Below are 72,089 nucleotides of genomic sequence, written 5' to 3'. Positions count from 1 at the left end.
TGCCGTTTAGCACTGGCCAGCAGTGGTAAGGTGCCCAGAGTAACAATAAACAGTCAAAAACATAGTCCAGCACACAGTCACAAACACAGGAAGCAGAGGCAAAAAGCAGAGGAGATTACACCAAGAATGCCAGATCTAACAGCTTGATTTATATAACACACATGGCTACTCCTGAGACCATTTTTAGGTTTCGCCTGCACAGCGATGGCGCTGTGCTTGTAAAAGCTATTGTATTTAATATAAATCTTAAACGGGGCTAACATCCCGCCGTCACTTTTCATTTATTTGTGTGCTTAAAACTTTTTTTCCCTCTGTTTCTATTGGCTTGAGCATACTATTCCCTGTTGTTCCTCTGTGTGCTTCTTCTATCAGTCGCCCATCGGCCAAGTACTGTGTTCATCTGCTTTGGGGTGAAACTTATTTCTTCTTCTTCTCCGCTGGCGCACTGCAACAGCATCACAACATTCACCACCACCTTCAGCTCTACGCGTGATGACACTTACTATTAAAAGATAAACAACACCGAAATAGCCCAAGAATGTTGTGCTGCTGCCATGCTAGACCAGGCAAATACTGATGACACGATGTGATGCCAACTGTCGTCATAATACTCAACTGGTTGGCTTTCATGACTGCACCTCCACACAGGACCACAGCACCGATCTAGAAACACTTAGGTTAAAAGAGTTCTGAAAATGCTTATGTATCCCCAATGTTTTTTGGGGTGCTGCACATGTAGTATGCATAAAGAATGTATGCTTTGCAATTCAAGCCACACCAAACATTTTCCACTTGGTTCAACTGAAATTTTTTGTGGATTCTGTCTTTCAATGACGTTTATTATCAAGACAGACCCAACATGAGTACTTCCGAAACACCCTTGTGTTTTTTTCAGTTTCAGTTTATATTTGCGTGAGCAAACAAGAAGATGCACCATTCCAAGATGTCCATTATGGTGCAGTTTATTAGATTACCGGGCTTTTTAAGTTTGACATGATAGTCTGCCCTTTATGCTTATGTCGCTTGGTATGAAATTCCAGCCTCCTGTCTAGTTGGTTTGTACCTAAACTTGCTAGTGTGTGGCTAGGTAAGTACAACCCAGCTTTTGGACTTCAACTGGTGTTAGATTGTACACTAGATTTGTTTACACTTCTCAGTAGCTAGCATCGCAGAAAAGACACAGTGATCTTGGACAGCAAACTTACCCTCAAGCACCCACTGCAAAGTTCAGGATGAGCAAGTATTTCGCTCAGTTCAGGTGAAGGCACTGCTTTTCATGGGCCGGTGCTGCTCAGCTGTGTGCCCGCAAGCAGCGCCATCATGCATTATGGGTGACTGCATGGAAGTAAAAACTATCACACTGTAGTACAGCTTCCCTAATTACATGGTCTACAGTTCAGCCACTATCACATTTTACACTGAAGATCAATGCTTTGCATAGTAACTTCCTACTATTAGATAAGCGCATAATGTTTAGTACAGTATTTTAATGTCAGACGTGTCAAGTTACCAGCAGTTTACTGGTGTCATCCACATTCAAATTTCATCATGGCAGAATTGCAGATTCTTTTAGTGGTGATGGAAAGTCCTGCTTCACTTAAACACAGAGGAGACAAATATACAGTCTATCTGTTTTATTTAGCGCTTGCACTGTGCTTGTTGTTAGCAAACACACATCCATGCGGAAACACTCACAGCTATTTTGTACTACCAAACCATGTATAGGGTAACATCTCTTACCATGTCACAATTCTTATTCTGCACCGATCACAAATTAGTCCTCATGGACTGAGACAATTTCACCCTTCACTCAGACACTCAACCTTCATTCATGCACCACTCACCCTGCACAGAGAGCACTCACACCATTCTGCCTGCACTCATACACTGCTCCCACACCTCTTAACCTTTCGTTAATCCCATAGGTGAAATCTAATGCATTTACCATTGCTCGTTCTATTTCCAGGAGCAAGAAACTGATTGGTTGTGTCTAGCATAATACCAGGCTTCTCTCTAACTGACCTTCTGCATTTTCCCTTCCCGCTGTCCATCCTTGGGGCATCAGAGAATTTCTAATAGATAGTAATCAATGAGCGTGCTAATAGAACGGCCATAGATATGAAGTGCTCACTGCTTTGTTGCTTTCGTCACACTACATCAGAAAATCCTAGGAGGGCCATTTTCGGGGAAGGGGAAATATTCACCTGTATTGTAGTACCTATTATCTGGAACACACCTCTCCAAAATGTTTCTAAACTATTACAGGCCCAAAACATATGTAGCCAATCCCCTTCCTGATTGCACTTAGGGCACTTTCTGAATATAGTAGGAAGCTTCTTATTCAAAGACTAGGTTGCAATGCACAACGTCCATCCATCAAAAAATGCCATAAATTGGAAATTAGTCCCTCTAAAACTCAAATAGCTATGGTCGAAGTAATATTCTCCTTGCATTTCCTTCAAATTTATCCAGGTGTACCTTTCCCATTTTGATCTTATCTCCTCTAAAATCTCTCCCAATCCCAAGTAGAGCTCTTTATATCAATAACTCAGGGTTATATTAATATTATCATCCCTAAATAACTGCTTTACTCAGTTTCTTGAGGAATCTATAACCTCTCTCAACAGATTGAAAAAGCTAGCACTTATGAGAACGAGCATGGAGATTTTTCATTTTTAAAGTATAACTTTCTTAAATACCCCCTGAGTTATAATAAATAAATCCACTCATTTACATATTATACCTTCGGTCAGGCCTGGTGAAAGAAACTAACAACACTGTAAAGGTGTCTCTGCATTGATGATAGGAATTCTTTATCTACCTACAGATTCTTCAACATAAGTTGAAAAATGGAATTATCAGAACTGGAGATCTGAATTGAAAAGTACTGCAGCCGTAGAATGAAGATGCCATGTAATATTTCTGAATCATGGAGTCCCAAGTCCTCTCTGTTAAGATTTTCAACTTAATCTATGGGCATTTCTGTTTCTAAACAAAATATTTTGTAGCTTGATCGAATTAAAAAAAAAAAAAAAAAAAGCCTCTCCCTTGCCTGGAATTGGTGAAAAAAAGGAACGATGCAGGGTAAGTTCAGATCCATTTCTGTCTTTGTCACCCCATCTACACAGATTTGAAATTTTCCCTGTTGCTGTTGCGTGTCGGAGGAGTCTCTTGTACCTCTCCAGTCTTCTCTGCCCTTTACAGTTTGTGTCCCATTTTCTCCTTTCTGTAAGGCCGCTGACTCTTTGGAAATATTCTTGAAATTTGTTGAGGAATAGGAAATTAGTTTGGCCAGTTGGTTATGTTTAGCTCTGGTGCGTGGAGTGGCTTTGTAGGAGTTCTCTTTCCTCTTTGAGGATTTTCTTTTTAACATGCCTGCAGCTGTAAAACATCCAGGGACAATTTCCACAATATTCTGCTGTTCATGCAAGTCACTCCCTATTTACTTGAATTTGATGACCAAATCCAATTCAGTCTTTCATCCTCATAATAATAAATCCACTAAGCTCATGCTGCATCGAGGACCTGCTAATGCAGCTCTGCCTGAGCACTCATTGTGATGACTCTCCCTCTATCTCCAGTCTCTACTTGTTGTGGTTGATAATCAAACACTGCAATTTCCACTGATTGAAAAAGCCCTCTGCAGTATCTTGGCCATTAGCCACACAAATAGCTCAGAAAACTCAGTCAGCTCTTAGCAAGCTCGATGAGGGGCTCAGATGCTGACCGCTATGACGGGGTTTCAGGCACAGAGCCTCTTGGGATTTCCTCCTTCTGTCATCCCTTTCTGCATACTTCGGCAATTTTGCAATGACATCTGAAATGTCAAACGAGCACTAGCCAATTTATGCTGTTTTGCACATTTTATACTGTTTCCTGTAGGCTTTTTCTTGTCCCTCTTCCATGTACTGCTAAGATTAGACAATATAATCATGCACTACTGTTTTTACAACAAGTAGCATCAACTAAAATTTGCTATGCTGTCTTAAATTTCATTAGATTAGAGCTGTTCTGGGTATTAGGACATGGTATGACACTGGATATGTGGATTTGTTTGTTTGAGCGGTAAGAATTTTTTATAGGAGTGTGATATTTTTTTATGTTTTTATGTGACTTTTTTAAGAATGCTCATTTTGTATGAAGTTATGTTTATCTTTTTTATTTTATGTAAATGTCTTATGTATTTTCTGTGTAGTTTTAAGGCTGCCATGCTGAATAAGGGAACTTTGACTGACTGACTAATATGCCAAAATAATCATAGATCCGAGTTTTAAGGTTTGTGGAGAAGGTTGACATTTGTCCTTTAGTCGCTGCACCAAAATTCACAAATAGGGGCTGTATTTGTCAAAAAATCAGAAACTCTTTCTAAATAAATCAAAGGGGCTCTTCTTACATCTAGTATACTGACCTCTTACTCCTGTGGAGTAGATGGATTAGGAGAAAGCTCCAGGAGAATTATCTCCTGCTCAAAATTAGATCTAGAAGACGCGTTAGGAGAAAATGCAGTATCAAAACAAGTTATCTGCAAATACTCTAAGTTAAGGATGTCTGATTATCAAATGATCTAGCTCTTCTATTCTCTTGACAACTGTATTTGCAACAAAAAATCACTACTTTAAAGACATACATTCCAATTCCAATTGAATTTAGGTGTCCTGAAGTAGAGTGTTTCAAAACATCTAACATCTGTAACAGATTCCAAGAAGGTAATAGATTTAATACTTCTGGTCTGAGATCAAACTGTGTAAATGCCAAGATCTCAGATGCTAACACATCCATTTAATTTTCTCTGAATATCTTAACAGATGAAGAACATCCACATTCAACAGTTTATCTTCTTCAATCCTGAAATAAAAATGGGGAAGAAGAGTGTCTACCACTTGAGTCCCCCACCACTTGAAACCATTACTGGATTTAGAATGAAATTCTGTGAGGAAATGAAGAAAGACATTGCTCAGCTGATCTACTTTTTGCTTCAGAGTTCCCTGAATATGTATTGCTGAAATCATTTCTAGGTGAATCTGTTCCCACTGAAAAATGTGTATTCCAAATGTCACCAGAGACTTTGACCTTGTGCCTTTTTGCTTGTTCAGGTAAGCCCTTGTTGATACATTTCCTGTCCTTATGAGAGCAGATTTTTTCTCTATTACAGTGGGGAAATGTCTTAGAATTCAATGGACAGCTTCCATCTCCACCCAATTGAAAGGTCTTCTCTGCTCCAGAGGGGATCATCTCTATTGGACTATTTTAGAACTCAAACAAGTTCCCCACCTCTTTTCGCTGCCATCTGTTGTTATGGTGAACCAGTTCAAATGATCCAGATGGAAGCCTCAGTAGGTGTGCTAGATCCAATCATCATTGTAAGTCTTTCTTGAAATCCCTGGCCAACAATAACAGTTAGTCCAAATGAACCAATGTTGCAGTTCAGATTTTGAGAAACTGGTTGACAAAAGATTAAGGTGAAACTTCACCCAAGTATTTAGAAATATAGCAGTCACCATTTCCCCTCCAATATTTTTACCAGTCTCAGGCTGCTGGGTAGAACCAGAAAGTTGTGAATATTCAAAATCATATTTTGCTGCCTTCTTCACAGACTAGACCAATATCCGTTTAGAATCTTGCTTCTATGAATTCTAGGCCCTGGGAAGGAGACAGCTGGGATTTTTCTCAGTTTACCAAGAACCAGTGCTTATATACTATACTATAAAATATCCAGAAATCTGGTCTTCTTTCTGTTGATTTGATCCTCTGTTTTGGCATGGATGAACCAAATGTCCCATTAAGGATGCAAGTGCACCCCTTTCTCTGTGCATAATGACTGTCAAAGGCACCAAAACTTTAGTAAACAGTCTTTGGGCTGATTTTACCTGGAAAAGGAGAACTGAAAATTGCAATTGTTGATATTCTACTGCAAATCTTAGTTACTTTCGATGATGAAAAAAATTAGTACATTAAATTATGCATCTTGTAAACCTATTGTGACCATGAACTCTTGGTAACACCACATGAAAGGTTTTTTGTAGACTGTTCATCTTGAATGTGTTTATCCATTTGTTGGTCCTTTTCAGAGCCAAGATAGGTGTGAATGCCACTTGTGTTTTTTAAAAGAAACAGTATGGAATAGAACTGTATCCATTCATGCAGAAAATAATTCAGCCAGCCCCCAACATAAAACATCTCTTTTCTTAGATAGCCTGGCTCTATGCCTCTTCTGTCCAGACTTGAATCTTGAAAATTTAGAGCCTCTTCTCTTCTTTTTAGGTTGAAAACACCTCCTGTGTGATGACCTATTACAATAAGACTTCTTCTTCTTGTCTTCATAGCTTCTTGGTAAACTGCTTTCATCTTTATAGGACAAAGCTTTCTTTCTGACTTTAAAGACTTTGGGGGTTATTCTAACTTTGGAGGAGGTGTTAATCCGTCCCAAAAGTGACGGAAAAGTGACGGATTTACCACCAGCCGTATTACGAGTCCATTATATCCTATGGAACTCGTAATATGGCTGGTGGTATATCCGTCACTTTACCGTCACTTTTGGGATGGATTAACACCTCCTCCAAAGTTAGAATAACCCCCTTTGTCTCTATTTGCTCCATCTGGTCTCCAACAATTTTCTGCTCTGAAAAGGAATTTTCAATAATATGTTTTTTCTGTTGGTTGTGCTTTCTAGTCCCTCAGCTACACGTGTCTTCAGGCTAGGTTGGAGGCCATTGTTGTAAGTGATGCAGATATCCAACATTTTTACTAATAACAACCCAGAAAACTTCACCTCCTCCTGCATAACAGCTGACACATTTTCAAAGCAAAGACCTTCACTAATATTTGTGCTTTATAAGCGACAACTGCCCCAGCTCTTAATGACACATTATTAGCTTTGTGCACCCTTTTCTTTTTCAATTCTGTTTTCCGCTTGATCCTTAAGTGTACAGTTCTCTCGATTAACCAAAGTGTAACCAATTAAAATGGATAGCATAGCCTCAATCTTAATAGAATGAGCAAGATTCTCCTCAGCCTCCTCAAACATGCACGTTTTCAGCTGAAATCTGGGAATATTCAAGTGTTTCAGGTCTTTCCATTCATGTAAAGTTTAGGCTTTTATTTTTTCATGAAGTGGCATGGAGGGAGTTGAAGGTTTAGAACACTCAGGAAACAGTTTCCCATCCTCCAGAGCATGCACCACATCCATAAAGCCTAAATTATATCTCCCAAAATCCAGGACTTGGGAAACCTCCTCCCTTTAGTTATATTTGGCACCAACTGCAGAACTTGATCTTAGCTCAGAGTCTAGGGAAAAAGAATAATCTTTGGGTTTATTTTTTCTCTGTTCCTTTCTTCCCTTATGGGTTTTGTAGCCGCTTCATTAATCAATGCCTGAAACCCATCAACAGAAACAGCTCTGTCCTATTCATGTATGTTCTTTCCTTTACATTGTCAGGATGGGCTTCTTGAGAGAGGTATCTGTCGCGCCGCATGGTGCAGCGCGAGCCGAGTGTTCGGCGCAAGCCAGGCGTTCGGCTCGGGACGCGCACCGCGTTTTCAAAACGCGGCGCGCCCCTAGCCTTTCCTGCACATTACGAGGCCCCAGAATTGGCATGGGGCCTCGCTCTGCTTTTCCACTCTGCATTTTTCGGGACTCCTGACCCCTCTTACCTGTTCTTGCTCCTTCTTTTTCTTTTCTTCTTCTTGGGTCTTTTTGTTGTACCTTCCTTTATGTCTTTTCCCCCTTCCCAGGTTACCTTTTTCTTCCCAGCATTCCTTGTTCCCTATTCTCTATGGTTCCTACTCTATTCTGTTCTATGTACTTTTCCCTATCTAAGATGGTGTCCTTTTACTTCCTGTGGGTCACTTCCTGTTTTTTGGTATTTAAGGGATGTGTTTTCTTCTTTTCTTTGTGCTGCAACACTTTCTGTTCGGATGGTGTCTTCGCTCCTGATTTCCTTGCCTTTCGGTTCTGGAATTCGTCAATTCTGTGTTATCTGAATTTTTTTCTTTTGATTCCTGTTCTTTTGTTCTTGTTTTCAGGAATCATTCTGTTTGGAGGTTTTTTCCCCTTTTTTAAGGTTTTTTTTCCTTCTGGCGCTATTTTCTGAAGGGCACGGTCTGTTCTTGGCGTCTCCATTGCCTACAGCACCGTGGCTACCAGAAAGAGTCTCCCCTTTCTAGGCCAAAGCCCGAACACTCAAGACCCACGCCACTAGATCTGCAGATTCCAGGCGCAAGCAACACGTGAGTCGTGACAGATTGCAGCGCCAAACCATCCCGACGTCTTCAAACACCATGGATGACACAGTGGTGGCTGCTGCAGATCCTGATCAATCTCTTCTGACAACGATTCAGCAACAAGCTCAGGAATTGCAACAACTACGCAATGAGAATGCTGCGTTACGACAGGCTTTGGCTTTCCGCAGTAGTGATGTTCCGACTATCTCCGCTTCTACCCCTCGTTTCTCCGGTGAACCAACCAAACTGCGTGAGTTCCTTGATGCATTAGCGGTGTACTTCGCCTTCCGACCTACCCAATTCTCCCATGACAGGACAAAGGTGGGTTATCTTATCAGTGCTTTATCCGGTCCTGCCTTGGCCTGGGCAACCCCGATGGTATCATCCAACGATCCGGTATTGTCGGACTAATCCACCTTCGTGAATCACTTCAAACAAATGTTTAGTCGTCCAGGATTGGAGGCCTCTGCGGAAGAAGCCTTATGCGACATCCAACAAGGCTCACAAGATGTCCTTCAATATATAACACGTTTTCGTCAGCTAGCGGCAGAGACCACCTGGGTGGAACGTACTCTGGTGACTTTGTTTCGTAGAGGACTCAAAGAAGAAATAAAAGATGAATTAGTACATTCCACCAGAGTGGAAGATCTTCGTGGCCTGATGGATCAAGCACTTTCCATCGAGTACCGTCTTCAGGAACGGAGATCGGAGAAGAGAAGGAGTAGAGGGTCTTCCCAGCCAAGCACTTCACGAGCTTATCTGCATCGTTCTGAGGAACCTCGCCCTCCTGCTAGAGAAATCGAAGGGGAACCCATGCAGGTGGATACTACTCGAGGCCCGCTCTCCGCTAGCGAGCGGGAAGACAGACGTAAGAAAGGGTTGTGCCTGTACTGTGGTTCTGCTGGTCACATGCTTCGTACCTGTCCTGTACGTCCGCCAAGGCCATCGGGAAACGCCACTTCCCGTCCTCTGTAAGAAGGGAGGGGACGGGATCATCGGCTATACCTTCCATCAGTTCCTTTATTGACAATACGACATCCTTGTTCTTATTACCTGTCCTGTTACAACTTCCTGACGGCCGTCAAGAAAAGACTACAGCATTACTAGATTGTGGTGCTAGTGGTATTTACATGGATAAGACGTGGGCCACTACTCAACAAGTTCCTACACAACCCAAAGAAATTCCCGAACAAGTGCACACAGTGGATGGATCCTTGATATCCTCTGGTCCAGTTCATACTACTACCCTGATGTTAAGTTTACAGATCGGTAACCATCAAGAACACATCTCCTTTGATCTCATAACATCCCCCAACCATACCATCATTCTTGGAATTCCGTGGTTCATCAGACATAATCCGTATGTGAATTGGGTAACCCGGACTGTTTCCTTGTCTTCACAGTTTTGTCATGAGAACTGTTTTGCTTCCGACAAGTATTGGTCACCGAAAAGATCAATATTTACTGAAGTTACTACCGGTTATTCCATTAATACTGTCCAAGGAGTCCCTGAACACTATTTGGAGTTTCAAGTGTTGTTCCAAAAACCATCCAGACCTGTGTTACCTCCACATCGAGACTACAATTGTGCTATTCCCTTGGAACCTGTCGATATCGATCCTTTTGGGAGGATGTATTCCCTCACGGAACCGGAAAAGGAAGTTCTAAAAGAGTATCTGGAAGAAAATGTACAGAGTGGTCTTATTGTTCCATCGTCTTCTCCGGCCAGGGCTCCTCTCTTTTTTGTACCCAAAAAGACAAAGGATATTCGTCCTTGCCTGGATTTTCGAGGCCTGAATAAGATAACTATTAAAGATCGTTATCCTTTGCCTCTCATCAGGGATATTCTAGAAGCAGTCAGAGGGGCTCAACGTTTTACCAAACTAGATCTACGGGGAGCCTACCACCTTTTACGCATTAAAGAAGGAGACGAGTGGAAAACAGCTTTCAGGACCCCATTTGGTCACTTTGAATACAAAGTTATGCCTTTTAGTCTCACTAATGCCCCCGCAATCTTCCAGAGATTTATGGACTCAGTGTTTTCTGACCTTCTGAACCAGATAGTTGTAATTTACTTAGATGATATTCTTATTTATTCTAGAAATCCCGAACTCCATTCTTCCCATGTAAAACAAGTCCTTCAAAGACTCCGGGCACATCAACTATATTGCAAACCAGAAAAGTGTGAGTTCGACAAAACGGAAGTCAAATATCTGGGTTATCATTTAAGTCCCACCGGCATAGCTATGGATCAAGAAAAAGTACAAGCTATTCTAGATTAGCCTTCTTCTTCTATTAAAGAAACACAATGTTTTCTAGGATTAGCAAACTTTTATTGGCAATTCATCGTAGACTTTGCGAAACAGACTAGCCACATAACTCACACTTTAAAGAAGGAAAATTTAACGAAAGGGTTTGTCTGGACTAAGGCGGCTGAAACAGCCTTTCAAGATTTAAAAAGGGCTTTCACTCAAGCCCCCATCTTAAGACATCCAGATACCAACAAACAATTTATTGTAGTTACCAATGCTTCCGAAAGAGCCATCGGAGCTGTCTTACTCCAACAAGAGGATGATGGTCTTGAACATCCTGTTTTCTATTTGTCTCATATACTCTCTACAGCAGAACAACATTACTCAGTACTTGAAAGGGAATTATTGGCTCTGAAAACAGCCTGCCTAGAATGGAGACAGTTTCTGATGGGTTCCAAGGAGCCTTTTGAGGTGAGAACAGACCACCGTAATCTACAATGTTTACGAAATTTTGTATGCCAGAATAGTCGCCAGGCTCGTTGGGCCTTTTTCTTCAGTCAGTATGATTTTTACATCACTTATATACCTGGATCCCAAAACATTCTGGCTGATGCTCTGTCTCGCCGTTATCCAGATTGTACTCCTTCCCCATCTCAGTATCTACTGGAACCTAGTAAGATCATTGGAGTAGCTCAGTCTTTTCTGGAGGAGGTACAACTGGAATACTCCAGCCTATCTGACCACGAAGTAGAGAAACTAAGACCTTTATTAAGTAAGAGACAAGGATATTATTATTATCAGAACCTGTTATTCCTCCCTACTAACAGAGTTAGAGAAAAAGCATTACAAATGTGCCATGATTCACCGGTTGCTGGTCATAGAGGCATCAAGGCCACACAAGAACTTCTTTCGCGATTTTTCTGGTGGCCTACCTGGAAGCTGGATGTTGAAAGATACGTTCAGGCTTGTCCCATATGTGCTCAAGTCAAGATTCCCCGTACCAGACCTGCAGGATTGCTACAGCCTTTGCCTGTTCTGCCAGCTCCATGGCACACCATCTCTACTGATTTCATGTGTTCGCTTCCACCATCAGCAGGAAACCGGGTTATCATGGTCACTGTGGATTCCTTTACTAAGATGGCTCACTTCACTGCCCTGAAAAAGCTACCTACATCCCAAGAACTAAGCCAGATATTTATCGATCATATCTTCCGTCTCCATGGACTTCCACATACCATTGTATCTGATAGAGAACCTCAGTACATTTCCCGGTTTTGGAGACATTTTTGTAAAACACTTAATATCAATAGAGCCCTGTCATCGGGGTTCCATCCTCAGACCAATGGACAGACCGAGCGTCTGAACCAAGGATTAGAGCAATACCTTTGCTGTTTTTGCAATTCTACCCAAAGCAACTGGAACACTTATCTCCCTATTGCTGAATTTTACTACAATAATACTGTCCATAGTGCCTCCAAGGTCACTCCTTTTTTCTGTTCTTATGGCTTTCATCCTACCTCTTTTCCTACTTCTCCTCAGTCTACCTCTCCTCTGCACGCTATTACTTATCTCTCCAAATGACTTCTACAAATCCATAGACTAATTCGATCCAATTTGTTACACACCAAGAGATATATGAAGAAAGTAGCAGACAAGAAACGTAGGACCACTCCAGACTACCACCTGCAAGATAAAGTCTGGCTTTCATCCAAATTCTTACCCTCACGTCTTTCTCAGAACAAGTTCACACCTCGCTACTACGGGCCTTTCCGTATTCTTCAGTTGATTAATCCTGTCACTGTCCGTCTTCACTTGCCTCATACATGGAAGATTCATCCAGTCTTTCATGTTTCCCAGCTCAAACCTTATGTACCTGACCCTTACTCTCGTCAGTTTCCTTGCCCTTCTCCTGTATTAGTGGATGATGTTCCTGAATATGAGGTACAGGAAATTTGTGACTCTCGTCTTTTTCGCAAACGTCTTCAGTATCTGATTCATTGGAAGGGTTATCCTCTCAGTGAATGCTCTTGGGAAGATGCATCTTCTGTTCACGCACCTCTTCTGATTCAGCGCTTTCACCGTTTATTTCCTCTCAAACCTGGGCCTTTGGGAGGGGGACCTACTGTGTTCGGCGCAAGCCGGGCGTTCGGCTCGGGCCGCGGATCGCGTTTTCAAAACGTGGCGCGCCCCTAGCCTTTCCTGCACATTACGAGGCCCCAGAATTGGCATGGGGCCTCGCTCTGCTTTTCCACTCCGCATTTTTCGGGACTCCTGACCCCTCTTACCTGTTCTTGCTCCTTCTTTTTCTTTTCTTCTTCTTGGGTCTTTTTGTTGTACCTTCCTTTATGTCTTTTCCCCCTTCCCAGGTTACCTTTTTCTTCCCAGCATTCCTTGTTCCCTATTCTCTATGGTTCCTACTCTATTCTGTTCTATGTACTTTTCCCTATCTAAGATGGTGTCCTTTTACTTCCTGTGGGTCACTTCCTGTTTTTTGGTATTTAAGGGATGTGTTTTCTTCTTTTCTTTGCGCTGCAACACTTTCTGTTCGGATGGTGTCTTCGCTCCTGATTTCCTTGCCTTTCGGTTCTGGAATTCGTCAATTCTGTGTTATCTGAATTTTGTTCTTTTGATTCCTGTTCTTTTGTTCTTGTTTTCAGAAATCATTCTGTTTGGAGTTTTTTTCCCCTTTTTTAAGTTTTTTTTTCCCTCTGGCGCTATTTTCTGAAGGGCACGGTCTGTTCTTGGCGTCTCCATTGCCTACAGCACCGTGGCTACCAGAAAGAGTCGCCCCTTTCTGGGCCAAAGCCGAACACTCAAGACCCACGCCACTAGATCTGCAGATTCCAGGCGCAAGCAACACCTGAGTCGTGACAGGTATCACTTCCTCACCAGAAGAGGAACCAGAAAAGCAATGCCTTCTTTTGTACAAATGTTTTCCTTCCAGGGTTCAGAGATAATTTGGGAAAATCTCCTACAGCCTTCAATATAAAAAAATTACCTAGAGAACATAATGATAGAAAAAGTCAGCAATTAGGCACCAATTTTAAGTAAACAGCCATAAAAAAAAACAAAGAAAGAAATACATTAATAAATTACTCACCCTCCTTTTTATGTGATCAGAGCGGAATGAGGAACGCGTGCACAACATGAGAGGTTTCCTCAAAAGAGAATAGTAAATATGCCAGAGGTCTCTCCAGACAAACTTCTAAACAATGTAAAGGTGCTTAGAGGCGAAGAACATCTGCTCATGTCTCTAACAACTCTTCCTCTTCACTCTAGCCGATGCTGCTTCAGACAACTGTGAGTGAATGTAAGTGATAATGTATTTGGGACACAGTCAGTGACAGATGTTTACGAAGTGTAAAAGGCCATTTATTTAGGACAGGATTGCATCTTATACATAACATTTACCATCCTCAAAATCAACTCTAACTTTTAGACGCCCACCCCTTTGAAACTTCTTCCAGTCAACCTTTTTACTCATTCCCTTACTTTATCTCCATTCACCCATCTTCCACTTCCATTCACCCACACATCCCCCTTTTCCTTTCATTCCCTGCCTGCTTCAGGCATCCTCTGCGCTATCATCCTTCACCTGCTTCTTTTTCCCCCCTTGAAAGGTGGCCAGACCTGCATCTGACTCTCTACCATCCCCATCTACTGCCTCCAAACCCCCATCACTAACCTGCCCTAACTGGCGTTCTCCCTGACACACACTCACTCCAACCACCAACACCACTCTCCTATCCTTCTTGTTTTCCTTTCAAATGTACGGCAGGTGGGTGGCCAAACGTCCGACCACGCAGTTGGCTGGCACGGAAGAGGCCGGTCCCTCCCCTAAACCCCAATATAAACCTCCCTTTTAATCCCTCTCCTACGTATCCCCCACCAATCCTGTCGAACCTGTCTTCATTTCCCCTCCCAAAGGTTCACGTGCAGAGACTAGATTGTGGCTGCTCTCCACAGGGCTCTCCATCGGGACAGTCAGTGACACAGGTTTACGTAGTGTAAAAGGCCATTTATTTAGGACAGGATTGCATCTTATACATAACATTTAACATGCTGAAAATCAACTCTAACTTTTAAAACACCACCCCTTTGAAACTTCTCTCCAGTAATCCTTTTCACTCATTCCCTGACTTTTCCTCCATTCACCCATCTTCTACTTCCATTCACCCTCACATCCCCCTTTTCCTTACATCCCCTGCCTGCTTCGGGCATCCCCCACGCTATCATTCTTCACCTGCTTCTTTTTCCCTCCTGGAAGGGTGGCCAGGCCTGCATCTGACTTTCCATCCTCCCCATCTACTGCCACACAGCACAAAACCATTTAGGCGTTTTGCTGCCCCACCAGCGAACCCACTGCAACATTGCACAACCTTCCACTTTCTCCTTGAGCCACATCATTGCCCCCACAAATCCCCCAAAATTAAACGAAGCTCTGTAATGTAATAAGTAATGCCCAGCTTGAACAGGTGCACACCGACATTCCTGAAAAACTTTCCTCCTCTTCCTCTGTAATCTCCACATGCTTCAGCACCTTATTATCATGTGCCTAGCAGAAAACCGTCATTGCGTGATTGCGCTTCCTCCAAACCCTTTTCATGGTACCATGTTTCAGCACTCCTCTAAATTTCCTCCTAGGCACAAATTCAGTCCAGAATAAGCATGTACCATGCATCTTTTGACGAAGCAACTCATGTTGCATATGTTGCAGTAAGGTGAGACTGAAAGGTGCACCAGATCATTCTACCCCAGGTGCAATAGCAGAAAATCAGGACAACTCCGGTTCGGCATCATAGATGTTAAAAAAAGGAGCAAGCAACCCCACCTCATACTGCTCTTACCCAACCACAGATCCTTATGATGGCTACTCTGCAGTCCTAAAGAGCATTCATAAATCTGCCACTCTGCGTATTTTGCTGCCCAGTGAACGAATGCCTGACCATCTAAGTGACCATTTTTTTCACTCCTGGGGCCACTCATGCAACCTGGAAAGAGAACAAACTTTAGTACAACATCTACAATCGTCCACCGACCCCCAATATTCAAACCCTTGTAACCTTCCTGCCCCCTTATATATGCCCCCCAGATCAAGACTTTACATATCGCTAGCAGCATCTAGATCTCAGCCTACCAATCCACCTAATCTGTGCCCAGTCCCAACCTAGGTGAGCTGCGGCTGTAGCTGCCCCTATTCTGAATGAATGAGTTCCATAACACTGTGCCTGTGTCCCAATCCATCGAGGTGCCATCCGCAAAACAGACAACAACTGAAATACTGTGAGCTTCTTGCCTTTTGAGTGACTAAAAACACCGACCCCAACTGGCGCCCCTTGTGACTGAAAACTATTCCACTTCATAACAGGGCAAGCGACTTCTTCTCCACCTATATGCAACCACACCAGTTTCCCCTTTCCCAACTTATCAGTCTTTTAATTTCTAAGCCATATGCCCAATCCCCCCCTCGCAAGCATACTTCTCCCCCTTTCACTCCTACAGATTTACGCAAACCAAAAAGTTCAAACACCCGAAATTCCCCAAAGAACATCCACACCACGCACAACATGAACAACACAATTTAATGAGCATCTGTGCAACAAACCGGTAACACATGCAATAGCTCCAACAGTAAGTCAAATGTGATAGGTTCCCTCGCTGCCTTGCTCATCCCCACTCTGGCTCTACCCCATCCTTTCAACATTCTTCCCAAGATGTCATCTTTGGCCTGTCGCAACCAAAAAACTATTTCCCATAAAAGAAAACACCAGAAAACTTGCCACCGATTGTGCAGCATGACAAACCTTTTTGTATCAAGAACAATACAAAGCATAACGCCCGGAACTCAAGTGTGCCATTGTCTTGCACCCGAAAATGCCCTTCAAATCTTTGAAAACTGAAACTCCAACCATGCAACTTGATAACTCTTTTGAGTGGATCTGCTAATGACATATCCACCAGCCTAATGATCATCACGCCCCCACTCCCAAATGTCTGCCGGGACCGCTGTCTTGTGTCGGTCTGCTCCTGGTGCCAAACTGCGAACCTGTTGCCACTGTGAACAAACAGGAAATCTGCAATAGCATTGTTCACCCCAGTAATGTGTGTTGCTTTAAATATGATATTTAAAGATAAACATCTGAGTATAAAACACCTCAATAATCACAATACCCTAAGGTCTTTTGCCCTCTGTCTGTTCACAAGTTCCACCACTGTCATGTTGTCTACGTGAAGAGCTACAGTCCTGTTGGCCAGCTCTTCCCCCCACACTGTCAAAGCCACCAGTAGAGGAAAAAATCCCAGAAAAACAATGCTCCTGCCTTGTATCATCCAATGTTCAGGCCATATCTCTGCACACCACCCCCCAACCCAATAAAGACCAAAAACAGAGGTCCCAGCTGTGTCTGAGAATATCTGAACCTGCCATATTGTGTCCTTCTTTCGAAAAGTCATAGAGACCCCATTGAATTGTGTCAAGAATGTCTCCCACACCCTGATGTTCTCTCATATGCCCCTTGACACACGAATCCTGTTGTGTGGGAGGGAGGCACCGGACATAGCTAGTCCCAGCCACCTGCCAAATGTTTTGCCCCCCGACTACCCTACATGCAAAATTGAGAAAACTCAGGGGTTGTTGTACCATGCGCAATTCAATCTTATTCAAGAACTGGATATGTCTCAGGAACTCTAGAATCTCTTCCCCCTTTGCTGCTGGCAATCTCACCACTAAGCCTTGCGTGTCCAGTTCTATCCCCAAGAATGTCAGCACACAACTGGGGCCCTCTGTCTTCTCCGGAGCCAGAGGAACCCCAACCTCCCAGGCCAGCCTTTGATACCCTGCCAAAGTCTTCCTACAGGAATCTGATCCATCTTTACCCACAAAAAGAAAATAATCTAAGTAGTGTGTCACCTCCTGATGCCCACTCACCTTAACAAAACCCCATTGTAGGAAAGTCCTAAAAGCCTTGAACAGTGCACATGAAATGGCGCAACCCATTGGGAGTACTCTATCAACATAGATTGCCCCACCTAGCTGCATGCCCAGTAGTTCAAATTCCTCAGGGTGGAGAGGCAGGAGCCGAAAAGCCACTTTAATGTCACATTTTGCCAGCTCAGATCCCCTGACACACCCATGAACGAGTGGAATGGCATTATCCACTGATACGTACATCAACCTCGTGTCTTCTGGCATGATGAAGTCAGTCACCGACACCCCCTCTGGCCAGTACAAGTGATGGATGAGGCGAAACTCACCCCTAGTCTTTTTGGGGACCACACCCAGAGGTGAAATCATCAGATTCTCCAGAGGCCATTTGAAAAATGGACCCACAATTCTGCCTTCTGACACTTCTTTAGCTAACTTTTCTGCCACCACCCGAGGAATTTCTTTGGCAGACCGCAAATTGTCTGCCCGTCTTTTCCTTCTCTGCCCTTGGTAAGATATCCAAAACCCTTCCTTGAAACCCCATTCCAAGTTGCACGCTATGTCCCCAACTGGGTACATGTGCAACCATGGCAGCACGACCTCCAGCTTAATTGGTGTAGGTGCCCTTCGGCACAGGAGTGTCCTTCATCCTTCTACCCCTGGCCGTTCTCCTCTGCTCAGCTGGGCTGGCGAGCGAAAAGCACTGCATGACTGGGTGTCTTCCCCCACATTTGAAGCACTCACGTTTGAACTTACATGGATGTCTTGAGCAGAAGCCCTTATTAAAGTTCCAACTCGCCCCTGAGGTAGGTGTCTGGGGTCTCTGTACGGTACCCATCCCTCCTTGGGTGGGACAGGACTGAAAAGGCTTATATACCACTAGTAGGCCACTAGCTGTATATGTCTATGCTGCGGAGTGTGATTAAGCAATCCACTGCATCCACAATTCTGAGTCCACATACCCCCACGGCTTATCTGGATTCACACTTACCTGTGCCCAAAACTCTTCATCAAAGCTCAGCCAGGCGAAACCCCTAAAATGCATTTGGGCCTTGCGTATTATGTCCATGTACTTAAACATTATGATGACCCTGTCAGAAGGTTTGCACAATAGATAATGCAAAAAATCAGAAAAGCTGAAGTCCACTTGTCCATAGTTATTGGTACCCTGGGCCGGCAAGCTAATTCCCACTCTTCTTCCTTGGAGCCCTCCTTTTCCTGTATGTCCCTATGGAGTTGCTTGAAAACATCCACATACTCAAGCCACCAAATCCTGGCCTTTGTCTTGTCAGCCACATGTGCACCTAATGGCATTGCGAGGCCTACATAAGAGAGCCTCTTTTGTGCCTCACACCGTCTTTGTCATCCACTTCTGTCCCGCCTCTGATCACCTTTACCCCAGCCTCACCTGCAGTAGTTGTGTCTTGTACCATTGTCTGCAACCACCCCCCTCCTGTGCCGCACTTGCTCCAGGTGTCTCATGTACAGATTGATCCCCCACCCCTATTGAATTGTGCATTTTAGCCACAGCAATGCCTTGGACTTCTCTCCACACCGACCACCATTCTCCCTTACCTTTTCCACAGGGAACCAAAGCCCTTGATTCTGTCATAGCCCTGCGACCAGTCTCCTCCTTGTGTGCTGCCTCCTGTAATGTCCCACTGTTCTTATTCTCCTGCAAGACAGAAAATGAAGAAGGGGTTGCGCTGCTCTGTGGTTTTACCCCTCCCTTTATTCCTGTTCACTTCACTTTCGCAAATCTCCCCGTTTTCCCATTCGTCCATCTCATTCTCATTGTCAAGTTCCACCACCTCATCTTCGTCCATCTCACACTTATCATCATCACCCTTCGCATTCATTGCATCACTCTACTCTTATGGCGCTTGTCTGCCATGGCGTATGACATACTTGCGACTGCCATGTTCCTGCACTGTAGAGAAGGTCGACGAAGACCCAATTGCTTCAGACCAATGTCCAGGGGCCGTGTTGCACTCCGTTGGCATCACCTTCTTCCTGCCAGGCTCTATCACTGGCTTGGACTCCCCGCACCTCTCATGGCCATGTGCGCCACTCGTGCCCCTCACTCTGCCGGACCCTCTGGCCGCACGAGTCTGCTGACTCTTCTCCTTCTCTGTGTTTGGAACCCATACCCAACTCCCTTGTGCTTCTGCCAGGCCCCACGGGCCCTCAGGCACCCCTCCTGATTTCCTCTTAGACTGCCTTTCTCTCCCCAAGAGCTCCTCCCTGTCTCGGCATAGCTGGGCCCACCGTTCTTCAGTTTCTACTACCGCTCTCCTTTGTTCTCTGATCCTGGCCTCTACATCAACTGTTGAGCAATCAGGTGCCCTGGACTGCCCTGCTGTACTGCCCATGGGGCCCTCCCTCACGTGGCCTGACATGTCCCTCTGAAACCCACTCTGCCCCTCTGGCTCCTTGCTGCTCACAATGAATCCAGCCTCATGTGCCCTGTTCTGCCCCAGCCCATTGCTGTGCTTCCCTGCCCCCTTGCCTTTATTCTTCCCAGGGTCCCCACCCCCCAACCTGCACTGGCCCTGCCCTTGCCCAAGGAAAGATCTTCAGGCAAGCTGTCTTCATTACTGGGCCCAGCCACCTCGTTCTGCTCCCTCCCTGGCTGAATCAAAACCTGCTCATTATTAGCAGTCCCCCCTGTGCCCAGCGTGAGCTTCTCACCATGAGGCCATACCCCCTCCTCCCTCGCCTCGGTCAAGGCCACAAACGGGCCTGGTTTGGAGTCCGGGGGTAGATGCGCTGTGGCCCCTCCCTTCTGCCAATTTACATTTCTTGGCCCTTACGTGCGAACCACATGAGGCGTCCAGCACGTCATGCCGACCCAGGCCTGGCCCAAGACACCTTTGCCAAGCACACGAAGCGTGGCCTGCACATCGTCAGTGTCGTGACCTGAAGCCATGGCCCTTCATTCAATACATTCAATAATTCATGGACTGACTTTTTTTAAATATGTTTTCTTCAAATTTTACATGATGTGATACCAGTTTCTTCCAATTAAAATGATAAAGACCTGCCATTGGTACAAAAGCCATCTGCGCTAATTGAAAAAATTGTATCTTCTGCTTACAGTGTCTTCGCCAGTTACGACACTCAAATGAAGATTATCTTTTTATATGTCTTTACTTCACCAGAAAGTTCTGCTTCTGGTGGATACCCACACTATACCGAATTTCAGACTCTGGGGGTCATTCCGACCCTGGCGGTAAAATCCGCCAGGGCCGGGAACCGCGGATGCACCGCCAACAGGCTGGCGGTGCATCCCTGGGCATTCTGACCGCGGCGGTACAGCCGTGGTCAGAAACGGGAAACCGGCGGTGTACCGCCGGTTTCCCGCTGCCCTGGGGAATCCTCCGCGGCGGCGCAGCTTGCTGCGCCGCCATGGGGATTCCGACCCCCTTACCGCCATCCTGTTCCTGGCGGTTTTGGCCGCCAGGAACAGGATGGCGGTAAGGGGTGTCGTGGGGCTCCTAGGGGCCCCTGCAGTGCCCATGCTAATGGCATGGGCACTGCAGGGGCCCCCGTAACAGGGCCCCACCAAGATTTTCAGTGTCTGCCATGCAGACACTGAAAATCGCGACGGGTGCAACTGCACCCGTCGCACCCTTTCCACTCCGCCGGCTCCATTCGGAGCCGGCATCCTCGTGGAAGGGGGTTTCCCGCTGGGCGGGCGGGCGGCCTTCTGGCGGTCCCCCGCCCGCCCAGCGGGAAACTCAGAATAACCGCGGCGGTCTTCTGACCGCGCAGCGGTATTCTGGCGGCTCCCACCGGCCCTGCGGTTACCGCGGCCGGCGGGAGTCAGAATGACCCCCTTGGTCTCCCTTTACCTCTTCGAAAGGGGCTCTGCAGTGCTGATTTAGAATGGCTGCTGCCCTGTGATCACTGGCTGTGCAGTGACCAGTGGTGGTGGTGGATGATTAGCAGTCAAGGGACCCAGGCCATTTTCCACTTGCCTGCTTACTGACTCCCCCCGTTTAAAGGTCCATCCACTCATTGTGGCAGGTGTACCTTGCCTTCATCATGTTGCATCATGTAAGAAGGTTTTGCACTCCCTTACCAAAACCTATCCAATCATCTCTTGCTGTGTTGTTGTGGTTTCCTTATGCAACAGGAACACATGAGGACCTCTATCTGGGTGTGATCTACATATCATCTGTATGAGTTCAAAGTGATCTGACAGGGTGAGAAGGTGTTTTCTAGTTGCTAAGCTACAGACTTTAAAAATGGGGGTTCTCTGGTTCAATCTTGGCCTGGCACTTGACTGAAAATGGTGTAATTGTGATCACTTTTAGTTTCCCCGTCTCAAAAAATGTAAACATGTGAAATGCAAATCCAAGTCTATCTAATGATTTTGTGCAAATCAAAGATGTAAATTGCCATCTAATGTGCTCAATCTTGTATTGTGTCTCCGCACCCACCATAATGTACTGTGCTGCACTGCTCCCAACTATGTTTGCAAAACATAAATAACGTTACAAGCATACATGCTTATATGAATCGTGGCTTCAGAGCCCATTCGGAAGTCATATTCAGGACTGGAAGAGTGCTTAAACGTTTGAATAATCAGGCTCATTGGTTGGCTTTTTGATCCGCTATTGGCCACCGGAGGAGGATAAAACTGGTTTTATTGACCAGTACATGTTGGATCATCTGAGCAGTGAGGACGCTTGTACACCAGTTTATAAAGTTTATAAAGGACATCCTTTGAGGAGAGAACCTCTGCTGGGTTGCAACTTTCCTGACAAACTGTCTTATCATACCTGTGGGTCCTTGTTGGGCAGGTTGTAGCTGCTTGGTCATTGGGATTTTCGGTAGGACTATTTCTGTTTTTCCCAGCCACTTGACTTCAGTCTCTTTCATTTTTCAATACGGAACCAATACTGAATTTGGAATAAAAAATCTCCATTTGTATCATTTGCACAAGCCTAAAGCCCTTGCGGGTGAAGGCACTCCTAAAAATAAGTGAAACCTGTTTAGTTCTTAAGATATGTGTGTTAACTCAAGAGTAAAGTTTGGCTACATTGAGAATGCCATATAAAATCTAGGGCCTAGGAGCTCTAAAATCATTTGAGATTATATTTCAGAATCAAAAGATACTAGCATGTGTGTCTCCTTTGTCTATTTGCCTAGCTGTTAACAAATTCCCCTTTCATGTTAAAAAAAACACTGACCACATTTGGAATTGTTGAGTATTATTTAATATGAAGCACCACATCTGCATTGGTAATGCTGTCCCCCAGCTAGAATAAGCTCTACCGACTTGTCCTTGCAACACCAAGAGAGTCAAGTTCCCAAATTGAACAACTTGGTTAAGAGATAGCACACAAAATATTTAATTTACATCAAAATATCATTTATGTCCAGATTTCAGAAAGTGAAACTCCCAAACCAAGCCAGTAAAAAAATAAATATTTAATACATGAAAAGGCACAAATAGAGGTCAAAATCAGATAAAAGACCTAGTGATATGAATGGTTAAAATGTACAAGTCCCACAAGTGCCACAAAACATCAAACCACCAATGGAAGTGTAAAGGAGCAAATGACTTGGTTGTATCCAACTTGACCATAATGGAGAACAGACCAGAGGTTTTGTCACAAACATGGAGGAAAGATACTCTGGATTGTGAGGCCTTCACAAAGTTGCTTACAGTTAAGCCAAAGTCCTACTGACGCTTCAAATTTGGTGACAAAAGCACAAGGTGGGGAGCAAAATAGAAATCATTACCATTAACTTCACCTTGATGTTTGGGTCATCCTGACATATTTTCCTCCAAACAGTTTTCACATTTGCATGCAAGCCTTTTTCTAGAGCTCAGTGGTCCAAGTCAGAGTCCTGATCTCAGCGAGGGATGCACAAGAACAGATACACTATGTGCAAGGTTCGACTGAAGCCTTAAGTATTGGTATCTGTTGTAAATGGACCAAACGTTTTGCCTTTTACCCTCCATATTCTTCTGATTTATTTTTGTTGGCCACATGACTCTGGACACTTTACCACTGCTGACCACTGCTAAAATGCATGTGTTCTTTCCCTAAAACATAGTTTGATTGGTACATACCTGATTGGAATACTTAATTTATTTATAAGTCTCTAGTAAAGAGCACTACATGTCCGCAGGGCCTTCAAATTAAATGCTACCAGTGGACTCACAGCACATCTTGTATCACCCAATTAAGTAGCACTTTAAAACATGTCCCGAGCCTGCCATTGCAGCCTGAATGCAATGTTACACTGCCATATCTACTTGGCATTTAAAACCCCTTGCCAAGCCTTAAACTCCCCTTTTATGACATAGAAGTCACCCCTACAGCAGACCCTAGGTAGCCAATAGGGTAGGGTGCTATGTGATTACAAGGCAGGACAAATACCTTTGAGTTTTACATGTCTCAAATGTGTTTTCACCACAATGAGGCCTGCCCCTCCCACTGGATAATATTGGGGATTATTTAGTACATTTAATAAGCTGTGAATCCTAGTTGGGAAGGGGTTGGCCTGTCATGTTTAGTACCTATGGAATTGTAATGATAAATCCTCCTAAATGGTAAAGTCTGATTTATTGTTACAGTTTTGAAAATGTCACCCTCAGACGGGTAGCATTTTCCTGCACTTAGCCCTGTGTGCCTGCAGCCTGTCTCCAATACAAGTCTGGGGTGACAGCATGGCTTGTGCATTCCCTCTAGACAGCCACACACAAAGGGAGCTTAGGTATGACTGAGGGGCCATCAACTTCCTGGTGGGCCATCATGGGCAGGATGGGATGGAGGAGCTGGCCACACCTCAACACTTAATCTTGAATAGGCTGTGTCTTGACCCCACACAAAGGCCTGCTTAACCCGCTGTAGTGAGTCTACAGCCAGGGTGGGATGGAAGCGCATCTGTGCACTTCAAAGACCTTTCTTTAAAGACTCCCCCACTTCAAAGGCACAAATGGATATAAGTACTTGATGGCTGACACCACCAAGACAGTACACTTCTGGACCTATGCATATTCTGCCAGGAAGAAGGACTGCTGTGCTGTTCCAAGGATGTCTACTCTGCTGGACTGTTGCTCTGGAAGAACTGCTTTCTTGCTGGGCTGACCTGCTGACTGCCACCTTTCTTGCCTGGGTGAGAAATACTGGCCCCACATCCCTTAAATCTAGAACCAGAGTGTCTCCAATGACTTGCTGATTTGCCTCCTGTTCTTCTGAAGTATCAGGGACACAAAAGACTTTCAGCGTAACACCCACAGCTCCTTGACCCACCTTCAATATGTTCCAGGACCCCAATATGCACCTCTCAGGTCCTGGGCTCTTAGAAGTGGTTTTCAGGCTCCTGAAATCAAGCTTTTGGACTCTTCATGACTGCAAACAGGCCCGTTCACTTCAGAACTGCGCCCCTCTCCAGAAGAACCAGCAAGTTTGTCTCTTCACAAAGCAAGCATCTGCACACTTGTGACAGTAAGGCTCCAGTCCACCCATATGCGACGCCCTGTGGACTCTACACCTGCGGGCCACCCCCACCAATGCTCTTCTTGCTCCTGGCGAACTTCTTCCATGCAAATGGGACTATAGTGTGGAGTCTTTTATGATGTTTTCACTTTGTTACTGTTTGAAGTGTTGTACAAATACTTTACAGATTGCCTCTTTATTTAAGCTTCAAGGCTCTGTGCCAAGCTACCAGAGAGTGAGCACAGGCTAGCATAGGGTATGTTTGGACCTACCCTAACTAGGATCATGATTCCTTTTTGGACAGGGTGCATACCTCTGCCAATCAGAAACCCAATTTCTAACAGTGCCAAACTGTTTTGAGTGGAGTAAGTCAAACATCACAGCCACAAACGTCTTGAATTCTCCAAGAAACTGAACACCTGGCTTTTTAATTAACCAACCTAACATAGGCAGGGCTATGCACACGCACCTGCCTATCACCAGGATACCCTTGTGGGTGACAGTTTGCTTTACAGATCCATTTTACAATGCAAGTGAGAAAACTGAGCTCCCATTCAGTCATTTGGTAGTTAAAAACAGAAACTATCTGGGATGAAGTGGTCCCTCGCGCCTCTGGGTCATGGTGCCCCTGAATCTGCTGCACCATTGATAGGGTAGGTACTCGTCGTGTAATGCATTTGTGTCAGGGTGTGTAAAGATGTGCAGACGTGCTTTCATCTCTGTCCTCCCGCCCACCTGGCACCTCGTGACTGTAAAGAATATTGCAAGTTCGCATGGTCGTGTTCTTCAGAAGACATATTCGGTTGGTGTTTTCAATAAAGTACATCACAGGGAGAGAAGGCGCTCGCCCTACCTATAACTCTGGCACACAATGCTCTCTGTAGAGTATTCCTTCATGCAAATGTTTAGAGTGTATACAAAAAATAGGACAGTGAAGAATTCTAATTCCGGTAACACTGATGGGCAAGATAGTTTTGATAGGAGCTCTAAAGTTCTGAAAGCAATTATATATTTTATCTAGAGTACAAGAGCGTGAGGAATTAAAGTCTTGCAAAAAAAACCTGCACAGTCGCAGCAGCATCCACCAACATGATATTGGGGTGTACTTTATACATCCCTCGACTTCTCACATGCACGCACAAATTGTAGAAAAGTGCTCTCTTCGCTGCAATTGCGGGCTGTATTTAACTCCACGTCAGACAGCGAGAGTTGCCTATGTATGTTAACGCCGTTTAAAAATGAAGCTAAATAGCCTCGACTTTTACGAATCATCCTCAACGTTGCTTTGTTTAGTGGGTGCCTTTTCGCAGCGTGAGACTGAAATGAGCATCTGTGCTCTCTGCCTGTGCCCCCCTCTTTCCCCGCCACTAGAAGCCCTTTCATTGTGCGTCGGGTGCCTATGGGCAGAACCGCACGTCCCCACCACGATGACAATGGTCGGAGGAACAGGCGCAGGGTGCTGCACTCGCGTCTTCAGTGAGGTGAATCGAGGGCGCCAGCTGCATCAGAGACGTGTGACGATGACAACAGTGTAGTAAAGGGGAAGCTGTCAGGAACATTCCACAATAAAAACATACGTCCTTTCAGTCTGCGCACGTCACTGGGATGCATCACTCAGTGTGTGCCCCCACCGCTCCCGAGCCAGCACCGTGACCCGGGGCCAAAGGCCGACACAGAAACTCTCCCGGGGGTCTGTCAGCTGCCTCTGAGGGGGAGGAGGGAATCCCGGTCAGGGTTTGTCAGGCTTCCTATTCCCGGCAGAGTTGTGAGAGGAGGGAGGGTGGGGCGGAGGCAGGAGGTGGAAGGTGAGCTCGGAAGTTTTGCGGCACCTATGGGAAAGGGGGAGTGACTGTGTCACCGCAGCGCTGGCCGGCACCAATCAGGTAGGCCGGCCGGCATACACTCCTCCTTGGCAAATAGTTAATCTGATGGGAGCGCCATGCCTCAGCCTATAAATTCTCTCTGGGGCAGAGCTGCAGGCAGAGATTACTAGATCCTTTTAGCAGCACAAGAAAGCACCTCATCCTCAAGGACCCTTCCACGATGACTGCTGCCTGGCCCCTCTGCTGCTGGTTGCTCTGCTGCTGCGCTATGCTCCGACAGGCGCAGGGCTCCGAGCTCTTCCGCTGCGCCCCCTGCTCAGAGGAGCGCCTGGCCCTCTGTCCGCCAGTGGCCCCTGAGTGTCCGGAGCTGGCGCGAGAACCAGGCTGCGGCTGCTGCTTGACCTGTGCCCTGCCCCGCGGCGCACCCTGCGGGGTGTACACTGCGCGCTGCGGTCGCGGGCTCAGCTGCCAGGTGGCCGCTGGCGAGCTCCGACCACTGCACGCTCTCACCAGGGGCCAGGGAACATGCGTGGAGCAGGAAGAAACAGAGAGGCTGCGGAGCACCGACACAGTCACAGGTACTGCCTGAGCGGTGGGGAGAAGCACGTGGCACAGAGTGCATGAAGGGAGGTGGGAGGAAACGGACTTTTGTGGAAGCGCACGCCAATAGGAAGCGCGCATCAGGACTGTCTGTTGGCACACGGAGACTGAAGAAGAGCGCATGGTCTTCAAGGGCATACGAGGGGGCACTGAGACCAGAGAGGTACGTGATAAAAGCAGCTCAAGGGAACGTGCTATATGCAGAAGCAACGAGCATACCTGGTTATAGCCTAGGGGAGAGCGGCGTGGCCATGAGCTATAAAGACACGGAATGCGCATGACAGAGACTTTAGGAGGGGACACGGACATAGGGAAGGGTGCTTGCTTGGTACGTGTGGAGAAGAGGATGGGGCATCGGGCGTAGATATTAAAGAGGGTACGTGCCACAGAGGGAGCTGACGAAGAATGCCCGCTGCAGAGATGAAAACAGGGTGCTTGGCAGGGAAAGACCAGAAAATCAGACCTGATATGCGGAGAGTAAAGGGGGGAGCATGACAGGGAGCAGATGAGGTTACTCTCAGTGCAGGGAGTAAAGGAATGGGCAGGATGAAAGAGAGAGGGAGAGAAGAACCTGGAACGTAATCACGTGATATCTAGAGCTAGGAGTGCGCATGCTGGGAGTCTGGGTGGTGGCATGGGATTCAAAATGCCAGCTTCAGAGAAGGGGTTACAGGGCACAGAAATTCCCGAAAGGCATGAAGGGTATTGACAGTAGAGGAAGGGGCTGCTATGGAGAGCATCGGGGATGACTAATTTTGCCTTCCTAGCAATGGGTGATGCATGGGCATAAATGCCAAATAAGAGCATAGTGCATAAGGAGCAGTGAAAGGATGAGACACGAACAGCCAGACAATGTGGATGATGCATAAGAAATAAAGGACGCCATATATGGGCAGCCAGGGAAAGCGCGTGCTACACTGAATAAGAGAGACCATGTGGCATAGCCGGTGGCTGCTACACAGGGAACACAGGAGAATGCATGGGCACTGAAAGCAGTAACGAAGCGTTGTACATAGGAAGTAGAGGTGGCTTTGGATATGGAAAACCGGGAAAGGCGTATACTATTGAGGGCATCAGAGGAGTCGGGTGGAACACTGGATTCAGAAGTGGGTCCATTAAGAACAGAGATGTAGGCATGGAACTTTTATTGCGATAGAGGGACTGCGGTACATAGTCAATGAGAAACGGCATGGGGTTGGTTGAGGCTAGCAAAATGGGAGCAGGACAGGGGTTGGCAGCATATAACTGAAGGGGCTGTGTATTGACTTTAGGTGCATTGCGCATAGAGAGCCACGGAGAGAACACCACACAGGGAGAGACAAGGATGCCTAGTGACAAATATGGGACAGGTGAGAGTGAGGTACGTAGAGACAAAACGAGATTCAGAACATAACTGGTACTTCGAAAGGCGAACGAGTAGAGGTGGAGGCACATAACTAATGGGTGCCCGGAAGGGCGCAAAAGAAGTACAAATGAAGAAGCATAGCTAGTAGGTGCTTGGAGGGGCGCACAAGTACAGATGCAGAAGCATAGCTAATGGGTGCCTGAAAGGGCGCATAACAAGTAAAGATGGAGGTACATAGCCTATGGATCCCTGGAAGGGCGCACAACAAGTAGAGCGATGGAAAAAGATAGCTCATTGGTGCACGGAAGGGCGAAGAAGTAGAGAGACGGAGGAGCACAGCTAATGGATGCCTCGAAGGGCGCACAAGTGGAGAGATGAAGGAGCAGATTGCTTCTGCTAAGGGGTGCACTGAAGCGTGAACAAGAAGAAGAGATGGAGGAGCATAGCTCATGGGTGCATGGAGGTGCGCACAAGAAGAAGAGATGGAGGAGCACAGCTAATGGGTGCCTCGAAGGGCGCACAAGTGGAGAGATGAAGGACCATAGCTATTGGGTGCGTGGTAGGGCGAGCAACAAGTAGGGATGGAGCAGGATAGCTAATGGGTGCGTGGAAGGGCGCACAAGAAAAAGAGATGATGAAGCATACATAATGGGTGCATGAAAGGGCGCACAGCTTAGTGGGCACCTGCCATGGCGCAGTAGGCAACGCTGGAGGGGCTTCGCATTTAGAAATGGGGCACGGTACAAAGTCAATGGCTGGGACGGGTATAGTACGGAGGCGTTGAGGTCACACAGCACACCTTAGATGAATGGCACGAAGAAGCCTCATGGGATCAAGGAACGTAGCGAGAAACACTTGGGACGCAGGAAGCTAAAGGGACTGCGAATTCGGGGGGACGGAGGCTTTCAGGACTGCATCACACATGCACTTGGGAGACAAAGAGCAGATACTCGAGGGGACGCAGGGAGGGTGGTGATGAGGATTGTCATCCACTGATCCTAAAGGATGCATAGTGCGTAGACAAAGAGCACGGCTAGCATAAAACACGGAGAGGGCATCCACCTAGCACAATGACCACGCTGGGGGCAGATGCACGTGCTTATAGACACGGTCTACAAAGACTCTGGCCCCTGGTGTGCCACAGCTTCTGCTTCAGTCTCTGAACTCGGATCCATGACAGACCCGAGATAAGTGTGCACATGAGTGAAAAGGTGTCGTGGTTATTGATAAACGTAGATGTCTACTCTAAAGTAGAAACTGATCAGGGTTGAGACTCGGTTGGAAACGAGTGAAAAGTGAGAATGGTTAACAGCGCCTCTGTGCTTCCGGATGTAAGACCCACATGATGTGCGGGGACTCACAGCCATCTTGTATCAGCATAGGGTGTGTTTAGGGATGTGTGTGTTGGGGAGAGGGGCGGCTTGAGCCTGGGCTTCAGTGGCGCAATGCCCAGCAGATTGGAGCAAGGGGCCCCAGAGACTCCTTAACTCAAAGAAATCTATAAACTTGGATTACCCGAGGGCCTCCCTGAAGGATAGTGACCCAAATGCACTGCGAGAGCCTGTGTTACGCCCCATGGCCAACGACAGCTGTGCCGGGCACTAATTAGGAAGACCACTTTAAAAGAGCGGCAAGCTTGGTCCTGCAGCTTTGGACAAGTCTCGAACAGCGCCGAATCCTACCCTGGACCAGCCTCAAGGACTCTCTCATACCCGCCACCTCATGTCCTGTCCCCCTTCCTTCCCATCGGCGCATCACCCTAACACGCTGGCACTACGCGGTGCCGCGTGCTCCTTATGTCCTCAAGTACACAAGAACGAGCGAGAGGCAGGCAAAACGTTGCAAAGTTTCGTTTTAGAACATTGTAGGCAGATTCAAAGCATCCTTTAAAGAAGAACGGCGCTACCGGTATTTCGGTTACGGCGTATAGACGTGTTTAGTGAATGCCACCCGAAAGTCACCTCGTACCACTGGGCGTGGAGACAGAGCACATGGCTGTTGGTAGCTCTCTCCCTGCATCTGGAAGGCGCCCGCGCTAATACGTAACCCTGCTGCCTGAGCGGCGCTGGAAACCGGTCTCATCCTGCCTTGAGACTACGTAACTTTCCATCCTTCATTGGACGGCCCTGCGCGCCTGCAACGTTTGCACGGCATAAATCACAGACTAAAACGTGTGTAATTTTACTTGAAGGTGCTAACTAACCCTCAGCGTCACCAATGGTCTTAAACAGTGGACATGAGTGTTTCAAGCGAATTAGTTGAGGAGTTTGCTATTGGTCTTTTCATGCATCCATAACAAAAATGTGAGATAGCCCCGGTCAAAAGATACTGGATTCTGTTTTTAATATGCATTATTCCCCATATTTAATAATGTTTTCTTCTGTTCTCAAACGGGTTGCTTCAGCAAAATGCACATTTCCTTTCTCAACGAAACCCCTCTGGAATTGTATTCATTCTAGGGGCCAAAAGCGCTTGTTGGAGGGTAAGAGCAAATTAGAATGGCCTATTCTGCTTGTAAAAAGAGATTGCGAGAAAATTTGATTCACTCGCCCGAAGTATAATATGTGTACACGTCCACGACCGAATACAGTTTAGGCACGTGGATAACCGTTGCTAATATATACCAGGTCAGTGGTACTCATTTAACCAGTTTTTGACTAATAAAAGGCTAAGCAAAAAAGAGCGAGGAGATTTGTAATCCTGCATGTTGGATTTCAATAAGAGTAATAGCATGACTGGGAAACTCAGACTCCTCCTTAGACCACTCTTTTCTGACGGAGTAATTTTGAACGTGGGCCCTGGTTATCTAAATAATACTATAAATGAAATATCTTCTCAAATAAAGGCTGTACGGATAATTTAGGCCCACAAGCAGTTTGTAGGCAAAAATAATCGGAGAAGTGGTGAGTACGAGCAGAAAATTGCGCGCCTGCTGGTTTTATAGTATCAACTTCAATGCAAATCCGAACACACAGTACCTCCCTGGTTTGCGATTTGCAGCACCATTGTATAAATCTCTCCCTGTCAAATTAACCTTTTCTACTCTGGTTTTTAGAGTTATCGCATTGTGTGTTGCTTTTAAAGTGGATAGTGCCCTAGATTAAGGCCCTGCGCACCGTGCAATCTGTGCAGACGTTGCATCAGTTCCTCAGAACAGGCATACGATTCGAGGACACAAAGGCTGTTCTCTGCCTCGTGGCGCAGACAATGTCTGACGGACAGAGCTCTTCGGCCCTTCCCGCCTCACACCCGGGGACGCGCCTCTGCCGCCCACGGCGCTCTTGCGTCAGTCCCGTTGCATCAGTGTGCGTGGAGCAGCCCAACGCCAGTCGGGCCGCTTTGATGCATTGTGCTGCGTCCGCAGAACCGGCTTTTGGCACTGTCCCGCGCTTTGAATCATAGAGTCACACTGGAGGGGATTAGTTAAAAAGGAACCCGAACAAGCGTGACGCGAGGATAGTGCAAGAGAGACCGAGCATTTCAGCATTACTCTTAAATGGGAGTTTTCCTATTAAGAACATTGCACAGTATGGAGATTAATAGGAGTGGTTTAAAAGAACATTTGTACACCTGAATGCACTGGAAGTATAGTTATATTAAGTATTATAGTGTAACGCCTCTCTGTGCTTTTTTTTCTGAAACATGAAAGACACAAGTGATTTAAAAGCATTTGTACAACACCTGCAATTGGGCGTCCAAGGACAGGTTTCCATCTGCGAAGCGAGCTCTCACTGCCACTATGTAATTTAAATGGTTTATTTATGCCTCCGCCCTATCTTGTGTAAATCCTTACATAAAGCATTCGGTTACCCCATCAAAAGAGCACCGTATAAATCAGCAGAAATACATAAAGTAAATTCAGGGAAGTCTAGCCAAGGTTGTAAGACAATGCCAGTGAAGTGCACCCATAAAGACTGCCACACTTCTCCCTCTCCCCACAGAGTTCACTTCTTACCCAGCAGGGCCGCAGTTTTCAGCGCACAGAGCTCTGTGACTACACCTAGTGCCGAAATAGCATCAGCTACATTTTAAACAAGAGACGTCCCAAAAGTGGTCTCACGAATCTGAGGATGTGTTCGCACCTCATTCGTTTCGTACTCCTCATTTATGCTGGCTGTTGTGATCAACGTTGTCCACGAAATAACATATCGTAAAATGGCTGTAATGCTAATGTTCAGCGTATTTGAGAGCATTCTTAATTTTGGAAAGTGACCTTAAAGGGCATATATGTCTTGTGCGCAAGATCGCACGGTTAGTTCAAGTGTCAGAAGTCAAACGGTTTCTTTGCAAGTGAACAGTCCCTACGTCACTAGTTACTGCAGCCACATCAGTCAGCTAGACCCTATCTTTTTCTTTTGTGGAGTCCCTGCAATAGGCTCTCTGGCGATCGATGTCACCAGACACATACTTAATCGCATGAAATAAAATGCACCCCTTGCAGACGTGACCAATTGATCCAGGTTGACTTTCACTCATATCACCGACAAAGAATTGCATGGGTAAAGTACTCGTGTCCTTAAGCTTAAGGACAGGACGAAATTACACTTTTTACGGAAGCACACCATCTTTCAGTAAGTTAAAATTATTTCAACGCAATATGGATATATTTACAGTGAAGGTTTTAGAAGAGGTGTCCAATACGAGCTGCATTCTGCAGTGAGGGTCTCCAGTTGAGCCAATACCGGTTCAATGATATTTAATGATGGTTTAGAACGTGTGTTGTTTAAACCAGTCCAGCAGCAGTTGAGATAGTGCCACACTTGCTCCATGCTTTCCCTGCTAGACATACCCAATTAAAATACCCTCCTTAGAAGCTCACCCAAGCTTTCACTCCCGCCCAAGGAGGCGAGTCTAGTATGACTCTCACAAGGGCTCGCTCTGCCTTAGGCCTACCAGACCCTCACGGGTCATCACCTACCCTCCCAGAAGCTTCAGATTTCCAAACAAGCATACTGTTGAATAATGTTAAAATATAGTATACGACGAGCAGGGTGCATGAGAGGGATTTGAGGGGGCAGTAGAAAGGGTAAGGAATGCGGATAGGTAGGAGTACAACATTTGGGGAAACTTCCAAAACAGGGTTGAGTGCGTGTGTGTATTTTTGCCAGTGTGTGCATGCAAAGATCCGATGTGAAATCCGCCAAACATCTCACAAACCCGACGGAAAGCACCTGTATCACACTACACATCAGAAAATGAAATTATTACGGTGGTATACCACTACCCTGAAGCCACGCCCCGACTATCCCAGGAGCGTCTGCCCCTAAGCCTTGTCTTGCCGGAACCTCGCAGGGGCCTGCTCTGCCCGGGGGAGAGGGGGTTTGCCTTTTTCGAACCTCATAGCCATCAACTCTTCTGTGCGCTCCTCTATACCCATAACGGAACCTGTGCCCCCACCTCCAGGCACCACGTTCCCTGACCTCTCTAAGGCCCCCTCTGTCTCATTTCCCCTTTTGAGCTCACATTGTACCCAGAATTCACACTGAACGTGACAGGAGTCCATTATGTCCCCAACTCCCACCTCAGCCTGAAAGGGGTTTCCGAGCCTCCCTGTCAGTCAAGGGTCTCTGTGTGAAGGCTGTTTATCCGATCCATTACGCATGTTAATTGCCAATTGACGTTGTGCCCGTCTTTGCAAAGTACGAGCCCCTTTTAGTTTTGAGACCCGGAAGGAGCAGCTGAGACAAGTCATGGCGCTGCCTTGGCTCTCACGGCCCGAACGGGCAGGCTTTGCAATTCCGGTGACTGCAATTGAGGTCCGCTTTTAATCCTGGGAACTCAGGTCAGGCGTCCCTGAATCCCCCGAGGACGTAGTGACGCCCGTTGAGTTTCCACAAATATTTTAAGCAGCCAGGAAATGGAGGCGAGCTGCTCGACTGTGTTCTTCCTGCAGAACAATGTGTGATCCTCCAAATGACGCGGAGTGGACATCATGTCTTGCACAGGGACCTGTGAGAGTGGTCGCTCGGAAGTTAAATACGCACAAGGATGTCCGGGTAGAGATGCAAGGGCAGGGCACTTTCCCATAGTGTTGGAATATCTTCAAGGCTGCTGGACACATCAGGCGGTTTGGGAAAAAGGCAGGTCAGATGGGTACCTCGTGCTAAACTAGGAAATAACTGCACTGTACACATTTACCCCTTACAACACGTCTCTGACTTTTATAGTCCCTTAGTGGATTTCAGAAGTATTGCATCTGGGTTTTAGAAAGCAGTTTAGCACGAAATATCACTTGACACTTTGGTTCAGCGTTTGAAGACCTTGAATACCAGAACAATTATTATTGTTTAGACAAAACTTTCACCTCATGACAACCAGTTTAGCACCTGATTACAGCAAAGCGTAATAAAAAATGACGACTTAATCTTTGCAAAATGTCTCTCACTTCAGAGCACCACATGTAGCATTTTTAGTAACTTTTGATCTACTTCATCTCTAAAGAATGTCCAAATTATGCTGCAGTTGGTGGATTACGTGACAATTTCAGTAAATCCATACATATGCGCAAAAGGACACGGTCACAGAATTTGCATATTTCCAGAGGCTTTGACTATTAGCCTTTCAAGTTTTAAATGAGATGAAGATCCCTACATCTGTTACAATCACCATCCATTTCAGTACTTTATTGTATGAAGTGCTAAGGATGTATGCAGTTGAAATACATCTTCCCAGATGAAATAAGAAGCCTTTGTTTATAGTTAAGCATGAACACATATAGGCAACCCCAGCACAAAATCTTTTTGACATTTAAAAAGCATGCAAATGTCGATGTATGTGGCTTTGTAAGAAAAAGTGAAGCACATTACTTTGCACCAATTAGGTGTTCCACGGGCGTTCCTGTGCATCCACCCATGGATTTTGACACAAACTCATATTTAAAAGGCGATGTATACTAGTAGTGTTAGGGAAAACACAAAGATGCTCAGGCATGAACATGTTTTACCAGTGATGACTCTCACAGTTTACACACAGTTTCATCATCCTATGTATATGCATAAGCAATTATATCATAATTTATTTTGATGTTATTAATTGGTTACTTTAATTGTTTTTCCTTTCATTTTTGTTTCACCTTTGTTGCTTTTTTTGTGCAACTTATCCTTTCTTTTGTTTCTTTACTTTGATATATATGTGATCAAGACAGTTTTACTGAAATGTGTTGGGTAATCTTCTGGTTTTATGGTGACACCAGATTACACATTGGATGAATTACTGCATATTATGATCAACTTTATTACTTAGAATGCCCGCTATCTTCACGAACTGTGTGAGTGTGATTCTGATATAAATATACATGTATATTTTAGCTACTGGCAATCGCCAGTAGGTAGTTACAGAGTTAGGACCTAGTTTCTATAGGAAGAGCTTTGTTTGTTTTGCCAATAACTTTGGCGCTGATTGACAAATCTTCACAAAATATTAAAAACAAATACAATAGTTGGTTCAGCTGCTGTCTCGAAAGGTTCAGGGCAACTTATCAAGCGGGGCAAAGAAAAAGGGGAGGGGGTAGAAAAAATGCACTTCCTTCATGCATTTTCCCATAGGGATTTTGAAGATGACTACAGCTAGAACCGCTGGAGGGAACTCTATCAAATTTGACATAAAGCTACCTTTTGGTCCTGAAAGGTTGCTTTTTGTGATTTGGTGTAAATCCGTTCAGTAGTTTTAGAGATATTAAAGGAAAAATAAACATAGATATCTAGGGACCCAGAGGATCCGCAGATCCTCCGTGCAGAACAGCGAATCTGCGTACCAAAGAAAGACCCTGATTGTCTGGCCACATTCTGAGAGAAAAGTTGCGGCCACCATTTTGTTTGTGGGCTCTGTGGGGTGGGGGGAAAATAACACTGAAAAGTGAGCTAAGGGGCTAGGCTAGCGGTATCCTGACTCCAGAGAACATATGGAGGGGTCCCTGAGGGACGACACCATGGGTGATAAATTGCCAGATATTTTTTTGGGCTGATCCGTGGATCCAACACAGTGTTCAGAGTGTCCACCCCCATGTAAATCTATGATGGAACCATGGATCCAGAACGAATCTGCAAATCCAGTAGCGGAGCTGCGAATCCAGAGCCCAATGGAAATAAAAATTACACACACTCAACCAACCTTGCTTGGGGTTGGCAGTATCTGGGCGGGTTGGGAGCAGGGCTTGTCTGCAGGCCTGGCCCTGTGGCCAGCCCCCTGATGTGCAGGGCCAAAGTCTGTGCACAGTATGGTGTTGGCAGGAGATGGGGGTTGGGTGGAAGGCCTGGCCGCAAGCCAAGCCTCTGTTGTATTAAAAAAAAAAAAGGCAATTTGTATTTCCAATCGCTCTTTCTTCAACATGGCTTGTTAAAAAACCAATACCACTTAACCTAACACGTTTCACAATGCATGTTTAAGCACGCCCCTGCTGCACATATTCAATTTAACCAAGGAAACAATTGACAGTTTTATGTGCCATGACTGTTCTTTTGAGCAGATTTTGATCTTTGATTTTAACTGCCCTTAAATAAAATGAAAAAGTCAATAAGTACATCATTGGGCACCCCACTGTTTAGTTTGACGATATAACAGATGACGCTGTCCTCTATAACTGAACATCCAAAGTTACAGAGCTCCTAAATGACAGCAACTCATAGCCGATACAAAAAACTTAACAAAGGCAAGAAAAATCAAATTGGATCTTACATAAGACCTTACTTGAACGAAGACCAAGACATGTTTATTAAGGAAATGACTCTTAAAACAATTAAACGATTCCTCGGTGGTGTGAGATATTTTTCATAAACTATTACAACAAGGAAGTTGATTCAACATGGGCATAGAAATCAAGTTTCAGCATTTGCTTTCTTTAAACAATCATTTCCTTTAATACTTGTCTTGTCTGGGCCTGGAAAGTTGATATTCAGCGACTGATTTTCAGCTTATGTTTTGTGGTTTCACAAAGGAAGTAATTTGTTCATTTTTTGCTGATACATATTTCTACTAGGCAAGGGACAGAATTATGCGTCCGTGCCTTGTGAAGGAATTACGGTTAATCAATACTAGACATTGCACTGATCCTGTAAAACTGCATATATACACTGAAAGGCAAAGCAAGGAATATGAAGTCTTACTGCAGCTTAATGCTAGGCCACCGCACCATGTCTTCATCCCTATTGACGTGTAGCAATTAAATTATAGCCCATTTTTTCCACACAACAACTTCGTGTTGGCAAATTAAATACCATTTTGGCCTCTAGTACCCCGACTTCCTGAGATTTATTGTGCTTTTCCTTTTCCCATAGACATATCAGCACATTGCACATTTTACATGTGGCATTAGCTAAGGCACTTTGGGGCATATTTATACTCTCTTTGCGCCGAATGTGCGTCAAAATTTTTGACGCACAATCGGCGCAAACACTGCCCCATATTTATACTTTGACGTCCGACCCCGCGGGCGTCAAAGTTCCACCATGTGCGTCATTTTTTAGAAGGGGGAACCAGCCTTGCGTTAATTATATGCAAGGTAGGCGTTCCCTTCCAAAAAATGACTTTAAGGCCTGTGCGCCTTATTTAAACTGTGATGTCATTTTGACGCACAGGAGGGGGCAGGCCTTAAAAAGCGGCGCCCAGCCTGATGGGCACCGTTTTTTAACGCCTGGGTCAGGGCAGGCATTAAGGGACCTGTGGGCTCAGAAGGAGCCCAGAGGTGCCCTCCCATGCCCCCAGGGACACCCCCTGCCACCCTTGCCCACCCCAGGAGGACACCCAAGGATGGAGGGACCCATCCCAGGGAAGGAAAGGTAAGTTCAGGTAAGTATTTTTTTCGTAATTTTTTTGTGGCATACGGGGGCCTGATTTGTGCCCCCATACATGCCACTATGCCCAATGACCATGCCCAGGGGACTAAGTCCCCTAGGCATGGCCATTGGGCAAGGGGGCATGACTCCTGTCTTTGCTGAGACAGAAGTCATTTCAATGGGGGTTGGGCGTCCAAAAAATTGGCGCAAATCGGGTTGAGGCCAAAATTTTGCCTCAGACCTGACTTGCCCCATTTTTTGACGCCCTAGCTCCATTTTCCCCTACGCCGGCGCTGCCTGGTGTGAGTAATTTTTTTTGGCGCACACCAGTCAGCTGCGCCGGCTAACGTCATTCAATAAATAAGGTGCCCACATGGCGCTTTGGAATGGCGTTTGCCGGCGTTAAAATTTTTGACGCACAACTGCGTTGGCGCAGTTGTGCGTCAAAAAGTATAAATATGGGCCTTTGATTTTATACATATAACATAATTACTTTTATGGGCTTTCTGCCAGAACTCTTCATCCATTGGTCTGTTTTTGTGTCATTTACAGTGGGTCAGCCCACTTCAGCCATGGGCTAAGCTCACTGTGAGTGACGGATGTTCATCCCTTTCACAATGAGTACATCCACACACAAAGTAGTTCCCTATAATTCCAGGGGCTAATACGGCAATGTGTGCTTTCTGATACTAAAATGATATTAGCATTTTTTTTTCAGATTGAACAGGGAATGACAGATACCCCCAACAATACATATGTGCAAAACTATGGCAGAACAGAACACATATTGACAAGCCAAAAGGCTGACACCCACCACCAGACCTATTGGCCTATCCAATGCTTGTCTGTTTTTATAATCAAGGTATGCATGTGTTTTCGAATATGTATATATTTATGCAAAATACCATAACATATATAGCTGTAACATTACCCTGTGCCATGGGGGTGAAATAAGCTCATTGGGTGTGTTTCCTTTTCAGTCAGCACCTCTCAGCATGCTGGGGCGTTTAGGCTGTTGGCCACATATATATGGAAAAGTGAAGCTTCACGTCCCAACATATTTCATGCTGTGGCCATGTGAACAACTGACAGCTATAAGACTATCAGTTTCAAAGTAAAGCTCCTGCTTGGAACCATTTTTGACCAACATTGGTTTTCGAGTGACCTTCATCAAAAATTGAAACATTAAGGCACATTGAAGTTATGACCTCACTTTGGAAGCAGACAATCTATATCAAAGGAAACACACATTTTCCACAGTTTCTCTGTCACTCTGTCAGAACATCACTCTAGGAATCTGTGTGCATTCCTGGTTTCCTATATAAAGGTAGTTCTGGCTAGAATAGCATAACCCTCTATCAATTTTCTTCCTAAAGTTACAAAAAAGGGCACAACAATAACAAAATTGTGCTTCTAATAGAGGAAAATAGGACTAGGCCGCAAAAAGAAATCAAGCAAGTGAATGTTTTTTGGCTGTACCTCTTGAATCATCTTCTGCTATTGCTGTGCCATTGGAATACGTTATGGTGCTCTATGCAGTGTCAATATAAACAACTGAGCTAAATAAGTTCCTTTGTATGCTTATAATTTCCCTGAAGATGTCAAAGAATCAGAAGAGACAAAGGTGCCATGCCTTTATCCACTCAATAAAGCTATTGGGCTCTTGTTGGGTCACTCAGACCTGTTAGGCAACTACGTCATTTTGCCACGATTCTCTGAGGACCAGACCCTTGATGGTTCCCTCATCTACTGGATTATGTGAGTGCTGGATCCCCTAAATATATTGAGCTTTACTTTCACTGAGCCACCCAAGACTGTTGAGTAATGTACATATTGGGTCACTGAAATCTTGTAGGCTATGCCCTCACTGGGTCGTCCAAAACTGTTGGGTGATGCCTTCACTGAATCACCCAAAACTATCGACATGCCATTGCTGAGTGAAACATATGTTTTTTTTGGGGGGGGTGAGAGGGGGGCTCTGCTTCATGCAAACCTGTACACAATTCCTCCTGGGTCAACCAAAAGTATTGGGTCATGCCCACACTGGGTCACCCAAATCTGATTAGCTATGGCGTCGCAATCATGCTAAGGCACTTAACAATGCCCTCAAAGGGTCACTCAGACCAGTTTTGAACATTCCGCTCTTGAGTCACCCAAACATGTTTGACCATATTCACAATGAAGGTTTTGTGGTGCATCATCAATCTTCAGTTTTAGTGTATGTTGTTGCACGTTTGTATATGCTGCTGACAGAAAATTCTCCTGATAATTGAGCGTTTCAGTGCTGATTGTCAAATAAACCATAATTAGGAGTCTGCAGTAATGTTCTCTGTGCATTTTCATTACAGTTGGTTGGGTATTGGGGGTTAGAGAAACCCCCACTTTATGAAACTGGCATTGACCTTCACTATCTGACCTGAAGTGAAAGCAGATATGTATAGCACAATGTGGGACACGTTTAGTACATGATTATCCTCTCCTAGGCAGAGAGAGTTCAAGCATTTTAGTACCCCAACTCTCTTTAATGGTGTCACACATGCAGTACATACTCTTTAACTGTGGTATGGCTCACTGAGACAAATTTACACTACATGAGTCTATCAGTATCCAATATGTCACAGGTTTGAATCCTAGCAAAACTATTTAACTTTTCAAAACTCCAAGGCTGACAAACTGAATCCTGTTGAATTGGGCAACATGGAAATGACCTCTTTCAATTGAGTACTATAAATTGACAAACCGTAGGGTAGGAGGTGCTGTAAAAATTACTGTCTACCTTTTTGTAAAAGCTTATGGATTTTTGGAATGTTACCACTTGCATAAGCCATATAGTACACAGTTCCAGTCAGACTAATGACAATGAATTTGCTATTGGCAGATACCAAGGAATCTACTGAGCACGAAAGCACTGATCTCACGCAAGACCAAATGCAGTCGAACTTCCGGCCCTCTGTGTCTGGCGGCTATGACAAAGAAGACTCACTGAACACCAACAGCGCTTATGAACGCATGAAAGCAAAGAGACTTCTTGAAAGGAAAAAGTGGAAAGAGCAGCAGGTGAGGAAAGAGATGAACAAAATCACTGCATGCTATACTAGAAGGGCATAGACATGATAATAGCAAATTTGATAACACAGCAGGATGTAACAATGCAAGAGATCCAGGGAGCCGTTCTGCAGAGGGGCAAAATGTTCAGATTTCCTTTGGCATTGCAGTCACTTCCTGCTCCCAGTTTTCACAGTACTCAAAAAATGGTTTGTATATCTTTCCCACTGACAAGTTAGATGGGATTTTATCAAGTGAAATGACTTTTCAGTTTAGCTTTTTCATGCCCAAGGTACATAACAGGCAGCCTCTAGATAAGAAAAAATGTTCCATAGGAAACTGAGGGCCTGATTTACAAAGGTAACTTACACTTTTGAGTACGTTTACTACTTTGAGATATTTACAAGCTGCACTTCTGTAGTAACTTTTACATTTATAGTAACTTGCTTTTTTATAGTAGGCCCAGCAGGGATAATTACTGCTACTGCAGCACTCTGCCATAGACAATAATGGTGGTAGGGACTTAAAATAAAGACCTATGTTAAATAATGTTAAATTAAATTATGTAATTTAGTTACAAATATAAACAAATGAATTAAATCCATAATAAATATGTAAATATAAATAATAGCTACCTACTATTTTAATATATTTTAACATTAATTTATATTTATATTTTTTACTACTTATTTAATATTTAGCTATTAAAATTTCCCTCAATGAGGAATATGTGAAATAATTAAGTAAAACAATATTATAGTTAAGTGATACACATAAAAGGTCCACATCAAGTTAAAGTGATATTAATTTAATCATTAAAATATTATCAAGGTTAATGATCAAAACTTAAAGCTAATCAAAAACTGTTCTACTTAAAAGTCGGAAAGTACAAATCTAGTGTTATGCTATCAGGCAGTGCTTTCAAAATTAAGATTAGGGACCCAATGGTGTGTGACCAGTCGATTTTTGCTGGAATGAGAAAGTCCGAGCAATAAATAAAGATTCTTTTAAATTCTGTATTTATCTTTCACATTTGATCTTTCAAAGACAGAGGTCAAATGACAGGTTATATGTTTTCTGCCAAATTGCTGTTCACAAGATTAGTGTTTACTTTTCTTTCTCTGACTGCAAAGTAAGAGGCGTTTTTAAAGTGAATTATCTAACAATCTTGCTGGAGTACAGGAAAGTGTGACGTTATGGCTTTTGCATCACACATCAAAATGTACATACCTATAAAAGTGCATTCATTCAGCAGTGAGGGCAGCAGAAATGAGGCACTTTTTTGTAAATCTGAAGTGTGGTGGAAACAGAGATTTTAAAAAGAACAACACAAATCGACATATTGTTTGGTGATGCACACATGATATATATTCACAGAAACCTAATTTTCACACGTTATCATTTGTGTGTTGTATAGTTTTATCAGTAAAACAGCATGTCTTTGCAAAGTTAAAGGCCACTTCAATAGAAAATGTGCTGCCTGTAAATGACAGTGCACTACCACACAATGCTTTTGTTATATTGAAAATTGTCCCTCCTTATCGTCAATAAAGTTAGGTGGGTCACGAACGTTTGTCCTAAAAAGTACATTGGGGTTCTAAAAAGTTTGGGGACCGCTGCTATATGTTATGATAGGGAATGGTCTAAGAAAGAACAGTAGCTTACTGGTGACAACCCACTACTAGCATTTTATGTATTCAATACATCATGTACTGCCAGATGCTCCTGGTTGGCCCACATATTTAAAATGCTCTTGATTTCTAGGTGGGGCACCAGAGTCCTATTACAACTGTATGTGTGTTTAGTGGCCTGCGTGGGATTCGCAAGTGCCCTCATTATATTACAGAAGTCCCTTGAATATTCGTCATATTTCCGGCAATAGATTGGTCTGCCGCTAATCCTAACAAAAAAGTAAACTCCATATAGCAGATCTCTTCTATCATGCAATAGGAGTATTTTGTACCACCTCATTATTTGATTATCGTTATGCAACCTGCTCCAACCACGCAATAATTAACATTAATCCAAGGATGTAGGCTCATCCATTCCGAAGTTGTACTTGGACTTCTTACAAATTACCACTTGATGGCGCACGAGTCCCGTAATGTAATTTATGGCCCATTTAAAGGGAAGCCACCTTTGGAATGTGAATTTTTTTTAATCAAATGTATTTTACAAAAATACTGTGATGAATTCGAGACTTTGGTTAATTGGACCTTCTTAAGTAGTTTTCTTTTGTTTGGTTACTGTTAGCGTAATTACTGCTCTTCGACCCTCTCAGACTGCCGTAGACTCATTAAATGAACACATCCCTTGGTTACCGAAATTAAAAAATGTGTAAGCAGCGCACTCTTGTGTTTTCGTGATAAGAAACTTAACTATATTGGCCGTCCGGCCTAAGACAAATTCTCAGCCTGCGGTCCTGTTACAAGGAAACGTGTTTATGTCAGCGTGACGGAACGCGAGTGACATCTTGTGACTGAATGTGGGTAAATGCAGGCCAGGAGTCCCTTATTCCTTTTGCCAATTCTACTACCGAACAATAAGAGACAAACACAGAGATCAGTTGAACCTCATCTTTTGGGAAAGGCACAATATACTGCTCATGTGGGCCACAGTATGTGATGGAGAGGTTCGACGTATTTCTTATTTTTTGTCCTTCAGGACACAATTATGTTTTCAAATTTCAATGTTTTGTACAGTGTGAAATGTTTCCAGGGAGTCAAACACATCACCTCAGAGCCTCTTAAAAGCACTTAGGGCCTCATTTACAAGACCCTAGCTAAATTTATTACCAGTGCTAGAGAAAACACAGGGGTGCACCGTCTTGTCTTAAGTACGGAGTGATGCAGCACGGCGCTGCCAAATGTGGTTCTGCGCCACTTTCTAGTAAATGGGGCCCTTGATGTCACCAGCAAATGTAACCATGCCCTTATATGCTGTTGGCAACGGGACAGATAAACAAAGATTTTGCTGTGACTTACTATTGTACCTCTGGCTCACTCAGTCAATTTGATGAGCAATCCCTGTGTATAACAGGAATACTTGTGACTTACTCATGAAATGTAAGAATAAGCTAGGAGTATGACAAGACTAAGTCACACCTACTCTTACCCTAATCTTTGTGAAATACCCAGTGTGTATAGTATGCAAAAGTAGAGTAAGGACACAAATTATGTCAGCAATGTACCTGGCTACCACACCACATTACCATCTACCTTATAACATTCAGAGTTTACACATATACAATGAATATGTTTGGGAATATGTAAAATAGGTAAAAACACTGGTAAAACACTGGGGCTGATTCACACAGAATTTGCTGTGACATATTCCGTGCTTACTTTTGGATTTAAGTAGTAAGCCAGGAGTAAACCAGGAATCCAGGAGTACTACAAAAGTAAGCCACACTGCTGAAAACTGCATCTTTATCAATCAGGCCCTTTATCTTTACATTGGTTTTCGCTAGAGGGTTTATAGTGACTTACTTTTGCCTCACTTGTGATCTTCAGTTGGTAAGTCAGGTCTACTGATAGCTTTCTTTTGTACTACAAGAATAAGTCACAGCAACTCATAGACTAATGCTTGTGAATCGGGCCTTTTGATATAGGCAAGATTCAAACAGAAAATACAGATTATTTGTTTACTAAGGGCTTGGTTCACAGACATTTTGCTGTGAAGTAATCTTGTAGCAATATTGGGTTCCTACTGAATTGCAGGAGTAATGCTGTTAATTCCTGGAATTTCGGAGTAAGACTGGAGTGAAGCACGCCTTGACTGAACAAAATATTTGTGAATTTGTGAATCTGACCCTTAGCTGATTATTGTGTGACAAACACATCGGGGATTACAATTTCACCAAGGATATTGTTTCATACAAACGTTTCCCAGTGACAACTTAAAGCGCAAAGAATAATTGATGACTGCTTAAATGAAAGTGGTTTGTTGCCGTGCCTTGATGCTCATATTTATAATGCATTCTTCTTTCAGGGGCCGTGCCAGAAAGAACTCTACAGAACAATGGACAAACTCGCCAAAGCACAACAGAGGACAGGTGAAGAGATTTACAGATTTTACATCCCCAACTGCAACAAGAACGGATTTTATCACAGCAAACAGGTAACTCAATTCCCATTAATTGTGTCACAGAACCTTCTAATCAAAATTAAATGCCGTTGTCTGAAGTTGGTGCCTAACAAAGAGACCAATAAGCCTGAATTTGTGAAAATCGTTCTAGAGGGGCTGTTGTACCATTTGGTGGCGCTGTAGGCTTATAAACAAGCCTCCTTCCTCGTAAGTGGAGTGTAGATGAGCAATATAACTCTGAAAATGTGTCCCTCCTTGGTAGTCATGAAGACCTGGGGCCATATTTATACTCCGTTTGCGCCGAAATTGCGTCGTTTTTTTTGACGCAATTTCGACGCAAAACTAACGCCAACTAACGCCATATTTATACTATGGCGTTAGAGGCGAATAGCGTCAAAGTTCCCGGAATGTGCGTCATTTTTTAGCGTGAACCCCTTCCTTGCGTTAATGATATGCAAGGGAGGCGTTCCCGTCTAAAAAATGACTCCCAGGCCTTTACGTGGTATTTATACTCCCGGGCAAAAGAGACGCCCGGGAGTTGGCGTGGCTAAAAACGGCGCATTTGCGCCACTTTTTAACGCCTGCTCAGGGCAGGCGTTAAGGGGCCTGTGGGCTCAAAATGAGCCCACAGGTGCCCTCCCATGCCCCCAGGGACCCCCCCTGCCACCCTTGCCCACCCCAGGAGGACCCCCAAGGATGGAGGGACCCACCCCAGGGACATTCAGGTAAGTTCAGGTAAGTATAATTTATTATTTTTTATATTTTATTTTGGTGGCATAGGGGGGCCTTATTTGTGCCCCCCTACATGCCACTATGCCCAATGACCATGCCCAGGGGACAGAAGTCCCCTGGGCATGGCCATTGGGCAAGGGGGCATGACTCCTATCTTTACAATGATAGGAGTCATGTTGATGGGGGATGGGCGTCGTTAAAAAATGGCGCAAGTCGGGTTAAGACGATTTTTTCGACGTAACCTGACTTGCCCCATTTTAAGACGCCCATGCGCCATTTTCCCCCTACGCCGGCGCTGTCTGGTCTACGTGGTTTTTTCCCACGCAAACCAGGCAGCGCCGGTCTGATTGCGCCGTCTAACGCCATTCCATAAATACGGCGCCCGCATGGCGCTTCAGAATGGCGTTAGACGGCGCAAAACTTTTTGACGCTAAACTGCGTTAGCGCAGTTTAGCGTCAAAAAGTATAAATATGGGCCCTGGTGTCTTATGTAAGATGATTTCTTGAGGGAAGGAAACAATGCACACGTGTCTGTTGCTGAGCATTACAAGTATGTTATTTTTAAAAATCTTATATTTGGTCGATGAAACAAAAACAATTTACAAAATATTCTAGCTATCATTTTTCCTTAAGAGGAGTAAAAAGTTATACTACTGCCAAGCACAGGTGTACAAAAACATCAGCTTGGTATGCGACATGTCCAGTTAGAGTTCATTGCGAAAGTGGCATGGCAGAGTAGTCTTGTTTATTTGTGCATTGGGCGTGCGATTTATACTGGCTTCCATTTAAGTTCTCACACAGCAATTCAGCACTCCTGCCTACATATGATAACACTCGCTCTTGTACTACTCTAGCTTTAATTCGAGATTCCAGGAATAAGCCAGGATTGACCCAGGAGTACACCTGATTTACTCTTGGAATCCAGCACCATGTCAGGAACACCGCACGTAAGGTAGAAAGAGTGGAGATGTACAGCAAAAAATGATGGATGTTCAAAAACATAGACAAATGATGAAGGCAGCATGTCAGAAACCAGATACAAAGCACAAAGGAGTAAAGAAAATATGGGAGAAGGTGATGAAAGAGGTGCACAACTAGAAATTTCTGATAAAAACGAGAAATAGCATCCACAGAAAGATCTAACCTAAAATTATGTTCTCTGTGAAGTGTGTTTTTGACAGTTGTATTTATTCATTTTCTGGAGACTACAATATTGACAGCTACTGAGGGACAGTTTATCCAGGAAAGATAATCCTGGCTCCAGGATTTGGGGTCCATTTTTAGGTCTGGCGTGACAGAACAGTTGTCTGCAAACCTGTCTGTACCAACTCTTTAAATTATGCATAGAGTGGGCTCTGGCTACGTCCAGAGCAGTATTTCACTTTCACTTCATGCTCTTGGCTGTTTAATGTAATATTCCATCTGCTATGGGTATATTGCATTAAAGCGAATACGGGGCTATTTTATATCTCAAAAGTACACAGAAGCATCACACGTTTTAAAAACAATTTTAGTAACAATTGGCATTTTGTTGGTTTAAGTGCTTCATAGACAGGGATTTACAAATACTGGCAAACCCAATAGGTAGGGCTTTAATATATGAACACAAATGCTGTTGGAATACTCTCACACATTAAAGCCAGAGCAACTGGCTTTGATGTTATCCTTTCTTTAATATCTGTACATGTTCTGGAATGACTCCTAATATAAACACACGTAGAAGTGTGATATATTGCCTCACTTGTTCTCTAAAGCAATCTTTAGATTTGGATACTCAAGACTTGTCAGTAGTGTAACCTTTACACTGTTCAGGTCTACAAGTGTACAGCACCTCAAAAGGTGAAAAGAGGTCTCAGTAACAGAAGTGCTTCTTAGCCAAATCTTTCAATGAAGTGTCCATTTCAACAAGCAGAACTGAGTTTGCATAATTGGTCACATACTTCAAGAATGGGGAGGAAAACTGTTAGAGGCAGCAAAATATGTAGTTTTGATATGGAATGGTAATAAGTGCTTTTTGCTGACCATCCACATATGACTAATTGTAAGTTAACATGGCAAAGGGAACACTCTTCCAGAACATTGTAAACAAAGGTGGAGAGACCTTTTATTGATTACCAAAGCACACTCTTTAGAAACTCTCTCCTGTGTGCTTTTCTTGAAACCTTGCTCAGCAAAGACCAACACCCCTAGTTGCATCAACTTTGCCATAACTGTGAAGTGCATTGATGGATGCTTGGTGACGCTCAGCACAGGTTCTATGATGTAAATTAATACGTTTCCTGATGTGTACAATCTCAAACATTACCATTTTTCTTACTGTAGTGTGAGTCTTCCTTGGATGGTGAACGTGGCAAATGCTGGTGTGTTTACCCCTTGAATGGAAAACGGATTCCAGGATCCCCTGAACTGAGAGGAGATCCCAATTGCCAGCAGCATCTGAGTGTGCAGGAATGAATCCTGTTTCACCATTGCATTAAATGGCTCTGAATACAAATGGACACATTGTACTCAACAGAATACCTTCAGTGTAGAATTTTAAGCCTGTGCATTCCACAGAGTTAACAGGTTGTGTAATATTGCGGAACCATACCATACCCAGAGTACCTGGATTGTATAATTATTGAATTATTTATTTTACAGTTTGTTTTATATTACAGAAGGTTATGAATTTGTTTGACCCTGATTTTTTTCTATTTTATATATCTATTATATATCTGTATATTTAAAGAGAGCTTTCATATCTTTATATTTAAATACTTAATATTAAGGATCTGATATGATCTGCATTTTTTATTTCGTGTAAAAGATTATTTTTATTATGTAATCTTGTCTTGAATAACACTCGAGGAAAACACAGTTTTGTTACTGGAAACCTTTCTTTATTTAAGATTGCATATTTCGTTTGTACACCTGACACAAAGAAATACTCAAAAGAAAAAAAATATTCTGAAGCACTGATTACGTGTTAAAAGATTTTGAGTTTTGTTATTTGATTTGAATCTATTCATACTTTCATTTTTTTATAAAAAAATTAATGAACTTGCAGTTTAATCCTGCTTTTAATGTCAAAATATTTGGATTCAACAGCATCATTTTTCACTCAGGGTCTGATTTAGAGTTTGTAGGACACGTTACTCGGTCACAAACATAATGGGTATCTCCTCCGGCGTATTATGATATCTCTTGGACATAATGGAATCGTAATACGGGGGGCCAGGATATCAGTTGCGTTTGTGACAGAGTAACCTTATCCGCCAAACTCTAAATCAGGCCCTCAGACTCTTACACTAAGTTATAACTTCCACAGAACTGCTTAGAGGTGAAAAATAACATGGTCACGTAATCCTCTATGCACATTAGCATATCAAATACAAGTGTCATTCTGTTTCCTCAGCACCCACTGTGAAGTTATACAGAACTGGGTGTTTCTAGTTGGCCTTTCCAAATATTTGCCTCCCACACAAGCATATTTATGATTGAAAAATGCTTTATGAAAAGGCCCTAGGAATAAAGCATGCCATTTAGTAATGTTTCTTGTTTAACACTTCAGCCAGCACGTTATAGTAAGGTAAAGAGGAATACAGAGGACACACGTTTAAAAAAGTTTCAAAGCTGAGCCTAAGCAGATCTTTATCTTTGCATATATTTCTGTAAAGAGTTGATAATGGAGAGACAGCATCAGCAAACATCTTTTCCAAAACATAAGCACTACTACCTGTTTGGTAAACCATTTGCCAGATGTAATTTATCCACAAAAATGTAAATCTTTGGCCATTGAGGGAACACTATGCAGAATGGCAGCTACGGGTGTTAAGATAATGTTATCAATCAAATAACTGTGCTTTTACTACAAAACTTGCATAGAGCTTCACAAATTTAGCAACTTTTTTTAAATTAAATAATCAGAAATTCGAGCTTAACAATGAGATCCACTCACAAAACCATGGCTGTAAAGGGTGAACATTTTTGCTGTTAGAGTTACTCCTACACTTGGAACAAATGTTTTACTTTTGCAGAATTTCCGAAGTATAACATGAGCCCCTACTGAAATCTTCATCTTTGTCAGATTGAATAAAATTTACACATGCACAATTTCCAGAATCTGATATATTTAAAATGAATACATTTGTTTCCAATGTGTATTAATACATTTAACTTTTTATTTCTCCCTGGGGATTTTTTTTTCCAAATGTGGAATCCTCATCATTTATAAGTGCATTCAATATTTATTTTCTCTAACTGAAAACACACTTACTTCTTCCCTTGAATAGTGTAACCTTGCCTGTGTTTCAAAGGAGATAAACTACCTGTAAGAGGGATCTGAACAAACAGAAATGTAACTGTTTTCAGATGTTCACTTTCTTGTGCAGACAGGACCACTTACGAGCATATATAGACTCACCACTACCACTAAATTAGCAATTATGGAAATTACACCACAGTGGAAGAATTTCTATACTTGCAATTGCCTTTTCAGCAGTGAAATTTCATCAATCCTGTTTTCTTAAATCCTTGAAAATGGTTTAACTTGGGCATTTAAGTTTGAGAATCGTGTGCATTGAAATAGTAAAATTTTCCACCATTAATTTCTAATATATTTTAACTCCTTTTTTGAACTTCATTTTCATGAAAAACTAATTTGCCATCTAATGATTTCAAAGGCAGAACGTACTGCAATAAAGTAATGGCATCCATAAAATCCTTTTTGATAGATCAGTTAAGTAAGAAGCCCTTCCAGCTGAATTGCTTGTATAAGCCAGGTGAAGGCTGTGCTCAGAGAAGTACACGATTCACAAAGAGGGACACAGATGAACATCGTTCACAGAAGGCAGCAGGATGTACTAGAGTTTTGTAAATATTTTTAGATTTACTTAACGCAACTCACAAACGCCCTTACAACCGGCCACATATACTTAAGTTCAGCTTTACAATAGCAACACCAAAGCAAATATGTCTGTAATATATGTGCTATTTATTTTAATGTCTATGTTTCTTCCTTCGAGATGCTATGACAAAAAATGCAGTGTGCAACAATGCAGGCTAACAATTCTAAAGTGACTTTCACTTTTAGGGTCGTATTTATAGGCCCCTAGCGCCACAGGAGTGTCACTTTTAGTGACGCTCCTGTGGTGCTAAGCAAAGCACCGTATTTACCAAGTGACGTTAAGCCACTTTTTGTGGCTTAACACCACCTTATAAATACGGCCCCTTCTCACACAGCACTGTGCGTGGAAGGGGCATGCAGTGAGTGTTGCTGTGGGTGTGCCACAGCAACATTAATTGCCTTTTGACGCTGCCTCAGATTTACGAAATGTTGTAAACATTGTAAACCTGAGGCAGCCCTAAAATCTAACAGGGCACCACGAGGAGGAATAATTTTATTCCTTCTTGTTTTTTGATTTTTCCATGTGTGCTGCATTCTGCCGCACACATAAAAAAGCAAAATGCCAGAAATGATTGTTTATATGTGAGAAGGTGTCCCTTCCTGCACATAAACAATCATTTGAAAATTATGGTTTGTCACTTCTGTGTGTTCTGCATTGTGCAGCACACGCAGAAGTGCAAAAGCGCCATTAGTGATTGTATATGTCCAAGAAGGGACACCTTCTTGCACATAAACAATCACACCCCTCAACACGGACATCCTTGCCTGATGGTGCAAGGATGCATGCGTTGGCGCTGGCAGCTAAATTTAGCGCCAGTGCAGGGGGAAATGCAGGGATGCGCCGTATTCCCTTAAATACAATGTACCCTCTGTTTATAAAGTGACGCAGAGCGGTGCTGCCAATTTTGGCACAGCAGTGCGCGGCATCACTTTTCATTGTAGCTAGACCCTAGTTTGTGGGGTATCGCTAAATGACCAAGTGCCTTTACCTTGTTGTAACTTGAGGGCTTCAGAAAGCGAGGCATGCTTGCCTAGCAACCCTCAAGGACACACCTGTGGAAGAGAAGCACCCCCGCTCACACCACACTTCCAGGTTTATGTCTAGAGGTTATGCAGGTCGTTCTGCAGACAACTGATGTATTTGTCTGCTCAGATCAGTGCACTCCCAAGCCTTTGTAGTTTGGAGATGGATCGTATCAGCACCTCATAGACTAAATATCCTGCCACTCAGGGTGGTCACGTGATAGCAAGCACTATCGGCTCGATCATTGTCCTGTGTCTTGCCCTGACATATTTAGCACATTTCCAGCTCATAAAAATTATGTAACATCTGGGTCACTTTTTTAAAGATAGGTCTTTTATCATTATTGCTTTTAGAACACACTCTACCATAACACCAGGCCTCATATTTATTTTTTCATATTTAACTTGTCTGTGACATGGTGCAGATTTATCAGCAGTTAGGAAGAGTATTATTCAGTTAATTATGCTCTTAGCTGCTTATCAGTCGACGTCTATAAACATATTTGTAATTATTTATTGAAGCAGGCTTTTCTTTTGTAAATGAGAATAATTTCGAATGGGAGCACGTTATCCCTAAAGTTGACTGTTATGCAGCTCTGACATTCACTTTGCTGCTATGTAAATGTTTGATCTATATTTGTATATTTTGGTTGTCAAAAACCCTATATGTGTGTTGTGGTGTATGTGACATTATGCTGCTAATGCGATCCCCTGCACTGTATAAACAACACTGCAATGGGACAAATTGAAATATTATGTATTTCGTTCTGATAAAACTGTAAGATTTAGCCTTTTTATAATAAAATTAGCACTGAAAATCACTTGTCCTGTGTTATGTTCTGTTAAATATCTTTTCTAGTTCATGTTTTAAAATAGCTGGGTTATTTTGTGAAATATACCATATTGATAAAACTGTAAAATTTAGCCTTTTTATAATAAAAGTAGCACTGAAAATCATTTGTTCTGTGTTATTTTCTGGTAGATATCTTTGCTAGTTCATGTTTTAAAATAGCTGGGTTATTTTGTGAAATATACGATAGTGAGGTACCTTTTTCCACTTTTGTCGAATCTCAGTCGAAAGCTTGAGAATGTTCATTTGCAACAGATGGTTGATGTAAAAGCGATACAACTTCCAGCTCTGATTTACTATTGTGTTGTACATGTACTAGTAATATTAAGTGGCACTTTGTAGTCCAAAGTAGCTCAAATGGCGACAGCGGTCTACTTTCAAAAGAAATAGATATTTTGAAAAGAAAGCTGAGTGGAGTGCAAACAAGCTTTGTGTTGAGTACCACAAAATCCTCAATAATGCTTGTCGAGTGGGTGTTTTGTGGAGGGGATAGTTCAAACACCCTCTGACAGCAAAGACCATCCCACTACTACTAAAACGATGCGAAGTAACACAAATGAGTACCCACGCAAAAGTCCTTAGAGAACATAACAAAATGAAAGCAGGTGCAAGCATTTTGAGCAGATTTTTAAACCCCATTACAATATTTAAAGAACTCCTCTAAAAACAAACTGGGGCTGCAATCAGCAGAAAGAGTTTTTGACTACTGTAAATGGCAGAAATTAAGACATAGGGGTTGTTGCAAAGAGAAAACAGCTAAAAATTGTGTATTACACTGTTTGAGAAACTTGAGGAGAAGACAAAACACAATTATAGGCTAGGATGGGACATAATAGCGAGGCGCCTTGCTCAAATTGCGTCCTTGCTTGGCCCAACTGCAAGTAGGTCGCATGAAATAACAGCTCACAATAAATTGCTTGCTGCACTTAACTTACCGGCATCACATTATTTTCATAGCACACATGCAGAATTAGCTGAGGTGTCACAGAGAACACTATCTGCATTCCTTTCGTATGTGTTGAGAAAGCCCTCTTCATTACACCACTGTACCACAGACTCCGAACCCAGGCCCCAATCAGCTTCACCCCTGAATTGTTGATGCACCAGTTGGATACGCTTGTGCCACATGTAATAGGTATACTGAACTGTGGGTCAGCTAAAACTGTAAGATTTAGCCTTTTTATAATAAAAGTAGCACTGAAAATCACTTGTCCTGTACCTTAAGTACTTGACCAATGTAGATATTGATTTCATTGAATTCTTTCCCCAAAATTAAAATAAATCAAAGTTTAACACCAAACTTGCTTTAAAGTCCAATGAAACAGTTAGGGTATTTTTTTTTTTAGGAATGGCCATTACCTTTGAGAACTAGGGCATTACCATACAGCCAACCCAATCTTCAAAATATCTCCTACTACTACTACTCCTACTAAGCAAAAGAAGAAATATTTAAGGTACATTGCAACAAGCTAATTGGCAGTGAGGTGAAAAAAGGCTCATCAATCTTCAGTGGTATTGGAGGACCAAGTGATAAGTTGCCAGTGTTTAATGATACAATTAAAATGAACTTTGATTTAATCCAATGAACAAGGCTAATTAATGCCAAAAGCACTGATAAAGTAGGGTGAAGTTGGGTTGTTATGGCGATTGCACCAATCAACACATAGGCCCTCATTATCTCACCGCCATGAGACCGACAGTGCAGACCTCCATATTAGGACCACAGTGGTTTGGCTACTGCCAAACCACTGAGTCCCTGCCCGTCCCGCTGCTTTACCATGGCCAGCCCAGCAGTAGTCGAATAGGTGCCAAGGTTATTTCGACTAGGGACACCGCTAGTATTTTCCTGGCAGTCTCACTACCACAAAAATGCTGGCAGAAAGGTATCCAGACGAAAGGAACTTGCGCTTCTGTTGCTGGGATACTCCCAAACACCTCCAAACACATGCACGCATGCACCCACACACACAAACAATTACACACAGACACCCCCCACTCACACACGCATTCACAACATTCACCCTATAGACACACATACATACCCATATACATCACACACGCATGCATACACTCTCCATCCCCCACCCCCTTCAACTACATACATACATTCATACATACACAACCCCCACCCCACTCATCTTTACACAACTGCAACCCCCACCCCATCGTACCTCACCGCATGCACCCACACACACACCACATACACATACAAACATACATGACCTGCACGCATGCATTCACTCCCCCACTTACCCCATACTCATTAAGCCATGCACATACCTCCACCCCATCCACATGCATACACATGCATCACCATCACCACATTTACACACCGACACACATGCACGCACGCACCCACGCATGCAGAAACACTCCCCCCACAATCATGACATGTATACAGACACTCACACACATGCATTCACACACCCACAGACCCCCTCCCCTTGAGGACCACAATTATCTCATCCGAGAAGGTGCGTCTCCGTGAGGGGATGGGACCTGGTGCTCCCATCGCTTGCAGTGCCCCGCCACCAGAAGACCGGCACACAGAATTACTGGTTGTAATTCTGTGGGCGGTCAATTTTTGGTACGGCTGTTCCGGCAGTGGAACCTCCTAAGCACCGCCGACCGCCGTCACGAATGACACTGGATATCCGACCGCCGGAAGTGTGGATATCCGGTGGTAGTCATGATACAGCAGCCAGAAGACCACCAGCACTGGCGGTCTTCCAGCAGATGCAGTGGTCTTCGGAAAGGACCGCCGCAGTTGTAATGAAGACCATAATCTTATTAGAAGAGCATTTCCAATACAACAAGGGCCACATGTAGGAAACTTTGGATGCTAAGTACTGGTCACCAATCGTGACCAGTATTTTAGCACCCAGTGTGGAATGTTTTAAACCAACCTAGGTACACTTAGGTCTGTTCCCAAAATTGTGATTTGTACTGAGTCTCAATCCAATCTTCCTCATCAGCATTCATGTGGTAAGTCACAAATTGCGTCTCACTATAAATGGTGACATTTGCAAGGATGGTGCCTTCTAAGGTCAGTAGACCACCATGTCTTTGATTGCTCCTTAGTGTAAATGGAGCAGTATTAAATACAACTTTAAAACTTTATAAAAGCTTGTTTAAGAGTAAGTGGTAGTCCCTGCACCAGTGCCTACCCCTCAAAGAGTAATTTTTTCACTCACAAAGGTGAATAGCTTACCACCCTATGATGAAAGGCTGTAACATTTAATTTTTTTGCGACAGGATATCAGAAAACTGATACATACCATAGGGAATCACTTTTGCAAGGGACACCTAAACATGCCCCTTCCATACAGTAATTCCCTATACCCTTCTAAACCCATTTTACAGTACTGTAACCTGTTATGTTAATTTGTTTAGTTCATTGTAGGAACACTTTTGTAGTTGCCACCAAAAAATACTCTGTACATTTAGCACCCAAACCTGTGAATTTAACATCTCATCATTGAATGCCCCAAGCATCAGACTTCTCTACAAGGAAACAGATTGTTTAAAATTCTTTTCTAAGTAAACTATTATCTGTTTTGCAAGAAAGTTGGCCCAATTATAAAATCCATTTAAAAGATTTTCAAGGCATTTAACAACAAAAAAAGGAAAGCCAAATGGAAGATTGGCCACCTTTATTTCTAATATTTTGGTAGGCGCTCTTTCCTTCTAACATTTGCTATTTGTTTCTAGTAACAAAATGTATTAACTAATGTGGTTCTCATGTAATGTCATTGGGGTGCGTTTGTGCTATATAAAACTTCAACAAATGAATTAATAAATCACAGACAGTTACCATTCTATCGGCCACATGAACCTGCTTTAGAAAATCTTCATTTCTACCTTTGTGAAAAAACAGTAAAAAGTAATTATCAGTCAGCTATGATCCTTCGTCTACTCGTAGTTTCCAACCTAAAACAGCTGTGGTTAAAAATACATTGGAACTACTGAAATTAGGCATCTACTAAGATATAACAAAAATGAAGAAACTCCAAATGGAGTACCAATGTAGGAAAAGAATAAGAATAACAAGAAAATGGGGGGCGTGGCTAACTGCCCAAGATGGCGGTCGTCTAATCGCAGAGCTCCTGGTCCAAGTCCGCTGATATTGAAACAACCGTACTCAAATGGGGCCGTCTATCAAAGGAGGAGATGACATATGCCCATAACTGACAAGCGGGCACCGAATGGAGGAAAAATAAACTCCAGTCTGTCATTGTGCTGGCGAGGACGGGCTGCGGAGAGAGACGGGCCTGGTAGGCGGCTGACTGCGCCCAGATGCGACGGCTTTGAGACGAGCAGAACATTGCGGTGGGTCGGAGCGGGACGCGGAGGTCTAGCGGGGGTGCGGTCGGGATCGGGGTTGACCGGTAGGAGCTTGAGCTGTGATGCCGGGGGCCCCCCCTGCTGCTCCCCGGTGCCCACTCCCACTCTTCCCCCCACCCCCTTCTGTGGAGTACCGTGAAAGGCTGGCGCAGTGGAGGGCTGGCATGCCCGTGGGCAGAGTAGGCTAGATGCCACGAGTTGGGAGGAACACATCTGGTGGAGAAATGCCCCGGATTGGCCCTGATTATAATGGCGGTGAGTGACGCTCACCGAAAGGCCTTAACTAAGAGACGGCCTCAGCATATGAGAAGTCAATGAGGATTGAAACATGCAGCCAACGAAGGGCACAACAGGCGTCCACTTCTGGACTCCAAAACTGACACTGTGACTTACCGGTGAGCGGGAAGGCCGCCAGCCTGTGGTGGGTGTTGTGGGAGTCAGGGGCTACATTGGAGGGGGCCCCTCACTGGATCAACTATTGGGACTGGTGTACCGATTTCTGAGGTCAGACACACTACATGTGGGCGTGACCATGGGCTGCACAAAAGACAAACACTTGGATGGCACCGGGATGCCAACCCCAGGCAATTATGTGCGGGCCACAGCAATTGACACTCCAATGAATACATTTGATGTTATATTACAGGAAATTAGAAAATCACAGCTGGCAATAGAAAAAAGACTAGGCTCTATCATGACGGAACTTGGTATCCTGAAAGACGACCCAAAAAAAAACTAACGGAAAGAATAAAACGAACGGCAACAGATGTCGCTACCCTCCTCCCTACACACAAAGAAAGTGAGAATGCAATTCAACATCTACAAAAACAGGTGGAAGCCCTACAAGAGAAAGTCGAAGGTGCAGAAGGAAGATCACGCTGTAATAACGTCTGTGTAGTTGGCCTTCCGGAGGGAAAAGAAGGGCGAGATGTCACACAATATGTAGAGACATGGCTGAAAACAATAGCAATGGATGGGCTGTCAACTCACTTCACGATAGAGAGAGCACACCGAGTCCCGGGTAAGAGGCTTCCACCAGGGGCACCACCCTAGACCATGGTGGCCCGGGTGTTGAACTACAGGGATCGTGACGCCCTGCTGCAAGCAGTGAGAGAAACGGACCCCATCATCGTAGATTATGCTCCCTATATCCAGACTACACGTTGGCAGTCCAGAGGTGTAGGACCTCCTTCCAGGCAGTAAAGAAATGACTACGAGTGGAGGAGCTATCAACGCCCTACTGTTTCCGGCCTGATTGTACATCACACACAACTAAAAAGCTCATTTTTTTTAAACAACTGAATTGGTGCGTGACTGGCTGGACACGACCTTCCCGCACTCTAGCCACAAAGAACAAAGTGATACCCTGCCAGCGATACAGGCCCACCAGCCCCACAAGGACAGACAAACTCGACAACACCCAACATGAAGGAATACTGGACCAACATTGTTGCACGTGCTGGAAAGTCAGACAGCAGCAATACAGACAGCATACTCCATACAAAGAGAAGGATCTCCTCCTCCCAGCATTGCCTCCTCTGTGGACAGCACTGTAGTATCTGACTCAGAAGGAAGTATAGCATTATTCCCTTCCATTACTCCACAGGTGGTGCATGAGCTCTAACGAAAAGGCTGTGTGAAAGTGGTCTCCTGTTTAGTTATTCCCAAGAGCTAAAGTACAGTCTCCACGGAGTATTACTGGTCACTCACCCAGACCAGAAAAGTAACTCAGAGCGGACAGATCTGGTTATGAAACATCACCTCATTACGAGAGTAAATTCACGGCTGGTAAAGGGAGGAAGAACCAGATGCGAAAATAGAGCGCCGATGTGCATAGGTAAAGGGTGCTCCCTTCCGCTGGTAGATGAGTCCCCACCTCCTATACTAAGAGGTGGGCCCAGACGGTCGATCTCTGTGATTCCTATACTGTATGAGAGAAACTGCCAATCACAGAAGGGACACACATAGCCTATATCTTGTACAACCCCCCTACCATAGGTTTGTTTGTTTACATAATAATGGTTATAAACTGGTTATGTTCCTATTATGTACTGGTTGGCGGAGACCGTTTTGGCTCTGCCTAGTATTGAGCACAGTTGGCGGAAATGTTTATTATATCAATATTATGACAGCATGTGTATTACAAAAAATACATATAGAGAACGGCAGGACGGTATGGACTGGGAGAGGGAATGGCACACTCATGTTGTCTGCACATAATTACAATATAATCACTTGGAATGTACGTGGAATGGGGTCTATCCATAAATGGCACAGAATATTGCATTTGCTCGTGGGGCGGCTATATGGATACGATCTGGTGTCCCTTTCGAAGTACTAGACACAAAAGTGGATAAAGATGGCAGGTACACTTTGGTCAGAGGTAACTTAGATGGGAAGCCCGTCGTTCTGGGAAGTCTGTATGCCCCAAACAGTGGTCAGGATGCTTTCCTAGAACACCTATTGAGTGTCCTCTCACAATGGGCACCATACCCTGGATCCTGGAGGGGACAATAAAGCAGTATTAGATGCATCCCTTGACCGCTCTACCCCCCGTTGTCGGGCACAAATGCACAGAGACAAGCAGAGGCGCTACGAAAATGGTTGCAAGGCTGGGCTTTCACAGACATATGGCGGGTGAGAAATGAGGGGATGAGGGAGTACTACTTCTACTCACACCCACACAAAGTGCACGTACAACTCGATCGTATCTTATGCACGAATACACTACAGACCCAGATGACCCATGCCACATACTTAGGGAAAACACTATCAGATCATAATCCACTAGAATTGACAGTGAATTGGAGAAGGGTGTCCAAACCGATTCCAATGTGGCGATTACAACCACTACTCCTTGAGGATGCAGTGTTGAAAGAGGAAAGAGCTCAAGTAATAACAAACTTCTTTACCAACAACACAGGAACTGTGTCCTCTCCATTGGTAGAATGGGAGGCATTCAAGGTGGTAATAAGAGGAGCGATGATAGGAGCAATGACAGGAGCACGAGCGGTTATACTAAGGGAGTTAAATCGTGTAGAAGATAGACTAGGGCCCCTAGAAAAGGAAGCAGTGCTTCAGACCCCCCAGGCCCAGATGTTGCAAGAGGCCAGGGCCGAACACGCAGAACTCCTTGAAAGACTGCAAAAGGTAGATTATACGAAATATAAGGAACGAGCGCACAGTAATGGGGATAAGGTGGGCACACTTTTGGCACACCTTGTAAAAGACAAGCTGTCTCCTACTCCTATACTACACATCTATACTCCACAACTAACTAGTATAAACACACAGGTGGAGATTAACACAGCATTTCAAGATTACTACACAACCCTGTTTTCTGCCCCACCAGCACTAGATCAGGTACAGCTCAGTTCCTTCCTATCTAACATTACCCTACCGACACTCAACGACACTGCCAAGCAAACCCTAGGAGCACAGATAAAACAAAGGGAGATCTGAGAGGCCATTAAGGACATGGTAATAAATCATCAGTATCGGATGGTGTCCCGACCAAATTTTATTCCTTTTATACCTCAAAACTGGCTCCTCAATTGGAAAAATTATACCAAGCCTCGATGGCTGTTAGTCACCTCCCTGATACGACAAAACAGGCAATAGTGACTTTGCAACTAAAACCTGGCAAACTTGCAACAGATATGTCATCATATAGGCCCCTCTCATTACTGAATACAGAATATAAAATACTAGCTAAATTGTTAGCACAGAGACTCCTCCCCTTCATAGGCACCTTGATCCACACAGATCAATGTGGATTTATACTGACTCGTATCACCTCCCTAAATATACGCCGACTATATCACATTATAGGTCATACGAGAGAGAGATATCCCCAAGCGGGTTGTCTTTCCCTGGATCCTCGCCAGGCATTTGATACCTTAAATTGGGATTATGGGGGTTATTCTAACTTTGGAGGAGGTGTTAATCCGTCCCAAAAGTGACGGAAAAGTGACGGATTTACCACCAGCCGTATTACGAGTCCATTATATCCTATGGAACTCGTAATACGGCTGGTGGTATATCTGTCACTTTACCGTCACTTTTGGGACGGATTAACACTCCTGCAGAGTTAGAATAACCCCCACATGTTCAAAGTACTGAAGCGAATTGGGATCCCGAATGACTACATACGCTGGGTGCGACTGTTATACGCTGATCCCACAGCAAGAGGACATTTCAAACTACTACCACATTTATAGAGGTACTAGACAGGGATGCCCACTGTCACCCCTGCTGTTTGTCTTGGCGGTGGAACCCCTAGCACACCGACTCCGACGAGACGCTGAGTCGTGGGGAACTGAAATAAGCAATACAGTGCACTCGATATCACTCTATGCCGATGACATTATACTATAAGTGAAAGATCTAGGCCACAATCTAAAGTCTGCTGGTAGATATTCTACGATTTCGCACCATTGTCAGGACTAGAGATCAACTACAATAAATCCATAGCATTCTTATTCTGTAAAATGGAGATGGGTGACACAATTACCTTTGGTGACAAACCACTACAGGTGGCCATGGACACTTTCTGATACCTAGGAATCCAAATATATCGAACCCCATTGGACTTGTTAGAGGGCAACTTACAGAGAGTGATGGCTTCGCTTAAATCGCAGGTCCAGTTCTGGATAATACTGCTGCTGTCCATTGCAGGCCTACTAGCGCTGGCGAAGATGGTGATGTTGCCCCTTATCTTGTACTATTTTATGAACCTGCCGGTGAGAGTGCCTGATGCTTACTTTACAACACTCCATTCTACATTGGTGGACCTCGTCTGGGGGAAGGGGAGACACCGGATTAGCTTAGTAAAACTACAGATGCCGGCGGACCAGGGAGGTATGGGAGTGCCAGATTTTAAAGCCTACTGTGTGGCAGGCCAACTTCAATGGCTTGTATACTTGCTGGCTGGATGAAATTTACACAGGATAGAGTTCACCCAATCAATGTTAGATAGGGGCTGCCTACATTCGCTGATCTGTCCCGGATCCCGCCCCCGGGGGGCTGCCACTTTTGTTACGAGTGGCCCTGCAGTACTGGAAGCTTGCTCTCAGATACACCGCCGACCCAATTCCCTATGCCTCAAATATTCCACAGTTGGGGCTACCTGTGAATGTTGGAATACTGACTCAAAGTAGGATACAGGGGTGAACACAGGAGGGAGTAGATTCTGTTTGGATGCTATTCAAGGACCGTCATTTACTCACACATATGGATTTCATTCATGAACATAACTTGCCTACCTCACTATTTTTGTTATACGCAAACACAGTACACTATATCAAACACCACTTGGCTCCAGATGGTATAGAGCCCCACACTCACAATTTCATTCATACATTGTACATCATAGGGTACGGGAGACACCTAACCAAATGGCTTTATAGAGGACTTAGAGTACATTTACAAAAGCCCCTAAAACCTCTAAGAACCAAATAGGGGGCAGACATGGGCAGGGAACTCTCAGATAAAGAGTGGTCTTCCATTCTGGAGTACCCAAAACAGGTAACCCGAAATACGAGGTTCAAGTTCATACAATATATTATATTATACTATAAGAAGGGGGGGAGGGACCGGGAGATTAATTGGTCCAGTGTACACTCTCCCTACAATAATGCTAACACAATAATAGTACACTGTTCCAATGCTCAAATTACTTTCAATGAGCAGTAAACTCAGAGGAGAAGCCCATTAGGAGTCCTCATTAGACAAGGTCAACATGTTTCGCGTCATGTGGTCCTCTCGGATCCGCGACGCTTCATCAGGACCAAAAATACAAATATTCAAAATACGCTCTTCTCCAATTCGACAAATTAGTTAACAAAGCCAGTCACTTACATTGAGGAGTAAAGGCTAGGTCACAGTCAGGTCGCCCACCCCCAAGTCGGGAACAGGCTCCTTAGTAAGCACGTCCCCTGGACTCGGCTATCAGGTTTGTGCCGTCGGTCCGGACTACGGACCTACCCTCCGGGACGTGAAACCGCATCACCATAATGAGGACTCCTAATGGGCTTCTCCTCTGAGTTTACTGCTCATTGAAAGTAATTTGAGCATTGACACTCATCACATTACTTTCTCTTGTTTTTAATCTTGGAGGCATCCTTGACTATTGATTAAAAGTATGATATACGTAGGGTTGCTATACCAATTTTAACTTTCTTTGGTTCAGTGCTCCTTCTTGTGGGGAGCCCGTCAGGCGTTGCACTGCCGGCCTGGCGTGGAGTATTACCCAATGATGATACCAGTCATCGATTATGATGCTTGAGGGTTCCACTCCTGAAACCTCAGGTCTCTATGTTTTTTTCGCCCTTCTTTTTCTCTTATGGAACAGTGTACTATTATTGTGTTAGCAATATATTATATTACACAGAGCGTATCTTAAACCACATAGGCTACACATACTATTCCCAACTGTAAGGAAATGCCTCCTTGGCATGGTTGCCCCCTGACTTTTTGCCTTTGCTGATGCTATGTTTACAATTGAAAGTGTGCTGAGGCCTGCTAACCAGGCCCCAGCACCAGTGTTCTTTCCCTAACCTGTACTTTTGTATCCACAATTGGCAGACCCTGGCATCCAGATAAGTCCCTTGTAACTGGTACTTCTAGTACCAAGGGCCCTGATGCCAAGGAAGGTCTCTAAGGGCTGCAGCATGTCTTATGCCACCCTGGAGACCTCTCACTCAGCACAGACACACTGCTTGCCAGCTTGTGTGTGCTAGTGAGGACAAAACGAGTAAGTCGACATGGCACTCCCCTCAGGGTGCCATGCCAGCCTCTCACTGCCTATGCAGTATAGGTAAGACACCCCTCTAGCAGGCCTTACAGCCCTAAGGCAGGGTGCACTATACCATAGGTGAGGGTACCAGTGCATGAGCACTGTACCCCTACAGTGTCTAAGCAAAACCTTAGACATTGTAAGTGCAGGGTAGCCATAAGAGTATATGGTCTGGGAGTCTGTTTTACACGAACTCCACAGCACCATAATGGCTACACTGAAAACTGGGAAGTTTGGTATCAAACTTCTCAGCACAATAAATGCACACTGATGCCAGTGTACATTTTATTGCAAAATACACCCCAGAGGGCACCTTAGAGGTGCCCCCTGAAACTTAACCGACTATCTGTGTAGGCTGACTAGTTCCAGCAGCCTGCCACACTAGAGACATGTTGTTGGCCCCATGGGGAGAGTGCCTTTGTCACTCTGAGGCCAGTAACAAAGCCTGCACTGGGTGGAGATGCTAACACCTCCCCCAGGCAGGAGCTGTAACACCTGGCGGTGAGCCTCAAAGGCTCACCCCTTTGTCACAGCACCGCAGGACACTCCAGCTAGTGGAGTTGCCCGCCCCCTCCGGCCCCGGCCCCCACTTTTGGCGGCAAGGCCGGAGAAAATAATGAGAATAACAAGGAGGAGTCACTGGCCAGTCAGGACAGCCCCTAAGGTGTCCTGAGCTGAGGTGACTCTAACTTTTAGAAATCCTCCATCTTGCAGATGGAGGATTCCCCCAATAGGGTTAGGATTGTGACCCCCTCCCCTTGGGAGGAGGCACAAAGAGGGTGTACCCACCCTCAGGGCTAGTAGCCATTGGCTACTAACCCCCCAGACCTAAACACGCCCTTAAATTTAGTATTTAAGGGCTACCCTGAACCCTAGAAAATTAGATTCCTGCAACAACAAGAAGAAGGACTGCCCAGCTGAAAACCCCTGCAGAGGAAGACCAGAAGACAACAACTGCCTTGGCTCCAGAAACTCACCGGCCTGTCTCCTGCCTTCCAAAGAACTCTGCTCCAGCGACGCCTTCCAAAGGGACCAGCGACCTCTGAATCCTCTGAGGACTGCCCTGCTTCGACGACGACAAGAAACTCCAGAGGACAGCGGACCTGCTCCAAAAAGACTGCAACTTTGTTTCAAGAAGCAGCTTTAAAGAACCCTGCAACTCCCCGCAAGAAGTGTGAGACTTGCAACACTGCACCCGGCGACCCCGACTCGGCTGGTGGAGAACCAACACCTCAGGGAGGACCCCCGGACTACTCTACGACTGTGAGTACCAAAAACCTGTCCCCCCTGAGCCCCCACAGCGCCGCCTGCAGAGGGAATCCCGAGGCTTCCCCTGACCGCGACTCTCTGAAACCTAAGTCCCGACGCCTGGAAAAGACCCTGCACCCGCAGCCCCCAGGACCTGAAGGACCGGACTTTCACTGCAGAAGTGACCCCCAGGAGTCCCTCTCCCTTGCCCAAGTGGAGGTTTCCCCGAGGAAGCCCCCCCTTGCCTGCCTGCAGCGCTGAAGAGATCCCTTGATCTCTCATTGACTAACATTGCGAACCCAACGCTTGTTCTAACACTGCACCCGGCCGCCCCCGCGCCGCTGAGGGTGAAATTTCTGTGTGGACTTGTGTCCCCCCCGGTGCCCTACAAAACCCCCCTGGTCTGCCCTCCGAAGACGCGGGTACTTACCTGCAAGCAGACCGGAACCGGGGCACCCCCTTCTCTCCATTATAGCCTATGCGTTTTGGGCACCACTTTGAACTCTGCACCTGACCGGCCCTGAGCTGCTGGTGTGGTGACTTTGGGGTTGCTCTGAACCCCCAACGGTGGGCTACCTTGGACCAAGAACTGAACCCTGTAAGTGTCTTACTTACCTGGTAAAACTAACAAAAACTTACCTCCCCCAGGAACTGTGAAAATTGCACTGTGTCCACTTTTGAAATAGCTATTTGTGAATAACTTGAAAAGTATACATGCAATTGAAATGATTCAAAGTTCCTAATGTACTTACCTGCAATACCTTTCAAACAAGATATTACATGTTAAATTTGAACCTGTGGTTCTTAAAATAAACTAAGAAAAGATATTTTTCTATACAAAACCTATTGGCTGGATTTGTCTCTGAGTGTGTGTACCTCATTTATTGTCTATGTGTATGTACAACAAATGCTTAACACTACTCCTTGGATAAGCCTACTGCTCGACCACACTACCACAAAATAGAGCATTAGTATTATCTATTTTTACCACTATTTTACCTCTAAGGGGAACCCTTGGACTCTGTGCATGCTATTCCTTACTTTGAAATAGCACATACAGAGCCAACTTCCTACATTGGTGGATCAGCGGTGGGGTACAAGACTTTGCATTTGCTGGACTACTCAGCCAATACCTGATCACACGACAAATTCCAAAATTGTCATTAGAAATTGATTTTTTGCAATTTGAAAAGTTTTCTAAATTCTTAAAAGACCTGCTAGGGCCTTGTGTTAGATCCTGTTTAGCATTTCTTTTAGAGTTTAAAAGTTTGTAAAAGTTTGAATTAGATTCTAGAACCGGTTTTAGATTCTTAAAAAGTATTCCAACTTTTAGAAGCAAAATGTCTAGCACAGATGTGACTGTGGTGGAACTCGACACCACACCTTACCTCCATCTACAGATGAGAGAGCTAAGGTCACTCTGTAAACTAAAGAAAATAGCAATGGGCCCCAAACCTACCAAAGTACAGCTCCAGGAGCTTTTGGCAGAGTTTGAAAAGGCCAACCCCTCTGAGGATGGCAACTCAGAGGATGAAGATAGTGACTTGGAGGGAAATTCCCCCCCTCCAGTACTACTTAGGGAGAGCAGGGCTTCTCAAGCCCTGACTCCACAAATAATAGTCAGAGATGCAGGTTCCCTCACAGGAGGGACCAATAACTCTGAAATCACTGAGGATAACTCCAGTGAAGAGGACATCCAGTTAGCCAGGATGGCCAAAAGATTGGCTTTGGAAAGACAGATCCTAGCCATAGAGAGGGAAAGACAAGAGATGGGCCTAGGACCCATCAATGGTGGCAGCAACATAAATAGGGTCAGAGATTCTCCTGACATGTTGAAAATCCCTAAAGGGATTGTAACTAAATATGAAGATGGTGATGACATCACCAAATGGTTCACAGCTTTTGAGAGGGCTTGTGTAACCAGAAAAGTGAACAAATCTCACTGGGGTGCTCTCCTTTGGGAAATGTTCACAGGAAAGTGTAGGGATAGACTCCTCACACTCTCTGGAAAAGATGCAGAATCTTATGACCTCATGAAGGGTACCCTGATTGAGGGCTTTGGATTCTCCACTGAGGAGTATAGGATTAGATTCAGGGGGGCTCAAAAATCCTCGAGCCAGACCTGGGTTGACTTTGTAGACTACTCAGTAAAAACACTAGATGGTTGGATTCAAGGCAGTGGTGTAAGTAATTATGATGGGCTGTACAATTTATTTGTGAAAGAACACCTGTTAAGTAATTGTTTCAATGATAAACTGCATCAGCATCTGGTAGACCTAGGACCAATTTCTCCCCAAGAATTGGGAAAGAAGGCGGACCATTGGGTCAAGACAAGGGTGTCCAAAACTTCCACAGGGGGTGACCAAAAGAAAAGGGTCACAAAACCTCCCCAGGGGAAAGGTGGTGAGACAGCCAAAAATAAAAATAGTCAAGAGTCTTCTACAGGCCCCCAAAAACCTGCACAGGAGGGTGGGCCCAGAGCCTCTTCACAAAACAATCCTGGGTACAAGGGTAAAAACTTTGATCCCAAAAAGGCCTGGTGTCGAAACTGTAGTCAGTCTGGACACCAAACTGGAGACAAGGCCTGTCCCAAGAAAAGTTCCACTCCAAACTCCAATCCAGGTAACACTGGAATGGCTAGTCTCCAAGTGGGATCAACAGTGTGCCCAGAGCAAATCAGGGTCCACACTGAAGCTACTCTAGTCTCTGAGGGTGGGGTGGATTTAGCCACACTAGCTGCCTGGCCTCCTAACATGCAAAAATACAGGCAGCAGCTCTTTATTAATGGGACAAGTGTAGAGGGCCTGAGGGATACAGGTGCCAGTGTCACCATGGTGACAGAGAAACTGGTTTCCCCTGGCCAATACCTGACTGGAAAAACTTATACAGTCACCAACACTGACAATCAGACTAAAGCACATCCCATGGCAATGGTAACTTTAGAATGGGGAGGGGTCAATGGCCTGAAACAGGTGGTGGTCTCCTCAAACATCCCAGTAGACTGTCTGCTTGGAAATGACCTGGAGTCCTCAGCATGGGCTGAGGTAGAAATAAAAACCCATGCAGCCATGCTGGGTATCCCTGAACTGGTGTGTGTAAAAACAAGAGCACAATGCAAGGCACAGGGTGAAAAAGTAGAGCTGGAGTCTGGAAAAATGGCCCAGCCTACCAAGAGAAAAGGAAAGTCAGTTGGGAAACCAACTGCAACACAGTCAGAAAAAGAGAACCTCTCTTCTCAGGAAGAAGTTCTGCCCTCTGAGGGAACTGAGCCTTTGGAGCTTGAACCTTATCAGGTTGAGCTCTTAGGCCCAGGGGGACCCTCAAGGGAGGAGCTGTGTAAGGGACAAGAAACCTGTCCCTCTCTTGAAGGCCTTAGGCAGCAAGCTGCTGAAGAGTCCAAGGGCAAGAAAAATTAAACACATAGGGTCTATTGGGAAGATGGACTCCTGTACACTGAGGTCAGAGACCCCAAACCTGGTGCCACTAGGAGAGTGGTAGTGCCTCAGTCGTTCAGAGAGTTTATTCTGACCTTAGCCCATGATATTCCCCTTGCTGGGCATTTGGGACAAACCAAGACGTGGGAGAGGTTAGTCAACCACTTCTACTGGCCCAATATGTCCCAGAAGGTTAAGGAGTTTTGCCTCTCCTGCCCCACCTGTCAATCCAGTGGTAAGACAGGTGGGCACCCAAAGGCCCCCCTCATTCCACTTCCAGTGGTGGGGGTCCCCTTTGAAAGAGTGGGTGTGGACATAGTTGGTCCACTGGAACCTCCCACAGCCTCAGGAAATATGTACATCCTAGTAGTAGTGGATCATGCTACTAGGTATCCTGAAGCTATTCCCCTTAGGTCGACTACTGCCCCTGCAGTAGCCAAGGCCCTCATAGGTATCTTTACCAGAGTGGGTTTCCCTAAGGAGGTGGTGTCTGACAGAGGTACCAACTTCATGTCAGCATACCTAAAACACATGTGGAATGAGTGTGGAGTGACTTACAAATTCACTACACCATACCATCCACAAACTAATGGCTTAGTTGAGAGATTCAACAAGACATTAAAAGGCATGATCATGGGGCTCCCAGAAAAACTCAAAAGGAGATGGGATGTCCTCTTGCCATGTCTGCTTTTTGCTTACAGAGAGGTGCCACAGAAGGGAGTAGGATTCTCACCCTTTGAACTTCTGTTTGGTCACCCTGTAAGGGGACCACTTGCTCTTGTTAAAGAAGGCTGGGAGAGACCTCTTCATGAGCCTAAACAAGACATAGTGGACTATGTACTTGGCCTTCGCTCTAGAATGGCAGAGTACATGGAAAAGGCAACCAAAAACCTTGAGGCCAGCCAACAGCTCCAGAAGTTTTGGTATGACCAAAAGGCTGCAATGGTTGAGTTCCAACCAGGGCAGAAAGTCTGGGTTCTGGAGCCTGTGGCTCCCAGGGCCCTCCAGGACAAATGGAGTGGCCCTTACCCAGTGCTAGAAAGGAAGAGTCAGGTCACCTACCTGGTGGACCTGGGCACAAGCAGGAGCCCCAAGAGGGTGATCCATGTGAACCGCCTTAAGCTCTTCCATGACAGGGCTGATGTAAATCTGTTGATGGTAACAGATGAGGATCAGGAGGCAGAGAGTGAACCTCTCCCTGATCTTCTGTCATCAGACCCAAAAGATGGCTCAGTAGATGGAGTGATCTACTCAGACACCCTCTCTGGCCAACAGCAAGCTGATTGTAGGAGAGTCCTACAACAGTTTCCTGAACTCTTCTCCTTAACCCCTGGTCAGACACACCTGTGTACCCATGATGTGGACACAGGAGACAGCATGCCTGTCAAAAACCAAATCTTTAGACAGTCTGACCATGTTAAGGAAAGCATCAAGGTGGAAGTCCACAAGATGCTGGAATTGGGAGTAATTGAGCGCTCTGACAGCCCCTGGGCTAGCCCAGTGGTCTTAGTCCCCAAACCTCACACCAAAGATGGAAAGAAAGAGATGAGGTTTTGTGTGGACTACAGAGGGCTCAACTCTGTCACCAAGACAGATGCTCATCCAATTCCTAGAGCTGATGAGCTCATAGACAAATTAGGTGCTGCCAAATTCTTAAGTACCTTTGACTTGACAGCAGGGTACTGGCAAATAAAAATGGCACCTGGAGCAAAGGAGAAAACAGCATTCTCCACACCTGATGGGCATTATCAGTTTACTGTTATGCCCTTTGGTTTAAAGAATGCCCCTGCCACCTTCCAAAGGTGGGTGAATCAAGTCCTTGCTGGCTTGGAGTCCTTTAGCACAGCTTATCTTGATGATATTGCTGTCTTTAGCTCCACCTGGCAGGATCACCTGGTCCACCTGAAGAAGGTTTTGAAGGCTCTGCAATCTGCAGGCCTCTCTATCAAGGCATCCAAATGCCAGATAGGGCAGGGAACTGTGGTTTACTTGGGCCACCTTGTAGGTGGAGGCCAAGTTCAGCCACTCCAACCCAAGATCCAGACTATTCTGGACTGGGTAGCTCCAAAAACCCAGACTCAAGTCAGGGCATTCCTTGGCTTGACTGGGTATTACAGGAGGTTTGTGAAGGGATATGGATCCATTGTGACAGCCCTCACTGAGCTCACCTCCAAGAAAATGTCCAAGAAAGTGAACTGGACTGTGGAATGCCAACAGGCCTTTGACACCCTGAGACAAGCAATGTGCTCAGCACCAGTTCTAAAAGCTCCAGATTATTCTAAGCAGTTCATTGTGCAGACAGATGCCTCTGAACATGGGATAGGGGCAGTTTTGTCCCAAACAAATGATGATGGCCTTGACCAGCCTGTTATTTTCATTAGCAGGAGGTTACTCCCCAGGGAGCAGCATTGGAGTGCCATTGAGAGGGAGGCCTTTGCTGTTGTTTGGTCCCTGAAGAAGCTGAGACCATACCTCTTTGGGACTCACTTCCTAGTTCAAACTGACCACAGACCTCTCAAATGGCTGATGCAAATGAAAGGTGAAAATCCTAAACTGTTGAGGTGGTCCATCTCCCTACAGGGAATGGACTTTATAGTGGGACACAGACCTGGGACTGCCCATGCCAATGCAGATGGCCTTTCCAGGTTCTTCCACTTAGAAAATGAAGACTCTCTTGGGAAAGGTTAGTCTCATCCTCTTTCGTTTGGGGGGGGGGTTGTGTAAGGAAATGCCTCCTTGGCATGGTTGCCCCCTGACTTTTTGCCTTTGCTGATGCTATGTTTACAATTGAAAGTGTGCTGAGGCCTGCTAACCAGGCCCCAGCACCAGTGTTCTTTCCCTAACCTGTACTTTTGTATCCACAATTGGCAGACCCTGGCATCCAGATAAGTCCCTTGTAACTGGTACTTCTAGTACCAAGGGCCCTGATGCCAAGGAAGGTCTCTAAGGGCTGCAGCATGTCTTATGCCACCCTGGAGACCTCTCACTCAGCACAGACACACTGCTTGCCAGCTTGTGTGTGCTAGTGAGGACAAAACGAGTAAGTCGACATGGCACTCCCCTCAGGGTGCCATGCCAGCCTCTCACTGCCTATGCAGTATAGGTAAGACACCCCTCTAGCAGGCCTTACAGCCCTAAGGCAGGGTGCACTATACCATAGGTGAGGGTACCAGTGCATGAGCACTGTACCCCTACAGTGTCTAAGCAAAACCTTAGACATTGTAAGTGCAGGGTAGCCATAAGAGTATATG

At 44.6% G+C, this 72,089-nt stretch overlaps 1 protein-coding gene across 1 annotated transcript; it reads left to right on the top strand.

Annotated features, from left to right (window-relative positions):
• The first annotated feature begins 26,697 nt into the window (after positions 1-26,697).
• On the top strand, positions 26,698-53,120 carry IGFBP1 (insulin like growth factor binding protein 1). Its single transcript, XM_069216196.1, has 4 exons — positions 26,698-27,258; positions 41,274-41,452; positions 45,431-45,559; positions 48,581-53,120. The coding sequence occupies exons 1-4, from the start codon at positions 26,901-26,903 to the stop codon at positions 48,710-48,712; spliced, it is 798 nt and encodes a 265-aa protein (XP_069072297.1). The 5' UTR covers positions 26,698-26,900; the 3' UTR covers positions 48,713-53,120.
• Positions 53,121-72,089: the final 18,969 nt, after the last annotated feature.

The sequence above is a fragment of the Pleurodeles waltl genome, chromosome 2_1 (genome assembly GCF_031143425.1).
Source record: "Pleurodeles waltl isolate 20211129_DDA chromosome 2_1, aPleWal1.hap1.20221129, whole genome shotgun sequence".
Lineage (NCBI taxonomy): Eukaryota > Metazoa > Chordata > Amphibia > Caudata > Salamandridae > Pleurodeles > Pleurodeles waltl.
Note: the sequence above shows the minus strand (reverse complement) of the source record. Positions and strands in the feature narration are given on the sequence as shown.

Bases quoted from the DNA above. Each gene is read 5' to 3' on its own strand.
- IGFBP1 (XM_069216196.1), top strand. From the start codon at position 26,901: ATGACTGCTGCCTGGCCCCTCTGCTGCTGGTTGCTCTGCTGCTGCGCT. The intron at 41,453-45,430 runs GTGAGGAAAGAG...TTCTTCTTTCAG, and splicing joins AAAAGTGGAAAGAGCAGCAG to GGGCCGTGCCAGAAAGAACT. The intron at 45,560-48,580 runs GTAACTCAATTC...TTCTTACTGTAG, and splicing joins GATTTTATCACAGCAAACAG to TGTGAGTCTTCCTTGGATGG.